The 72,089-nt window shown below is 36.3% G+C and overlaps 3 protein-coding genes across 4 annotated transcripts; 1 reads left to right on the top strand and 2 right to left on the bottom strand.

The window, feature by feature from the left end:
- The first annotated feature begins 3,763 nt into the window (after positions 1–3,763).
- On the top strand, positions 3,764–50,597 carry LOC130613997 (homocysteine-responsive endoplasmic reticulum-resident ubiquitin-like domain member 2 protein). Of its 2 annotated transcripts, none has more exons than XM_057435376.1 (7): positions 3,764–3,954; positions 15,537–15,611; positions 15,679–15,771; positions 17,504–17,613; positions 46,528–46,755; positions 48,981–49,375; positions 49,673–50,597. In XM_057435376.1, the coding sequence occupies exons 1-7, from the start codon at positions 3,823–3,825 to the stop codon at positions 49,858–49,860; spliced, it is 1,221 nt and encodes a 406-aa protein (XP_057291359.1). In that variant the 5' UTR covers positions 3,764–3,822; the 3' UTR covers positions 49,861–50,597. The 2 variants fall into 2 exon arrangements, with proteins under 2 accessions (XP_057291359.1, XP_057291360.1); XM_057435377.1 differs by having other exon boundaries at positions 3,767–3,954; positions 46,573–46,755.
- A 1,240-nt stretch (positions 50,598–51,837) lies between these two features.
- Positions 51,838–54,595, bottom strand: LOC130613458 (uncharacterized). Its single transcript, XM_057434799.1, has 2 exons — positions 54,468–54,595; positions 51,838–54,418 (listed from the first exon to the last, which is right to left on the bottom strand). Exons 1-2 carry the CDS (start codon positions 54,593–54,595, stop codon positions 51,838–51,840), a joined length of 2,709 nt encoding a protein of 902 aa, XP_057290782.1.
- A 1,665-nt stretch (positions 54,596–56,260) lies between these two features.
- LOC130613459 (uncharacterized) lies at positions 56,261–58,555 on the bottom strand. Its single transcript, XM_057434800.1, has 4 exons — positions 58,444–58,555; positions 58,004–58,353; positions 57,002–57,794; positions 56,261–56,295 (listed from the first exon to the last, which is right to left on the bottom strand). Exons 1-4 carry the CDS (start codon positions 58,553–58,555, stop codon positions 56,261–56,263), a joined length of 1,290 nt encoding a protein of 429 aa, XP_057290783.1.
- Between the last annotated feature and the right edge of the window lie 13,534 nt (positions 58,556–72,089).

A 72,089-nucleotide genomic window follows, 5' to 3' on the forward strand; every position in this document is an offset into this window, starting at 1 on the left:
TCAATCCGTCGGCCGGTCCCGTGCAGTGAGTTTTCATCTATGGTTCTGAAATCCAGCCATAGAGCATATTTCGTGGTTAGGTAGTCCGCGACCTTCACATCATGTAGTTGCAGATGTTTCTGTATTTCACCGGCGTTGCTGTCCTTTTGCTTGCCCTCTGCGAAATACTTGCATATTTCACCATAATGCTCAAACGGCTGCATCCCCTGAGCGAAAAGTTGGTTGGGCTTACCCTCAACTATGGCGGATACCTTTTTGATCTTAGGATTGTAGAACCTATCTGTATCTCGTTTGTAAGCTTTCTCTTCCTCAAACAGAACCAATATACCCTTCAGAGACTTGCATGGTGTATTGAATGACCAATTCCAAGTTGTGTCTGACTTATCCACCCTAATTTGTCTATGTCTCAAGAATCTGTCATAGAGCACGGCCATGTTTTGGTATTCATTTGAGATGAATCTGGCGAGTGTGGGTTGTGTCACAATCTCATATTCGAGAGATATGTTGGAGATTTTGTATTTAGCATCCGGCGCGGGTGCCGATGCGGCACCGGAAGGTTTGGTTGGTGTTGATAATACTACCCTGTCATAATTGTTGAATGTTATCTCATAACACAGCCTATTACCTAGTCCGGCCTGATAATATGGGATCGTGCTATCTAACATTTCAAAATCTAGTGGTATGGTGAACTTGTTTTTGTATGCATCATAAATAGCTTTGTCCGCTACCTCTGATGCGTCTTTATCCGCGGCTCCAACTCTCAGTTTCATACAGTTTTCTGTACACCCTTCATCAAAGATGATACCTTGTCTTATTGCATTTCTTTTTTCGGACTTGGTTAGCCATAAATCTCTGTAGCACCCGAAAAGATCAAAGTCATCAATGCTCAGAATCTCGGTACCCTCGAACTTGATAGCTAGCTTTTTAACAATTGCCCTCCCTATGTTAGAGACCAATGTTCTCTTCGTGTCGACTTTTGACTCGAGTTCAACGTCGAAACTTATTTTCGAAGTACCAGGAACAATGACATCATCGTTACCTAAATTAGGGAACCTAATCAGGAGTAACTGGTTCTGATCAATCTCACTTGGGTTGTGAGTGACAATTACTTTTTGATGCGTTCCTTTTACGCCATGTGCGATCCTAAGTGAACGCTCTGGGTTTAACTTTTTCCCGTATTCCATGCTATTCCATATTACTTTTATTTTATTTTACTTTAATTCGGTTAATGTCGGCTATATGTATTCGCCGCGTCCCTTATGTGCAGTGTAACTGTTTTCGGCGGACCACCAAACAGCGGCGTACCTTTTACTCCCAATACCTTACCATCTTGACCCGTGACTCCTATGGTGAGTGATTGAAGCAAACCGTTCTTTAGTTTCTTATATTGCGGGTTTTTAGGTTCAACATGCGTAAAACCATTACCATGCTCAGATATATGGTGTGTCATCAGCGTGCTGCTGTATTCACCATCTTCAAGATTTGATGAATTATCCAATTCATCAAGGTGAAAATGTAGTTCCGTTACGCCCTCTATATTATTATATTTCTTCAAATCAGGGTTTCTGACCAGTGGTGTTGATTTCACATCACCCCCTACGAGTGAATCCAACTCCCTCCCGGTGTAGTACTTACCCTTGGGTAAATTCAGTGTACCGATTGCATTGGCTAAGAGTACACTTATTGGAGCTATTACTTGATAAATGATATTGTCCGAAAACGCCTCCACGATCGCAACCTCCTTCGTGCCATGCGAGTTGTCGATCGGACGATGCAGATAGATTTTCTTCTCGCTATTTACGTCTTTTATTGTAATATACATTATTATATTAGAGATTGTGAATATATTTAAATCAAAGAATGGATGACATTTTCAAATATAACCCGAACGCGACATATAAGCCAAATGGAGGGACGTATCTTCAAATATTGGGCGCCAGGGATCTGTACAAACAGGCCATTATTGTGTCCGAAAGTGGATCCTTCCCCGCTTCCTTTCCTAACATTTTTACCAATTATGAACTTGGTGAAAACGCGCAACGCATGAACGTGTGGAATGAGCAACCTTTTAGACTGTGGCAAACCCAGCTCAATTTCGCCACCTGGTGCGCTTCAAGTGCCTGCGGAGTCAGCTCCGAACACTTGAAGGATGGTAGATCCATGGTCAGGTCGATATATCGCTTCCATGTGTATTATCAGATTAGGCGAATCATTAAGCGCTTGCAGATACCTCTGCCCTTTGAGGATAGTTTCAATCAATACGACAATCCTTATTCAAATGAGGAGTTTCTAAAAATATGTGGTGATTATGGGGTTGATCCCAACCAAATGAAATACAGGGGTCAGTACTTTCTCAGTTCATATCAAAAAAGGCGTAAGGACTATCCAACTCCGGGGTTAAGTTATTTCACAAACGACTCCATGACGCGGTGGATTGTGGAAAAATCCGATGGATTTACGAAAACGGGCCTTGTGAAGATCTCGAGCAGTGTCAGGGCCTATGCATATCTTGTTCTTAGTTCTCAAGCCTCAGCGCGATCCTCCATCCTCGGTAATGATTCAAGTGCTCTGACCGCCCAAAAAGTTTTTATGAATAACCTTGAGGACATTGTTAACCGTAGGGTCGATATTCAGGAGGACATTAAGCGTTATCAGGATACTCTAAACTACGCATCAAGTAAGGTTGATTATTCCGTCGGTCGGGGTATTTATATGATACCCAGCGACATGAATCTTAGAATTAAGACCGGTGTGGTGGGTTACAACAACAAGATTTTGATATCCGGCGAGGATCTTACCATTGGGATTAATCGAAAGGTTAACGAATCACATAAATCCGTGACGCCGGTCCATACCGATATCCATCCTGATCATCCTGATAAACACACTATCGTGAAACATGTGGATACCGTGGATACCGCGGATAAACACATTACCGGAGCTACCGGTGGCGGCGATGTTGGTGCTACTGGGAGTAGTACACACGAGGATGAGAAGATTGCTCTGATTTTATCTTTTACCGCGGCATTTAGCATATGGTATGCTTTCCGATAGCAAGAGGCCATTATAGACACACATAACACTATAAATTATAAGGCACGACAGATGAGGGTGGGTAGGGACCCATGGGGAGGGGAGGGGGCCCGGGGGACACGGCGGGGGTTGGGGGGTTGGGGCGGATCCGGACATTCGTAGGTGCTAACGGATTTTATAGACTCTTCTATCGTTGATTTGACGTGGATGGCCTATAATTTGACGTGGAATGGTAAAGTGCTAACGGGGTCTGTCCTAACATCCGCCTTTTCCTATCTCTTGACAGACAGACACACTTAGCGTATTATTATAAGAGATACGATTAAACGTTTTTGTAACGTTTCTTTTCTAACGTTATTAAGACAAACATAAGATTTAACATTTAATAAACGTTGTGAAAAAAAAGTTTTTTACACGCCACTAAATGACGTATTTTTAACGTTATTAGTGTGACGTTATAAAAACGGTATACGATTAGACGTTTTTGTAACATTTCTTTTGTAACGTTATGTTAAAGAAACCAAAAGTTACGTTTTTAAATAACAATTAGAGGCAGATTTATAGGCAAGCCAATCACTTTCGGCCAGCCTAGTCTTGTATCACGTGACATGTGACTAAGTATGATGTAACTGCGTCATTGGTTGTTCTTGCTAGACTAAAATTTATGATCGACAGATGTATATATATCTCTGTGAAACAGCCCATGCTATATCTCGAAATCTGGCCGGTTATGCCATAGGTGAAAAACAAAACAAAAAAAATTAGACGGAAGAGTCTTTACTATATGACATGGAATCCTTGATAAAACTTACTGTTAAGACACCTAATCAACGTATTAATGACATTCAAATTGATTGTGATATCAGATGGACTGTACGCAAATTAAAAGAGTATTTACAAGACGTGTATCCTTCAAAGCCAGTAAGGTTTTAGCTAGCTTTATACATTTCATTTTTAGCTACACATCTACCTGGATAATATTTTTGCATAAGCAAGGAAAGTATCAGTATTAAAGGCTAAACTTTAGAATACGTACTGGAAAAATTATAATTTAAAATTAAGCTGCAGCAACACAGATATCTGAGCTGCAGCTTTTATATTATATGATGTATCTGTGTTGCAGCTTTGATATGAGGCTGTAAAATTCTCATTTTTTAAAGGTGTGTATCTGTGTTGCAGCGTTTATGTGATGCTCAAATATTCTTTTATTAAAAAAATGCGGATTGTTGATGAAAAATTCTTGTTCTTCAGGTGCATAAAAGCTGCAACTCAGATATATCAGAGTTGCTGCTTTTAAAAATTATTGTTCTTTATAATTTTAAATCTGCAATGAACATTATATTTTAAATTATATATAAATTCAATGTCTTAGTTCTTTTATTATCAACAATAATAATAAACTAGTCGATAAGGCCTGTGGAAGAATCCACTCAAGCAGAAGATTATAGGTTGTTTTGCAGGTTTTACTAACGTCAGCAGTGCAGATACAAATTTTTTTCGGCAAAATGTAGTTTTTCTCCTGCCTGTTATGCGTATAGATTAAAGCGCTGATAAAAATGTGTTCACAAAGGCATAAGGTACGATGGCCCCTATGGCTCACTTCTCTTTCAAATCAAAAACACTTCTCTTCTATATAACGAAACACTTCTCTTCAGTATTTTGACACTTCTCTTCTACACTTAACACTTCTCTGCATGTGGCTCTTTACAACTTAAATTCTAAAATCTGGTCCGCAATTTTATATCATTGGTGCGTAGTTTTAACCTTTTGTGAGGTTTATTACACCGGACCAGTCCCCTCGCCATGTGACATATTTTTGCAACAAGAATAAGGTCTGATGATGGTACTGAAAACTGTATTTTGGAAGCTGTTGAGATTGCATTAAGATCTCAGCATAATGACGAATATGCTGGCACTGGCAGTTTTATTGTTTGTACATTAACAGCTAATCGAATATGTTGCTACTGCTTTATGGATTTGATCAGAAAGAACCTTAATGAATTTGCGATTCGTTGGAATCAACTTCTGTTAGCACCAAGCAAAGGTGCTACTGCTCCCTCTGGAAGGCCTGATACATAGTACTTTGTTCCAGAATCCAGAATTATATGGTTGCAAGTCTTTTAAAAAAAACTTTAGATCTTAATGAGCTAGAAGAGTTTAGCAAACTATCTTTACCAGATCACGATAATGAGCCTGAATGTATTGAATTTGCGGAAACAGTTCTTCCAATGGAGGGTTTCTCCAAACTTAAGCCAGATACAGCTCATGAAGCTATCGATTATTATATCGCCTTGATTTGTGCAGTCAAAAGATATATGTAATACAACACCTGTAACAATGTAAAATGCTTGCATTTTAGAAATATATATCTTGTTTTTTGAAAACCACGAGTTCTTTTCCCAACAAAGATCACAATGTTTATTGCTGCAAAAAAAATATCTTGGTTTTTGTAAACCAGGAATTCTGTTCCTAACAAACATCACAATCAATGTTTATTCCCGGATAAAGTAGGGTCAATTGTAACACGCAAAACGTTCTAGTTTCGCCGAATCGCAATTATAAAAGTTCAAAGTTAGTGGAAACTAGATAAAAAAAAAGCGATCTCGTATTACACTTCTGGGACCGTATAAGAATATAGCTTGAAATTTCGCAAAGTTTTTCCCGCGAAAAATCTAATTTTGTAGAAACGTTAATATGCCCCCGTAAGAATTTGTGCAAACTTAACTGGGTCCAAAATTTCCTATGCGCAGGGCCTGGGGTGTGCCATTTATTTATAAACAAGATCTGGATAAATTCATATATTAAGGACCAGATTCAGTCTGGAAAATTTTCGAGCTTATGGAAGAGAAGTGTTTCGCACTTGGAAGCGAAGTGTTTTGCACTTGGAAGGGAAGTGTTTCGAACGGAAGAGAACATTGGGTATCAAAGTAGAGAAGTTTTTTATACAGAAGAGAAGTGTTTTTATACAGAAAAGAAGTGTTGTTATACAGAAGAGAAGTGTTTTGACTAAGAAGAGAAGTGTTTTTATTGAGAAGATAAGTGAGCCATAGGGGCCATCGTAATAAGGAGATATGTGTTTTAAAATTTTAAAATTTTGTTGACATCAGTAAAGTCCTCTAAAATACCAAAAAAAATTTTGATAAAAATTTGTAATGTGAAATCCATTTAGGGAGGAGTACATTGGAAAAGAGAATCGCAACTTGTATTTTGATGACGTGTGCCAGGACCCGACAATACTTTTTTCCTAAAATTTGTTGACACATTGCTATCAATGTGTAGAGCTTGAAACGCTGATCAAAATAATGTATAGAATCACCAACAGGAATAATAAAGTCACAAATAACACATCTGAAACATATACATTGTATAAAGTGATTACGTTTGGTTACGTTGAAAACCTTTAATATTTCAATCAGAAATGTCAAGAACATCAAATTTATATCTGGAAAATCATTTATTTGGTTGCATGCTATCCTGTTCCCCAAAACATACAAAAAATGTAAAGAATTAACGGTTAAGAACCATTTTTTTTTCTTAGTATGATGATCTGCAGTGACCTTTACCAACCATTTTAAACGAAATGTCAAAAAGAATAAGGAGTAAATTTTGAATCAACAAAGATATATATTATTTTTGGAAAACATAGTGTAATGGTCCGTCCTCACAAAAGTTTACACAAAATGTAAAACAGATCGGTTTTTGAGGAGCACATCCAAATCAAGAAAAATCAGTTCATTTAGCATGTTCTACATTGCCATTGCTTATAAGTCTTCCACAAAAAGGTTATGAAACACACCAAATTATACAAAAACCAGGCATTTCATGAAATATAAAAAACAAAAAAGTTTTTGTCAGAACAATTAGTAATTTTTTTATCATCACCAAATACGATTAATATAAAGATGACTTGCTATCTTAATATTTTTTTTGTTTTTAATTTTTTTGGCAGGCAAAATAAAGCAATTCAATTGGCTAATGATTCTTTTTAGAAGATTTGATTGGTTTAGTAACTATTTGTCTGCCGAAAAAAATGTAAACAAAGCTTATAGCAAGTCATCTATACTACAATTATAAAATTCTTAAGAAAAACGTGAAACCATGGAACTTTCAGCAAAAATGAAATCACATATAGTTTAGTTCTCCCCCACAAAAGTTTAATACCAAATATGAAAAAGCCATTAGCTTACACAAGCATTTAGTGTAGTCCAATTCCACAAAAGTTTGTTCTTTCAGTATATTGCATGAGGTCTTTTTCCCACAAAAGTTTACACAAAATTTTAAAAAACAGCAGTTGCAACACAAACAAAAACACAAACAACCTCTCATCTATTATAATAAAGTCAAAAACCAATGTAAATTTCCAATCAAATGTCTACAACTCCCTGTAAAAATAACCTGGCATTTTAGATGTAGGCTGACGTTAAACAGGATGTGAGAAACAAAACAATAAAAATAACTTAACACACACGCTTAAAATTCTGAAAAAAAATTATTCCACTTGTCATATTGCACGTGGTCCCTTTGTAAAGTTTACAGGAAATGCCAAAAGTAATATAAAATACATCTGCAAAAGTTCAAGATTTTGTAGGTAGGTAGCTATAGCTTGTTACATTATATTCGTGCTCATAAAAGAAAAGAAGTTTGGAACTAAGGTAGCTAGCTATAGATAATTAGAGAGGAGGAATAACAATATAAGTCATAGGTTAGAGCTAGCTAGCCATGGAATGAGGAGCAGCCATTGGAGGCTAACAATAGCTAGCTAACAGTAGCTACAGTACAGTCCAGATGTAAGCGTACACGTACACGTACGCTCAACTTGCAAAAATAATTGCTTTCATTAAAAAAAACAATAGGATAGCGAGTTCCTTTCAAATTGCGCGAAAATAATTGCTTCGTGTTAAAAACAAAAGCATAGCAAGAAACATTGTTTAAAACTCTGCGCGAGAATAAATTAAACGCGAAGGCCATTGAATTTTTATTTTTTTAACAACGAAACAATTATAGTAATGCGATTTTAATCTCGATTTATTTAAAAAACACAAGCTCTTTTAAAAAGCAACAAATCCAATGATCTAATCATTTTACGAGTAATCATTTTATTTTTAATACGAACTTTTCGTATCATTAGAATTATAAAGTTTGTATATATAAAGTTCTATCATTTAAAATAAAGTTTGTATGTGGTTCGTATTATTTCAAAGAAGTTCGTATAAAAATTTTCTTATACAAAGTTTATTTATATAGTTTACTAGTCGATAAAGGCCGTGGAAAAATCTACTAAGGCAGGATAAAAATGAAAAAGAAGTGGCATTTGAATTTTGATGATGTCAGCAACCTATCCACAAAAAAGCACTGATCACTGTGAAAACACTGTGAAAAATGTATGTGAAAATGTATATGATAAATGTATAAATGTATATGTATTTGATGAATGGTTAATGAGATATAAGGGTTTAAAAATTTCGCTGACGTTAGCAAAGACCTGCCAAAAAAACAAAAATTTTTTTTCAGAAGTGTGTGTACTTGTTCATCATATAGATCTTGAAACGCTGATCAAGAAAATGTATAGGATCGTGTATCTTTGACAAACGGTTGCAGAGATATTGGGGTTTAAAGGTTTTTTAATGACGTCATCAACCCGTCCATTCTGAAACGGATTTAGGGTCTTAGGTTTGGGAATATTGACGTTGTGCCGTGAAGTCAGAAAATTTAACATTTAAGACAACTCGGCTACATCAAAGGAATATGAAGACATCCACTTTGCCTGTTACAGACACAGATGGATACAATCTCTGTATGATTATAGAGATTATTATAATTGGACTATTACTAAAGTCTTTATATTTAAATTTTTTAACAATTATAAATTTTGTTTCGTTATACAAGTTTATTTTCTTTGAACTAAGTTTTTATGTTTAAATATTTTTTAACATTGACAAAGTTTGTTTCGTTAACGAAGTTTCTTTAACAGATATTATTACAAGTCTTTTTTGGAAAAAAACTTTCAAAATAACTCGCTGAGTCTTGTTATAAAAAACTAAACTTATTTTATTAGAAGTAAATAATAAGTTTAAATAATATTACTTGCGCTAGAATTAAATAATAAGTTTAATTCTTCAATTACAGTGTCTATAATGGAGTAGGGTATTCTGATAAGTATATTTTTCTATGTATTTTCGCATCACTCACGCTGTTAATATTTTTTTGTTGCGAAGGAAAAATAATAATAATAATTTGTCTCACTATAAAAAATGTTTGGAGAAATTTGTTCTCTTGTTTTACATAACTATTGTCTGTATCGCGTATTGCGTCATTGCACAGGATTTACGATGCTGTCACGATAGTAACATTTTATAGTATCGTGAAAGTGGTGATCCATCGTGGGGTCGACTTTCACGACGCATTGTGTTTTTCGCGATCCACATCGCGACCGTCATGATACATCTTTAAACATTATAATAACACTTAATTATTGTCATAAGAGAATAACGCCATTAAATATAAATAATTGTTTTTTTGTTGTTTTTTTAGTTCAAAAATATTTTCGTTGTTGTAAGCTTCTTTTTTGTTTAGACGACTCCAACTTATTTAGTTGTTCTACAGGCGAAGTCGATAGTAGCTTGCTTACGGTCGGTCGGTGGGCAAATTAAAATTAATTTTATCAAGAATGTTTGGTCGGAACAACAAAAAAACAAAAACAACAGAGGAGGGTGTTACGACAAGCATATTTTTCTATGTATTTTCGCATTACGCATGCAGTTAATATTTTTTTGTTGCGAAGGAAAAATAATAATAATTTGTATCATTATAAAAAATGTTTGGATAAATTTGTTCTCTTGTTTTGAATTATTAAAATAAGTAGCTGTCAAGGTGAAAAGATAAATATACTTGCATGCTCAAAGTTATACAGCAAGAATTATTCTTGTGCTGTTTTGAAAGTTATACAAAATATACTTGTGTTGTTTTGTATACAGTACTGTGAAAAGGTTTGTTAACATCGTGGTTCGTGTTTATTTCATGTAACGCACGAACCACGATAGTCCAAGATGCGCATTTTTTTAACAACCATGGACCTCACGATCATGTTTCGTGGACTACACGAACGAAAATTAAATATTACATCGTGGCTTCCACGATAGATAATTTCTATTGTAAAACAAAGACCGTTAGTTTATCAATTAAATCAAAAAACCGATGGCAAAAAATAAATTAACACGTTTTAATTTGTTGTCATAAAGCTAGCTACATAATAGATTTTAATCGTTCGTGAATCAAAATGCGATCTAAAAAACATTTTTATCTTCGCTTTTCGTTTTAAACTTTTAAAATGCGATCTTAAAAAACATTTCTATCGTCGCTTTTCATTTTTAAACTTTTTAAATGCCATCTAAGAAAACATTTCTATCGCCGCTTTTCGTTTATAAACTTTTAAAATGCGATCTAAAAATACATTTCTATTGGCGCTATTCGTTTATAAACTTATAAGTTGCGATCTAAAAAACATTTCTATCGCCGCTTTTCTTTTATAAACTTTTAAAATGCGATCTTAAAAAACATTTCTGTCGCCGCTATTCGTTTATAAACTATTAAAATGCGATCTTAAAAAACATTTCTATCGCCGCTTTTCGTTTTAAACTTTTAAAATGCAATCTTAAAAAACATTTCTATCGCCCCTTTGGGTTTTAAACTTTTAAAATGCGATCTTAAAAAACATTTCTATCCGTGCAGACAAATTTAGCTTTTCTAGATAAATGACATTTCGTAAAAATACGATTGCGTCTATGACGAAAAAGTATACACCAAGCAAAAACTACGAATATGCTTTTTTAACCTGATAAAACCTGAAACAAACAAATTAACTTTAATAAAAGACTTTTTTGAAAAGAAAAAAATTAAATTATACTGGTTATAAAAATCGTTGAGCTCGCGAAAATAATCGTGGGACACACGATCCTTCATGGAAATAATAATATTAGCGTGGTGGCCACGATAGAATGTTTGAATGTTTGTTATACATAAAGACCACGATTTTATCGTGGTTCGTGTGCACCACGCTTGTTACATGAACACGATGTTAACAAACCTTTTCACAGTACTGTAACTATACAGCAAGTTATTCTTCTCCCACTTTAAATAATAAAAATAACAGAAGTGATTTTGATAAAAAAAGGTTAGTGTTCATTTATTTGTTTTTTTGCGCAGCCTTATAAAATAATCTAAATTTAACTGCAAAATCTTTTTACGGACTTTAGTTTAGGTGACAATATTTAAAGTCTTGTGCAGCATCAAAATTATTTAAAATTCATAACAAAGGAGGGTGTTACGACAAGAGTATTCTACCTTGTTTTTAATATTTTTCCTAAATGGTATTGACTAAAAGTCTTGCATTTTAGCTAGCGTAATTTCAAACATACATAATCATAACGAAGGAGGGTGTTCAGTGTGTTAGATGAGGGTCTTTTGAAAAAAAATTTTTTAGATAAGGGTCTCTTGAAGGAAAAATTTTTAAAAACAGCCTTTTCCAGCGCGTTTTCTTTTAAAATATCGGTCGAAAACTTCGTATTTTTTACTCGCATGCCACCATTTTTAAATTTACGTGAAATGCTAATCTAACGTTAACAACAAAAGAATAAATAAATAAAAACATTAGTTACAATATTTTTCGATTTACCATTTTTGTTTCAAAGATTTAACGTAATATTTTGAATTATGTGACAACTTTTCACTACACCTAACTCACTTTCGCTACATCAACAAATTCCACTCATACATTTTACATTTCAAATAGAATGTGTTCTTTCAAATTAAATCTTTTCGGATAATCAAGACAAGGCACAGAAGGCAGATAGCGACAAGCCTGAAAAGCTCGCAAGCTTCGTGAAACTTTAAATTTCAAAAATATTGATAGAAATCTTGTAAAGTATCTAGCCGAAAAGATTGAATAGTGTAGTTTTTGTGTTTCCTGGCATTTATCAACATCAGAATTTTCAAATTATACATGCTCTTCAAGAACATTGTAGCTTTTCCAAAATCTTCCATTGGGAAAAAGAAAGCTACTTTTGATTGGGAAGAGGCCGTTTACCAGCCTCTAATTACGCTAGCTAACACCCTGGTGTTACGACAATAATAACCTGTCATGTTTTTCATTTGTATTATAACTATTTAAGCGAAAAATTAAAACTTTTTTTTAACCACATAACTATTTTTGTGATTACAAAATTAGGGCATCGCGTATTTTAGTTTCATCGCAACAAATTACCATGAACAAAGAATCAACTGCAAGTGGCCCTACAGTAACGTTATTGATTTACCTTGTTTAATGTAATTGTAGATTGACATTCAACCAACAAAAAATAACATTGATTATCTTCTATGCTCATTATATTTTCAGATGGGATAAGAAAATGTGTTTTTTTTTTAAATTTTTTTTCTTTAAAACGTTTTGCTTGGAATCATTGTTTTTCTGTTTTTGAGAAAATTAGGGCCGATCGGGCCTGTAGAACAACTAATTAATTTAGAGTCGCCTAATGTGAAGTTTGAAAGCATTTTCTGTATAAGTTTGCCGTGAAATCTTTTTACCCTCTTCCTCTTCGATAATTTTGCTAATCCGAGTATACCAAGTTCCTTTTTTCTGAAGATTTATTATTCGCTGTTTAGAATATTTTGGAAGTACCATGTTTCTTGCTGTAAGTTCGATTTTTAAATGATTTCATTACGACATACAGAACAGCATTAAAAATTTTTTTGCTCAAAGGGAAACTAATTGCTTAGGCGCTGACATCATAAGGAAAATATATATCATATGACAGATGGTAGAGTAAAATTTCTTCCCTGCATAGTAACAAAAAAATTGATGTGGAACAAGGGTCCACATCAAATATCAATCTAACTCATAAGGATGAGTTCATTTGACATGCCTTTCTTCTGAAAATCTGAATACTTTTCTTAATTCACCTGACTTATTTCTGAAATGCAAAACAGCACTTTCAAGTCCTTAGACCTAGCTATTTAAAAGGACAAACCAGAAGTTAACAGAACTGTGGAAATTAATAAAGCTATAGGTTCACATCAATGTCAATAACTTTGTTATTCCTATGTAAAAACTTATTTTTTATCCATGCAAATACGTTTTGGATAGATTTTCCGAATGAGGACATGCTCTACGCAACATTTTTAATAACCTGAATCTAAAAAGAATGAAGACTAAAGTTAAAACAACGTCTAAAAAATTGTTTTCTTTCAGAATTAAGGAGTGCATTATATATACAACAACGTGAAATGTTGACATAAATTATGTGTTTTTCCACTAATTTCCCATATGGTTTCAAGAAACAATATTAATATTGTAAAAAAGTATGTTTTGTTTTTTAAATTTTTGCTCTGGATGCAGGCTTGTTCAGACAAACATTTGAATTTATGTGTAATGCCGACTCACTCGAAAAAACACCTGTACTTTTCATGACGTATGCGGCTTGTGTTGTTAGGTGTTGGGTAAGACAAGAATATTTATAGTTAATAGATATAAATTAGCTCCTCACATGTTACAGGTTTCTTGTCAACTGACTGCAAAACTAGTACACCCACTGACCATACTTAAACTCTCCATCCTACATCTAAAGCAGAGTCTTTACTAGATCCAAGGTGGTCAGTGGAAAGTAAGGAAAAGACAACAAAACAAACATGGCAGACTCACAGCAAAACAAATGCCATGTTTGCAGGGCAGGGAACACTGAGGTACATAATATAAACTCTATATACAATTCATATATACAATTCATATATACAAAATATATTCTTCAACGCTCTCCCCAACTTTCTGAATATATGGCATTAACTTTAACAAGGAAACGAATCTTTGTGTGTCAACACTAAATTGAATCCAATTACACCTGCTTCAACAGCCAATTGCCTGTGGATTTTTGAACCTCGTAGAGTTTCCCCCGATTCCATCAACCATATCAATTTACTTTGGTACCAACTTTAATGTTTCACCAACATACTTGAATATAGTTCAACTATGTTCAATTTCAAAATTTGTCTTTTCAAAAGTCATTTGCACTATTTGCACTTTTCAGGATCCTGTATTGCAGTTCAGGTAGCAATATCAAGTGACAAGAACATTCTTCTGCATACCAATGTTCATCTTTCAGGTGTGTGAGATCCAAGGTGGTAGCCAATCAATCTCTTCAAAACTGATAATAGGTTCGGTATCTAAACAGTTACATCAGGGAATTCCATGAGACGCGTGCGATCGCACGCGCACGCGCCCACACACGTGCAACAGCTATTCAGGCGTGCGATTCATCGCACGCGTTAATTACGCTCTTTACTCTCGTAAAATAAAAAAAATTAACGAAGGAATTATAAAAGTTGATTTTCTACAGCGTAGTTAATTTCGCCGTTTAAGGCTATGCTTTAAGCATTTAACTATTAAAAACTGTATTCCAAATATCAATCGTTGTACATCGACAGCTTCAACTGTATCATTAAAAACAGTTAATAACCACTTGTGGTTAAATTAAATTTTTTTAAAAACGTTAATTAAACGCCGTGTTTTTTTCCCGTGTTTAAATTAAATGTGTTTTTTTCTGCCTGTGTGAAATTAAATGTATGTTGAACATTTTAATTTAAAATTCCTAACTGTATAAAAGAACATAACATACTTGTTTTACTTTTAAAAATCTAAAGAACAACTTTAAATTTAAAAACAACTCTAAACTATTCCAAACAAGCCGTCTCCCAAAATCTAACAAACAAAACTTGAAACCTCAATAAATAAAAAATGACTCCCATTTTTACCATTTTTATAGATAATAGATAACCCACGGAGAAAATATAACCCTGGGAACAAGGTTGGGGATAAATAGCACTACAAACAAAATGGCAGACCATTGCAGTAAGTGCAACGTGTGGCACGTGTCAGCGTCTCTTCGTCCACTGTTTAAATTTAATTATATGTTATTTACCTATTATAAATTACTTCCTACAACGAACCAAGGTGTTTTGTTAATATATTTAGCACTTTTACACCACTTAACACTCACGGGACTGATAAGAGTGAAATAAACCAGAAAAAAAAAATCGAAAAAACGCACGCGCAAATTTTCTAAAATAGATTTACGCGTGCGATGTGTAGCACGCGTGTTGTTTTCTTCGTGGAATTCCCTGTACATCAACACAATCTGCATTTACAATCTGCTAATGTTCAGTGCAAAGTCTAATAATTTGTAAACACAGCAATTAAAAATGTAAAACACAGCAATTAAAAATGTAAAAATAAACATTAAATGATAAGATTAAATGAGATCACCAGTGCCATGGCTTATCATTTCAGTGAGATACACTGAGATATACATTTTGTGAGCAATCACACCCTATATCACTTATCTATAAAGTTAAACTAATACAAGTATTTAAATTCATCATCTTTCTACAGTGACATCTGTGTCCTTTCTTTTGTAATCTTTCTTTTTTTTTATATCCCATGCTCGCAATCTTTTTAGGCCAGTTCTTCACAGAAGTTGATTTACCTTGGAAAACTTTTACAGGACCATCACCTGCTTAAAGAAGTGTTTGGTGTAAGTATTTGTCTGCACATTTTGTTAGGTAATTTTTATTTATTTACACTTAATTTTTTTTTTTTAGGAATGGGGAACTAGAACCCTCCACCTTGTATGTTCAGAAATGACTGGCTTGGACGAATGTAATTCAAATGGCATTGTAGCTGGTACATCCTTAGTAAGTTTTTTTTCAATTTTAACACTTTCACTCTAATCAATTTATTTTATGAGTATACACCTAGAGAGTGTGGTAAATTTTGATATGCAGATCAAATTTTAAAATCTCATGGAAACCTATTTTATCTTATGGTGTTATTGGGATCACATTTTTTAATTATTTTTCTAATTATGATAATTGTACGAAAACTAGTTTGTTGCGATAATTATATCTTTGGCTACAGAATGCAAAAAGTGAAGAAATATTGAGTGGAATCCTGTGGAAATATTCATAATAAATAAATAAATATTGTAACACAAAATATGCTATATTTTTGGAATCATGTGTTGTTTTGAATAAAAAAAGCAAATTTTTTAGAGCTGAATAAGAGCTTTGCAACCATATGTTTTTCAAAAAACAAAAATTTTACTGAGGGAACTGTTCGACAAAATAAATTTGAATGGTGAATTTTTATGGAAATATTTGATCATCTGTTGAGATTATTTATTTAGCTTTCAGAATTTATCTATTTGTTAGATATTTTAAATATACTGAGTATGTGTCTCAGGGGGTTACTGTTTCCTTATAGGTTTTTTACAGTCATTCGTTGTAGTCGTTCAAATAAGGAGAATACAAAAAATCTGTTTGTTGCGATTGAAATAATGCAGTTCACACTAGCGCTTAAAAAAATGCACATAACAAATAAGACATTTATTTTTAGTTTGATAGTTACTTTACTCCATTTCAGCACTTTTTTATTTAATTTTACTCAATATTATACTTATTCAATGTTTACATTAAATAAGATATTCAATGTTTACATTAAATATTGCACACAAAAAGTTAAATTTTTCTTTCTCATCAACTTTGTTGTCAATTTGAAATTCCAAACCTTTTTTGGCAATTGTATTTCGGAATCTGATTGGTTGATAGATTCCCATTCGCCGTGGTAGTTGCACCTATTCCAACTACTGCGACCCATGCTGGCGAATGAAAGAACATTACATAGTATGCTAAAAATAAAAATTGCGCATGTGCAGATTCCTTGTCGATTATTTGTGCGACTATGCTGATTGATGTATGGACCCGGGTTAAGGTGAAAATCAGGGAAAGTTGATATTGTTTTTAAATAATTTGCTGCAAACCCTTTGAGCAACCTAGTTATCTGCAACAGTTGAATTTACTTACAATCAGTAAGAAAAATTGTTGGTAAAAAATTGTTGGCAAATGAGCACAAATTTTAAAGTCCAACGCCACAAGTAGATAACTACTTGTGGCACTGGACTTGGCTATTTCTATATTAGATTTACAGAATTTGAACTTGTCAAAGTGTAATTGTTAATGTTCACAGCAGACTTAGGATCTAAAGTTATTTGGTTTAATCCAAACTTTAAAGCTGTGCTAATTGTTACTGACATCAGCATGACCCTTTTTTCCAATATTTGGGCACTTTGTGGCACCTGATGTGGATTATTCCGCAACTAGATTCCCCAATGTTAGGAAGTGTGAATAGCGTATTGTAAATGCTGTTTAGCATGCCTACGCATACACAGAAGTTGCACCTTCGCAGACTCTGGCTGCGGAGTGTTGGCGAGTTAATTACACTTGCCATTCTTTAAAACTGCCCATAAGACTGCCGTTTTGCGAACTTTTTTGTTACTAATTGTACTTTTGTCAAAATTATTGTTACTGATTGTAGTTCTGTCAAATTATTTGTTACTGATTGTAGTTTTGTCACTTTTTATATGTGTAGGCTGATCCTGTGTCTAGTGAAGCAGAACCTACTCCATCTGGGGTTACAACAACTGAAAGTAACGCTGATGGACTTCGATACAGAGGTTATGTTTATCAAAGCGTACCAGGGTAAACATTGCATTTTTACAAATAAAAATTTGATTAAACTACTTTTTAGTTAGTACTTCAGGGCAGTTTAAACTCTTGCCAAGTAGAATTGGGACTTCTTAAAAGATGAGTGTCAGGCAAGTCTTCACATCTTTACTTCAAATTCGAAAATTTAATTTATTTGCATTCTTTATTTCCCACGAATTTTTTCAAGTATTCGGGTCAAATTAAATCAGGACCACACCTTTTTTAACTATCTTATTACTTAGCGTGGATTTAATTTTGCACAACTAGAGAATACCCTTTTCCCAAATTTTTTTTTCAAAACATGAAAACGATGCTAGATGTATCATATTTGTCAGACAATGTTAAAACCAGAACCAGCTAAGAATATTTCTGTGGAGAAACAAGAAAGCTCTAAAGGAGTGGCATGTACCTTGTAAATGCACATATCACTTTGAGGCCAAATAGCTTGGAAACAAGAGGGTGACGTCAGTTAATTTTCATCGCACAGGTAACTAGGGACACCCTGGAACCAAATTGGATAAGTTTTCAAAACTTAAATTCCTGAATTTGTTTTGGAATGGACAGGTTGATGACGTCATCAAAAGACCTTTAAAGCCCTATATCTGTTAGTCAAAAGTACATGAACCTATAACTTTCGAAAAATGGTTACCCTGAACACACAAAAATTTAATCAAGAAAAGTCAAAGTGAAAAAGTAAAGTTGTTTAAAAAAGTATGTTTGAAAAAGAAAGAAAAGTCCAAGTGAAGAAGTGTCGGGTTATAAAGTATAAAAGGTTAGCTAAACGTATAAATAGAAAAGTTAAGTTAGAAGCTACAAGAAGTTACTTCAGGTGTAAAGAGTGGAGCTAGATCTAATAAAGTAAAGTTGGAGTAGAAAATGAAGGCTAAAATTTGAAGTGGATTAAAATTTACACAAGATTGGAATTCAGAAAATTCCTAAAGTGTTATAATTTACTGCGTTTTTTATAAAAAAGCTGGCATATTTGTTTACTTTTTTTGCATAATTTATGTTTCCACTGGTGCATAACTAATGTATTTTTTCCTGGAATTCAAAATGCTACATTAAGCTGGCTATAAAATAAATTTACTGGCGAAACGGAAAACTTTGGTTTGTTAAACTTAGTGCAATGTTAAATTCTTACATTTCTATTGTTTCTCTTTATATGTGTTTTACTATGCATAAATTACTAGCAGTTCAACTATATTTAACTGGGTGTCTACTGTTAGCTAATGTTAGCTTTAAGCTCCATCCATTGCTAGCTCTAACCTATGATTTATGTTGTTATTCCTTTCCCCCTTTTTACCTATCTATAGCTACCTTAGTAGTCAGCCTTAGGGATCTTTTTGAGCACAAATTTTGATGTAATAAGCTAACAAATTTTGTAAAATCTAAAGTGTGTGTGTAAGTGTGGTTATTTTTATGGTTTTGTTTTTGACCTCCTGTTAATCATTTGTGAGCCTGCATAACTTTGGGTTAAACTTTTTCATAAGAGGATGGTATGGTTGTCCATTTATATCGTTCGTGTTTGCAAACTGCTGTTTTTTTGAAATTTTGTGTAAACTTTTGTGGAATAAGCCACATGGTGTAAGCTGATGTTTTTTATATTTTGTGTTATTGTGTTTGCTGGGGATAACTGTATGTGATGTCAGTTTTGCCGGAAGAAAATTCGATTGCTTCCGTTTTTGTTTTGAAGTGTCAGAGGAGAACAATTTGCAAAGAGTAAATTCAAAATCGGCAAGAATTAGTTCCTTCAACATAAATTTTGACACCAATGTCAAAAACCAGAGTTTGGAACACATTAAATTTCAATCTAAAAATGGGCGAGAACTGTATGCACTGAAATAACTGATTTTTCTATAGTTAAATTTGATGTGTTCCAAATCCTTTTTAGTGTAAGATTTTATGGGTGAAGACAATATAGAACATGCCAAAGAATTTGTTGATTTGAAATTTACTCATTGCTCAAGTTTGTGTTGTTACTGGTTGATTTTTACATTTTGTAGAAGTTTTTTTGGAGGAAGACGGCATGCAACCGAAATGACTGATTTTTCTAGATTTAAATTTGACGTTTTCTGAAATATGGCGTTTTGATATATTTTGTATAACCTTTTAGTAGAAAGACGTTAAGAACTTATTTTCATTGGTTTGGGCTTACTCTTGCAAGCGTGTTTTTTTGACATTTCACATTAAAAAGGTTTTCAACATAACAGCTTAAGATATACATATTTGATATGCCTTATTTCTGACGTTGTTATTATTGGTGTCATAAATGTCAGTGTTGCAACTTTCTACATTTTACACCTTGCAAGCTGTTGTTTTAATTTTTGTGTAGGGTTTTGTGGGGAGGATTTAATGCGATTTGACATTTTCTTGAAGTCTTGAAGAATATTTTTTTTATAGGAATTCACCTTGCAAAAGTCCTATTTTTACATTTTCAGATTTTTTTTGTGAAAGGCACTATGCAATATGCTGAAATATTTGCTGACGTTAAGGCTAAATAACTTGGAAACGATTGGAAATAACTGACGTCATATCCTATTGGGTTAACTATGGACCATCTGGGAGAAATTTCATAAAGCTTGGTCAACCCACCCGTTTCGGAATAAACGGATAGATGACGTCATCAAAAAACCTTTAAACCCCAATATCTTTGTAACTGTTCGTCAAGAGTAAACGATCCTATACATTTTCTTAATCAGTGTTTCAAGATCTATACGCTGTAACAGGTATACAAATTTAAAAATTTTTTTGTACATTGGTCAGACATTGCTGACATCGGCCAAATATTTAAACTCCTATGTCTCCTAAACTGCTGATCAAAACCGCGTAATCCTGTATATTTTTTATCTGTCTTTTAAGCTCCACACAATACAGGTAATGGCTAAAGATATTGTGCGAAAAAATCTTTGCGCATTAACGGTTCATTGCTGACATCATCAAAATTCAAATGACGGATCTTTGTTATTTCTTTTTTTTGTCTAAGTTGTCTGGGTTTTTCCACGTCCCTAAGGGATCATCTCCACGATCGTTTCAAAAATAATCGTTTCAATTCGTATAGATTTTTTTTAAATGATCTCTATACGAATTTGAAACGAATTTAAAATATTTTTTGCCAAAAAAGTTGTTTCAAATTCGTTTCAAAATAATCATTTCGATATAACGAAAATCGTTTCGCAATCGTTTCGTATTCGTTTCCTAATTGTCTCACAATATCAAAATCAATTCGTTTCAACAGTTTTTTAAATTCGTTTCAGTTCAAATCGTTTCAAAATCGCTTCAAATTTAACAACATTATCATTATTATGTTTATCACACGCACCGATTTCTAAAGAAAATTTATTATTAAATTATTTAAAATATATATATACATCGATCTACGACGAAGTTTTCTCTACACACGATCGTGTTTTGATAATTTCTAAACGATCTATGGCGATGTTTTCGGTTCTTACGATCGCGTATTGATAATTTTTAAACAATCTATGACAATGCTTTTGCTTTCTAAGATTGCGTATTGATAATTTTTAAACGATCTATAGCAATGCTTTTGCTTTATAAGATCGTGTTTTGATGGTTTTTAAACGATCTACGGCGTTGTTTTCGCTTCTTACGATCGTGTATTTATAATTTTTCAACTATCTATGGCGATCTTTTCGCTTCCTACGATCGTGTTTTGATGGTTTTTAAACGATCTACGGCAATGTTTTTGCTTCTTACGATCGTGTTTTGATGGTTTTTAAACGATGTACGGTGATGAACGAGATCGTAAGAAGCTAAAACATCACCGTAATCGTTAAAAAATTATCAAAAAACGATTGTAAGAAGCGAAAACATCGCCGGAGATCGTTTAAACACCAAAAAACAAGATCGTAAGAAGCTAAAAAATCGCCGCATATCGTTAAAAAATTATCAAAACACGATTGTAAGAAGCTAAAATATCGCCGTAGATCGTTTAGAAAGTATCAAAACGCCATCGTAAGAAGCGGAAACATTGTCGTAGATCGTTTTAAAACCCATCAAAAAGGAATTGTAGATAGTTAAAACGTTGATGTAATTCGCTTGAGAACTATGAAAGTCGCCATAGTTTTTTTAAAAACTATCAAAACGAGATCATTTATTTGATTTCGAAACTACGTAGTTTCATCACCCCATTCAATGAAAGTCTTGTGCATATTTTTGTGACGGCTGTCGAAGTGAGAAAGGAATGTTTAAAAATAGTTTCAAGCAATTAATTTATCACGTTTTTGATTGTTTTTTAATTGTTTTGGGAGAACAATTTGGTTCAGAATTCGTTTCGAAATTCGTTTCAAAAGTTTTTTCTGCATTCGTTTCAAAGTAGTTTCAAAATCGTTTCCCATTCGTATCCCATTCGCTTCCACTTTGTTTCATTTAAAAGCTTACAGTTTAAAATAAAATTCAATCCTTTCACAAACATCATCATCATCATTCTCGGCTTAACGTCCGTTTTCCATGCTAGCATGGGTTGGACGGGGTATATTAATGACCCTTTTCCAATCTGATGTAGACTGTGTTAAACCTAAACTCAACTTCCTCTCTATCAAGTCTGTCCTTATAACCTCCTGCCAAGTCTTTCTCGGTCTGCCTCTGGGCTTTGCCCCATTCAATCTTCTTATCTGGATAACATCTTTAATTCTACGGATACTTAGCCTGCTTCTTAGCTCATCTGAACTCTTTCTGTCTCTCAGACTGGCGTTACACATCCACCTAACCATTCTCATATCATTCCTTTCTAAACAGTCAAGATCTTCCTGCTTCACTGCCCATGTCTCACTACCGTACAACATAACACTTCTTACACAGGCCTCATACTACCAGTTACTACCAACCCCTTTTCTGCAAACTCCACAAGGTCACTTTCCAACTTCAAGGTCACACTTGGCTGCAATGCTACTAGTCATGACTTTAGACTTTGCTGTGTTCACCCTTAGTCCTTTCTCTTCTAGTCCTTTCTTCAACTAATTCTTCCATTGACTCTGCTATGAGAACCAAATCATCTGCATACAATAACAATAACTCCCATGGACAACCTGTTCTGAACTCCATCGACAGTGCTTGTAAGACTAGAACAAACAACAAAGGACTAAGTACAGAACCCTGATGTACACCAACATTTACACTAAATTCATCACTAAGTGAATCGTTAACGATTTTAAAAAATGATGATACGATCTCGAAACGATCGTAATCGTTTCAACTCGTATAAAATGTGAAACGATCGAGGACACGGTCCCTAATCGACTAGTATATAATAATAATACAAAGACTGTATCTGTCTTTAACAGGCAAAGTGGATGTGTTAAGTTTTCTTTGATGTAGCTGAAAAAAATTATGTTCCAATCATGAATTTTTTTAAGGTTAATTTAACGTCAATACCTTAACTTAACTTAATAAAGCCATTACAATGCACTTAAAACTTTGAGGCCAAACCACTGGAAACGAGGTGGTAACGTCAATCATTTTTCACTGCTTTGGTAGCTACGTACAACCTAGAACTAAGTTGGGTAAGTTTCTCAAACCTGGATCCTCGAATCCGTTTTGGAATGAACGGATTGTTGACGTAATCAAAGAACAGTATACATGATTCTATACATTTTCTTGATCAGGTTTTTCGATTGGGTGTCCCTGCTCTCCAGTGGAGGATTTGAAGTATCGTATGTAGAGAAAGAATGTTGTGTAGGTAAAGGAATGACCTAAGAAACAAGGGCTTCATCTGACGCACAGCCCTTGTTTCTTATACCGCTTTCTGCTCGGGTGGTGAAATTGATCCATGATAGAATCAAAACAACCCGACCTGGCGTCAGCAGTCGGTCATTATGAAGGGTCTGTTTACAATGAAAGGGTTACCTTTCTCGATTTGTTTGTTGGCCATGCTTAACAGATTTGGTGAGTGATCGATAACAAACCACGTGCGATGATTAGTGAGGTGAATAGGAAAAGGGAAAATATGTGCTTTGCCATTGCTAAGAAAGACTAAGTTACATGATTTTATGGGTGATATCATTGGTAGGTGAAAGGCACCTATAATAGTAAGATTTTAATTGGTTGAGAGAAACACTGCGCCTCGGGTAAGTGACGTAATGTACAGTTTGTGACTAGCAAATATAAAACAAGGCAGATGGGCCATGCTGGAGATGTGGAACATGCGCACCTAGGACAGAACAGAAAACTAAGCTAACGACCGAGCAAACAGTCAATATAATGTGCACAAGGATATAGGCTTCTCTATAGGGGTAAAGGAAATGGCAATGTACTCAAACACTCTTCCCTGTTGTGTATACGGACTCTTTAAAGGCGGATCCACCGCAGAGCATTATTATTATTATTATTATTATTATTTAACGAATGTTTATACAGGATTTGCATGTCAGTATATAAAACACTGTTATAAATATGCGTCCTGAAAATAAAATGTTAAAAATATTAATATTCATTTAAAATGGTTATATACAATAGATAAAAAGTAAATATGTAATGTGAAGATTATGTATATTTGTACGGAATAAAATGAGAGACAAAAAGAGAGAAAGACTATATCGAGAAAAACAGGGAAACAAACTAAGAAACTGTCACAAAACGGTGCACTATATAGAGTCCTCAGTTAAAAAAGAATGTTAACACAAAACTCAAAAAACTCAAAAAGATTGTGTCAAAAGCTAAACCAGGCTGTATGGAAAACACACTCACAAATACACTTATCAAACAAAATGTGCTTGACACAAAGCTTTAAATTCCTCAAAAATTTCACATTGCCTAATTCCAATGGGTAAAGAGTTGAATAAACTCACACCCATTGAAAAGAAGCTTCCCTTTGCAAATTCTAATTTCACTTTAGGTATAAATAAAAGAAAACCGTTGTTTCTTGTTGTTCTTTGATGACGCTTCACAGTGAAGTAGTCTTGAAAGTTATCACAGACATTACCATCCAAACATTTTTTAACAAACAGCACAGCTCGTTTTTCAATTTCTTTTCTGATCTCAGGAACATTTTGTTGAGTCAGAATTCTAGCACGATTGTCAATGGATTCGAGTCTCTTTATTTGAGTATCACTGAATTTGAGCTGAACGTTACTGCAATAGGATAATCCTGGTAAAATAATAGCTGTGTAGATCTTTCTAACAGCATTTGCAGTAAGACCCATTTTGAGTGAACTTAACAAACGTAGCTTGTTCGAAGCTCTTTTGTAAATCGTGTTGAAGTTTTCGTTCATGTTCAAAGATGGATCCAAAACAGTACCAAGATACTTATAATGTGTAGTTGAAGATATTGGAACGTCATTGTAATATAAATTCATTTGTCGTGAATACATCGAGAGTCGTTTTTGAGTTCCAAATACCATTGACTCGGTCTTTCCTTTTCTGAGATTTATTACTAATTCGTTATCTTTGAGATATTCGGCTATCTTCTCGAGATCGTAATTGAACTTGTCTTCGATGTCTTGTAACCGTTTGCTCGCAAAATATAACACCGTGTCATCTGCAAACTCTATGACTTCAGAATATTTAACGCACTCTTCAAAGTCATTGAAATAAAGTAAAAACAAGATAGGTCCTAAGATGGATCCTTGTGGTACACCACAGACAATACTTTTCTCTTCGGATGCTACGTTGTTTACTACGCAATACTGCTTTCTATTGAAGAGGTAGTCTGAGAACCAATTCAAAGCAATTCCTTTAATACCATAAGAACATAATTTTGACAGTAATAATTCATGACTAAGAGTGTCAAATGCTTTTGACAAGTCAACAAAAATTGCACCAACTAGATTGCCACTGTCTACTTCTTTCCTGATGTTGTCCGTTAATAACGTAGTCGCCATCTCCGTTGATCGTTTTCGACGGTACCCAAATTGATTTCGAGAAAGTAAGTTATTTGATTCTAGATAATCAATTAATTGGTGATGAACAGCACGTTCTAGAATCTTGGAAACTATAGGAAGAACTGAGATAGGTCGATAGTTTGTTTCTTCAGATGAGTTTCCTCCCTTAAAAAGTGGCGTAACTTTTGCGATTTTCCAGTCCGACGGTATTGTACTGGTACGCAGCGACAGGTTTATAATGAATGCTAATGGTTGAGAAAGGAGTGTAGCAGCATCTTTCAAAACACCCGGTGGTATGTCATCTGCACCGGTGGCTTTCTTTCTCTTCAAAGATTTTAATTCTTTTTCGACAAACACTTTCGTGACGTAATGAAAATGAAAGAGTTTATCAGTCCTGGTCGAAATTATTGGAGTATATCTCCATATAAGGTTTCGTAATGGAAAAGCGACGTCCTTCAATTTTCTAGCGCAATCTGAAAAGTATCGACAAAATTTGTTAGCGTAAAGAAGTTTCTCAGCTGCATCCGGCTTATCACTATTTGTTGGAGATGATGACTTTCCTGCAGGAAATATGCTTTTGATTGTTTTCCAAAACTTACGAGGATTATCCCGGTTTTCCACTAACAAGTTTTTCTGATAACCATTTCTTGCAACTCGAATTTTGTTGTTACAAAGATTTTTTAATTGTCTGTACAAACACCAATCTGACGCTTTCTTCGTTTTTCGTGCCTTTCTCAAGAGTTTATCTCGATTGTTCATATGTTTCTTAATTTCAGCACTCAACCACGGACAGGAACGTCCTTTTACCATTTTGGTTATAACGGGAGCGTGCTTGTCGATTATAGCATGTACTGTTGTTTTAAAATATTCCCAGGAACTTTCCACGGAACTCATTTCATACATAGGTTGCCAATCATGATTATTTATGTCTGTGTTCAATTTTTCAGGGTCATATTTGTTGTAATTTCGACATCGTGTGGTGCGCGATTTAAACTTTTGATGGTTAACTTTTCTTACGCAACCAATACAATCGTGATCACTCAGACTCAGAGGTAGAACGTCCGTGTGGGAGATCGTCGAACTTTTGTTAGTAAATATCACATCAATTAATGTTTCAGTGTCTTGCGTTATTCTCGTGGGCTTTTTTACGAGCTGTACAAATGATTGCAATTTGAATATATCTTTGATTTCACGATGATCACCTTGTTTCAAATAATTCACATTAACATCGCCCATAATGATTGTTTCTAGTGTTAATTTATTAACAGCTATTAACATTTCTCTTAAAATTTCGTTAAAACGAGAATTCGGATATAGAGATGAGTCAGGGGGTCTATACATACAGCATATAAGAAAACTTTTTGCGTTTTTCGGAAAAATTTCGAGCCAGATACATTCAATGTCATTCGCCTCTAGATCTTCCCTCCTTTTCCATGTCAATTGTTCCGATATATACGCGCGGGAGTACATGATTTATCAAAACAATGCCTGCGACCCAAGCTGGCTGTATTTGCTGGAGTAGCAAATTTGGCAAATGTACATTGGATTGTTGAACTACGTGGCAAGTAGAGTCTGTGCAGGGCCAAATGCCCAAGAAAGGGCGGGCAAACTGAAATTAAAATAGCCAAAGGAGCAATTCTAAAACCGAAAATACGAGTGAAAACATAAAAGTGGATAACAAAATTTGATGAAATAACAAAAATTGTATTGACAGTCGTGTTATATAATAGAAGGTATAATATGTATTATGCATACCATGTTAATATGTTACAAATAGAATAATATCCATTTTATTTGATCCATACCAAGTGATAGTGGTAAATGTTTGTTATACATTTCATTTCATAAGGATACAGCCGGTATCGCAGAAGTTTGCTTTGGTAAAACCTCCACATGGATTGCGGTTAGCTAGGCTATGTTCTCATGTCGTTTTAGTATAAAAATCGCAATATCGCTGTTTCCTGGAGTTTTAAAACGGTTTTTTCGTATTATGGTGGGTTACTTCGGTAAAACTTCCACAGTAATTGCTGTTAGCTTAGCTGCATTCCCATGTTGTTTTAGTATAAAAAAAATCGTATTATGGCTGTTTCCCAGGCGTTTCATAATGTTTTTTTCGTATTGTTGTCTAACCCAGTGTCGTAATATCTTATTTGATACTGGCTAACAAAACAAACGTCATTTTCAAACGGTAGGTGATTGGAATTTACAATGTTCCGTCATTATTGTTACAGCATTGTTTATATTTACCAACATGATAGTAGGTTTTATGCATCAATTTTTAATTTAATTGGAAATGAAGATGTATGTGTCAATGCCGAGGGATCCATATCAGCGATTCAGAGGCAGAAAACGTGTTAGGATGGGGCCTAAAAAGATATAGATTAACATATCTTCTTACAGAAGTTATGGTAATCTATCTGTTCTAGCATGATAGCTAGTTATGTAAATACAAAGGGATTGGTAGCTAGGTGGTTCGTGTTATAGTAAATAATCTTTAGAATTTTCGGGTTTATTTTTAGTCTTATACTTCTAATTCATTTTGGGTTTGTGATTACTAGCGAGACCCAGTAAATCCTACGGTCGGAAGCTTATATAACCCATGCCTTGACAAGCAAATCTTTGATATTTTTATGCCGCATAGTTGCCAATTGGAGAGTCAGGCCAGATTTTATTGAGCTTTTGGTCACTCTCTATAAGGTGCCAATGTATATTAATAATTTTTTTGATTGTACTATTGTCCTTGGAGTAATGTGTGAGGAAAACCAGATATCTTTGAGTATTAACTGTTTTAGGTGTATCGTGATAAAGTACTTCCATTTGTGATAAATCTTTTATTTTTTTCAAGTTTTCTCGTATTAGTTTTTTGGGGTATCCTCGGTTTTTTTAACGTCAATAGCTTAATTTAACCTAATAAAGCCATTACAATGCACTTAAAACTTTAACAACTTGAAACAAGGTGGTGACGTCAATCATTTTTCACTGCGTGGGTAGCTAGTACAACCTGGAACCAAATTGGGTAAGTTTCCCAAACCTGGGTCCCCCAATCCGTTTCGGAATAAACGGATTGTTGACTTCATCAAAGAATGTTTGAATCTTGTGATGCTCTCTAGGAAAATCGACCGCTTCTATTTTTAATTCGTATTTTTAAAACAATAGAATTCTGTATTTCCTATTTTTAAAAATACGAATTGCGTATTTAAAAATACGCGTATTTTTTTAAAAACCGTATTTCGTATTTTCAAAAAATACGAGATTTTTTAATACGAATTTCGTATTTTTGAAAATACGCAATTCGTTTCAAAAAATACGTATTTCTTAAAATACGCATTTCTTAAAATACGCTGTGATTTAAAATTTGAAAACATAAAAAATGTAAGGGATCGTCTCCGAGATCTTCTCATTTTTGAATTGAAACGATTTTCATTATATAGGAATCGTTTCATTATTTTTTTTACATCGTCTCACAATCGTATTATGAAACGAATTAAATGTTTTAATTTTTTTTTCACGAAACGATTATATAATTTCATACGAAAAATGAAACGATTTTGAAACAATATTGTGAAAAAAAGTTTGAAACGATTTGATACGATTGTCAAAATATCGAAAGTAAGACGATGCTAAAGGTACATGACGCATTATTGAAACGAATTTTGAAATAAATGAACTAATTAAAAACAAATTTAACTTGTGAAATATAAACTTGTCTTTTCTTTAAAAAGTTGCCGTAATCATAGTCGTAACCGTAATGACAAGAAAATGTGTATATGAAGTTTTAAAGTTGCCGTATTTCCTTCTAAAATGACGAGAAAACGTCCCTGCGAAGCTTTAAGGTTGCCGCATTTCATTCTAAAATGACGAGAAAACGTCCCTGCGAAGCTCTTAAGTTGCCGTATTTCATTCTAAAATGACGAGAAACGTCCCTGCGAAGCTCTTAAGTTGCCGTATTTCATTCTAAAATGACGAGAAACGTCCCTGCGAGGCATCAAAGTTGCCGTATTTCATTCTAAAATAACGAAAAACATCTCTGCAAAGCTTTAAGGTTGCCGTATTTCATTTTAAAATGACGAGAAAACATCTCTGCGAAGCTCTAAAGTGGTCGTATTTCATTTTAAAATGACGAGAAAACATCTCTGCGAAGCTCTAAAGTTGCCGTATTTCATTCTAAAATGACGAGAAAACGTCCCTGCGAAGCTCTAAAGTGGTCGTATTTCATTTTAAAATGACGAGAAAACATCTCTGCGAAGCTCTAAAGTTGCCGTATTTCATTCTAAAATGACGAGAAAACGTCCCTGCGAAGCTCTAAAGTTTCCGTATTTCGTTCTAAAATGACGAGAAAACGTCCCTGCGAAGCTCTTAGGTTGCCGTATTTCGTTCTAAAATGACGAAAAAATGTGCCTGCGAAGCTCTACAGTTGCCATATTTCGTTCTAAAGTGACGAGAAAACGTCTCTGCGAAGCTATAAGTTGCCGTATTTCCTTCTAAAATGACGAGAAAACGTCCCTGCGCAGCTTTAAAGTTGCGGTATTTCGTTCTAAAATGACGAGTAAACTTTCCTGTGAAGCTCTAAAGTTGCCGTATTTCATTCTAAAATGTCGAGAAAACTTTCCTGTGAAGCTTTAAAGTTGCCGTATATCATTCTAAATAACGAGAAAACATCCCTGTGAAATCATTGAGACAATTTAAAACCTATTAAAAAACAAACTTGTAAAATTGAGTAATTTTTCTATTCAGTTTATTCAACCACTCACTTGATACACTAATAGTTTTAAAAATACGAAATTCTATTTTTAAAAATAGAATTGCGTATTTTTAAAAATACGAAAATTCGTATTTCGTATTTTTAAAAATACGAAATCCGTATTTCTATGAGTGAAAATATACCAAGTTTTTTCTTTAAAAACCGGGGATTTTTTATAGCTATAGTAACAATAATAACCCTAACCAGCTTTTTGAAATCCCTAGGGACATGGTTGCGTGAGTCAAGTATACCCAGTTTCTTCTAAATTAAAGGCACAGCATCGCATCTTGGATATAGCATCTTCTTTCTATGTTGCCGTAGCCATTTTGAATGTCCCTTTTTGAGTTTCATATCTTCTAAATGCTTTATATGTTCTAAATATTTGATAGATTTCTCCATTTACACGAAATGTTTCATAGTATTTTTAAGCCATGTGAACATCAGACAATTTTGATTTAAAAGATGGTAACAAATTTAATTTTGTTACTATCGCCTGAAAATTTTATCGTGTTGCCACATATGTGCAAATGCAACATCATTCAGCAAAAAACATTCAGCAAAACTGCTGCATTGTGATTGGTTGCGCTTAAAAGTGTTGTATCAGAATTGTTGCAGCAAGTAGCGAGACAGGGAATATTCATACAGGTAATCTTTTTTGTTGCTTGTAACATTTTTTTGTTATATACATTTTTTGTTGCCGGTAACAAGTTACAAAATCAAATGGATTTGATTTTGTATCTTGTTACCGGCAACAAAGATAATGTTGCGAGTAAAAAAACAAGTTTGTGAGCAACAAAAAGCTTACGCTGGCGGCACAAGTTAACATTTTTAGGCAATAGTAATTAACACAAATTTGTTACTATTGGCTGAAAATATTGTCTCGTGTCCCAACAAATAATTTTAGGGTTTTTGGCTATCAACGGACATTGTGGTCCAGAGGTAGCTAGCTAGAGTTTTTTGTTTAGTTTAGTGGAACACATTTCATCCTAGTCAACTTCATCCTTTCTTTTTTTTTGTTTCTTCACCAAGCTGACTTTAACTTTAGCTCAAGAATGCTGCGAACATAGCTTACACATTTAATTACTTTATTATGTTTACCTACCATAATTTTATATTATGGTTAATCTTGAACGAATAACTAACAATATGTTTTTCAGCCTGTGTTTTTATTCTAATCAAAGCTCAAAATAGGTTGCGGTCACTCTCGTCAAATGAAATTTTCATTATCCAGTGAAGTTTAATATTTTCAACGCTTTAAAATGGGTTATTGCATGTGTCACATGTTTGATAGGCAGTGTATGTAAGGGTGACAGACATCCTTTGAAAAGTTTGTGTTGTGTGCTTTAAAATTCACCGGGTTAAGCTTAATCAAGTTTTGGCCTAAAAAGATAATGACAAGCTCATTTAGTTTGAAATTTTCTTAGCATGTGTACAGGCTTGAAGAAATCACTTTGCTATAAAAATTGTAACTATTTCTTTGGCTTTGGGTCAAAATCCATTATTTTCTTTGAAAAGTCTGATCATCCTCTCCTAAAATGTTACGACACTATTTTTTATGCTAATTCCTTTACATTGGTGTACAAGCACACACTATCAGCTACACAGATGGGTTGATAGAACAAAAATATTACCGAAAGCTAACAGAAAAAAACTCACCAGTTGCCTCAGTTTGCATGATAAATATAAGTATTAATTTTAATAAATAAATTGCACTTGCATTTGAATACACCAATGAACCTGGTCCACAGCACCCAGTGATTTCAATAGCTTGTCATCTCCCAGTTAACCATTTTTATCTTCTGTCTTGTCAGACCATGATTATTCGGAAAACAAAAAGGAAAGCCTTGGTTGCAAAGATAAAGATAATCTCCTCCAGTTTTTAAATAAGAAAATCAACTTGTTATCACTGGAAAACAAAGTTTTAAAAAGGAAGCTTGTATTTAATACAGCCAAAGCATCTATTTTCAAGTAGATTACAAGTAATAAAAAAATGAACTTTTACACCGGTATTACAAAAATTGCTGGGTTTAATTCTCTGTTATCCTTGGTCGAGCCTTACTTGTCAAAAGTTAAATACTGGAGGGGTGCTAAGTCTCATATTGTTTCCATTAAAGTTAAAAAGACTTTTTTAAGATCTAAAAAACTTTCCAGTAAAGATGAATTTCTTTTAACTTTAATGAGGCTGAGATTGGGATTGTTGAATGAAGATTTGGCTGATATAGATTTGGTATTTCGCGCACCACTTCTTCCAACACGTTTACAACTTGGATCAGACTGTTGGGAATTCTTCTTGGTGATGCTCTTGTTAACTGGCTTCCACTGGAAGCTATCAGAGATCATTTACCTGAAATATATATCAAGGCTGGCCATCATAATATACGTTGCATAATTGATTGTACCGAGCTGTTCATTGAACGACCCAAAGCTTTAGATTTACAAAAGCCATAACACCATCAAATTTTTTATTGGAATATCGCCAACTGGCTGTATCACGTTTTTGTCAGATTGTTACACCGGAAGAGCTTCAGACAAGTTTATTTGTAACGGTAGCGGGGTTTTTGATTTGTTGGAGAGAGGGGATGGAATAATGGCTGATAGGGGTTTTCAGATTAGGGAAGAACTTATGTATTGTACACTCAGTGTTCCACCAGGTGCAAGAGTTAATGCTCAGATGACAGCAAGTAAATGTAAACGTACAAAAGAAGTGGCCAACCTTCGTATCCATGTTGAACGTGCTATCAACAGAATTAAAACGTACAGAATTTAAAGAGTGTATTGCCGATCACAATGCTACACCATGCTGATGATATTGTTCGAACCTGTGCAGCACTTTGCAATCTTAAACCATCTCTCATCAGTAAGAAAAAGAAAAAGAAGACCAATAATTTTGGACACCTAATAAAACGGCTATTTTTATAGCCACAAATCAACATTAAGGTTATAACAGTACTGTAATAACTATAATTCTATAAAATTTGTGAACAATGTTGTTGTTTTTTTAAAAAAAAAATAACAAGGAAAAAGGTTATATATAGAAAACAATGTAATTTATGTGACACTCCTGCCAGGATTTGAACATGGATCTCCTATGAAATTTCTTTATAGGAATCATACTATTAGACCACGGGAGTGTTATCAATTGCTACTTGCTAAAAGTAATGTGATTTGTACATGTGTGGCTATAAAAATAAGCGTTTTTATTTCTTCTTTTGGACCATATTAAGAGCTGTAAAATGAGGTTAAATATTGATTGTAAAGCTCACTGAATGTATATGTTAAGTCATTCCAGTACACTTCACGAAAATCCAGTTTGTTCAAAATGTATCCATGTGAAGTCCAGATAAAAAAAATAACAACGTTGACAACCTGTAACACCCATTTGCATTGAGTTCAGATGGTCGGATTCGAAAAGTAGTGGTTACTTATCGAAATCATCACGAGAAATTTAATCGAGTAACGAATCATGCAGTACGAGAACTTGTGTTAATTCACCCAGTTGATGAATTAAATATAATACAAGAATTGGGTGAAATTGCGAACATGCTGACGTTTTAAAGAAACTCAATCAAATGTGATATTTTTCTAACAAATTTTGAAACTTGTTTTGGGGAAGTGTTAAATTTACCGCCTGTTATCAAAATTTGATCGCCTAAAATCGAAGTTGTTAATTTTATATCTTGACCTGTTGCGTAATGTCTTGTGTTGTCATGGTTATTGTATGGTTTATTTATTGTTATCAACTGCTCCTATATATATTTGTGTCATTAGGGATTTAATTTTTCCATATGTACTGTTTTATTTTCAAGATTCTGATCACTGTTTAACGCGAATGCGTCCATTGAAAAAGTTTGCAAAAAGGTTAACAAATACACCAATCTGACATCTCCTGGGACCATGCGGGCAAAAGGGTCTGGGGGAAAGTTAGTGTACACAAATTTCTAGCGCCTTCGGTAGTTTTGAAGCTCAAGCTGTAAAGAGTGGTTGTTGCAATGGATTACATTACATTGCAATATCAAGGTTGATTGCATCATCAGGAACAACTGCCCGCTGAAATCTGATGTTGTTAATTTCTTGAATCATTTCAAAGTTGGTTTTCCAAATAGGGACCGAGACTGTTGGGTATTGATTCATCCCAGTCCAGGCTATGGATGACGAGTTGATGTAAATCAAGCTTTAGAGCTGCAGTTATAGGTGTTATTTTTCCTGAAGTCAAAAATCTCAGAGACTTTAGAAACGCAATGACGTCTAGTAAAAATTAAATGAACAGCGTTTAGAGTTACTGGTTTTCTGCCACAACGCTTTTTCGCAAAGTCCTGAAGGAAGTTGGAAAACCTTTTCTGGGTAATATTAAGTACTTTATACCAACCATGAAGTCAATGTCACATCCAATTGAAAGAAAGCCTTTTCGGTGAATGCGGTTTGGATTTAAGAAGAGCTATAGCCAACGTTATAAAGAAGTTATGTATAGAAAATGTTGAAGATCAATCGCTTGAAGCATTTACTGCTTGCATACTCGTACCTCTAGACAAAAAACCTGGAGTAAGACCAATTGGTGTTGGAGAAGTCTTGCGAAGAATATGCGGCAAGGTAGTGATGGCAGTTCTTCAGAAAGACGTCCTTAAATCAAGTGCGGAAATTCAGATGTGCTCGGGTCAGAAGTCTGGCAGTGAAGCGGCAATCCACGCGATGAGGGAGGTATTTGACAGTGAAGAAACAGAGGCTGTTTTACTTGTTATTGCAGCAAAAGCCTTCAATAGTATCAACAGAGAAGCACTCCTGCACAACGTCAAGATTGTTTGCCCGACTATTGCATGTTATGTCATCAATTGTTATAGATTTCATGCGAGGCTTTTTTCATCATTGGAGGTAAAGAAATAAGATCCGAGGAGGGTATTACGCAGGGTGATCCGCTAGGGATGGCAATATACGCAATTGGTCTAACACCCCTACTTAATCTGATGGTTGAAGGAATATTTGAGACTACTGTTGCTGCTTTCGCTGATGACGTTAGTGCAGGTGGAAAATGTAGAAACTTGAAAGTTTGGTGGGATAGATTGATGTAAATTGGACCATTGTTTGGTTACAATCCATAACCTCACAAATCTTGCCTAATAGTAAAACCAGGACACGAAAAACTGGCGAAAGCGACTTTTGAGGGCACGAATATCCAGATATGTACTGATGGTGAAAGACATCTTGGCGCCTCGATCGGAAGTGAAAGCTTCAGGAAGGAGTACTGTGAAAAAATGGTAACGAACTGGGTGAAGGAGATATCTTTACTTCCAGATATTGCGCTATCACAGCCACAAGCTGCTTATGCCTGTTATACAAGTGGTTATCAACACAAATTTTCATTCTTCCTCAGAACAATACCTGGGATTGAGGAGTATCTGAATCCACTTGAAGAAATCTTACGACATCGATTGCTACCTGCTATTACTGGCGGACACATTGTGAACGATGATGAACGCACACTACTGTCTTTGCCTCCTCGACTTGGTGGTTTGGGAATTATCAATCCCATTGAACAAGCGCCCACAGAGCAATCTACAATTACGTATGACACCTGAAGCTGCACGATTGAACGAGTCAAATATGGAGAGTGGTGTATCAAATTGGCTTACAACTTTACCAATTAAAGAGCTGAACTATGATCTGAACAAGGAACAGTTTTTTGACGCTCAACGTTTGCGATACGATTGGACAATCCCGAAACTTCCATCAGAATGCGTGTGTGGAAGCAAATTTAATGTTACCTATGCGTTATCATGCAAGAAAGGTGGCTACGTCTCTTTACGACACAATAAGATACGAGATATTACAGGGAAATTACTGAAGGAAGTATGTAAAGATGTGAGAAAGGAACCATTGCTGTTACTTTTAAGCGGTGAAAGAATCCATCAAAACGGTATTTTATCACAGGAAGCACGATTAGACGTCAGCGCAGTCGGTTTTTGGACCCCTGGTCAACGAGTATATTTAGATGTACGGGTCTTTGACCTCAACGCTCTGAGATACAAGGGTCTTTCTCTTGACAATTGCTTCAAGAAAAACGAAGAAGAGAGGAAGAGAGGATACAACGAAAGAGTTATGCAAGTAGAAAATGGAACATTAACTCCCCTTGTTTTTGCAACAAATGGTGGTATGGGAAGAGAGTGTAAACGATTTTATCAGAGACTGTCTGAAATGATTTCAGAAAAAAGAAACATCAGATTCGCAGAAGCCACAAAGTTTATTAGAACTAAAATTTCCTTTAGTCTGCTGCGATCAACACTACTTTGCCTGAGAGGTTGCAGATCCTTCGCTCGGGACCACCAGCTGACAGATATTGAACTCGGAAATGTTGTATCACTCATTCGATCCTGAATAATCAAGCGTTGTTAATTATTAAGTGAAACCATGTTGACCTGTAAATTGTTAATAACTTTTTATTTTATTTTGGTGTTGTTGTAAGTTTATTTATTTATTTGTGGCAAATATATGTAAAAATGACCAAACAAAAAGTAGTGTTATTGACGTCGCGCCGTAACGTCAGAAAATTTAACATATTAGACATGCATTTTTCGGTTACTTCAAAGAAAATTTCGGTAAGATCAAAGGAAAATGAACATATCCACTTTGCCTGTACAGACACACGGAACTGGCGTATTATTATATAGACTAGTCGATAAGGCCCGTGGAAGAATCCACTCAGGTAAAAGATTAGGTTGTTTTGCAGATTTTGCCAGGACCCGTCAATAAACAATATTTTTTCCTGGAATTTGTTTACACGTTGCTTCCAATGTGGAGAGCTTGAAACGCTGATCAAAATAATGTATAGAATCATGTACAACACCAACAATAATAATAAAGTAAGAAATGACACATCTCAAATATTTGCATCTTATAAGGTGATTACGTTGAAAACCTTTAATATTTAATTAAAAGTGTCAAAAAGCATCAAATTTATATCTGGAAAATCATTCATTTGGTAACATACTATCACAAATGTAAAAATTATATAACAGGTTAAGAACACAAAAGTTTTTCTTAGTATGATTATCTGTAGTGACCTTTACCAACCATTTTAAACGTAAATGTCAAAAAAGAATAAGGAGTAAATTTTGAATGAACAAAGATATTTGGAATATATACGGTCCGTCCTCACAAAAGTTTAGACAAAATGTAAAACAGCTTGGTTTTTAAGGAGCACATCCAAGTCAACAAAAATCAGTTCATTTTTAGCATGTCCTATATTGCCATTGCCCATAAATCTTCCACAAAAAGGTTACACATCCAATTATAGTAAAATCAGTCATTTCATACAATATTATATACAAAAAAGTTTTTATTATTACCAAGCAATTACTACAATTTTAAAATTCTTAACAAAAAACGTTAACAAAAACGTGAATTTGTTCTTTCAGTATATTGCATGTGGTCTTTTTCCCACAAAAGTTTACACAAAATTTTAAAAAACAGCAGTTCGCAACATAAACAAAAACAACCATACCATCCTCTCGTAAATTAAAATAAAGTCATAAACCCACGTAAATTGCCAATCAAATGTCTACAACCCCCCTGTAAAAATAACCTGGCATTTTACATGTAGACTGACAAAAGTTTAACAGGATGTCAGAAACAAAACAATAAAAAATAACTTAGGACACACACTTAAATTCTGAAAAAAATTATTCCACTTGTCATATTGCTTGGGTCCCCTTGTAAAGTTTGAAAATAATTATACTCTTAAAAAATACATCCTACTATCCTGCCAAAGTTCAAGTCTTTGAAAGATTTTGTAGATAGCTAGCTAGCTTGTTACATCATAATTCGTGCTCATAAAAGAAAAGAAGGTTAAGGTAAGGTAGCTAGCTATAGATAATTAAAAAAGAGGAACAACAACATAATTCATAGGTTAGAGCTAGCCATGGGATGGGAGCAGGACTTGGAGAGGCTTAGTTAGCTAGCTAACAGTAGGCAAGACCCCCAGTTAAATATACTTAAACTGGGAGCACTTAAAACTAAAGCTAGCTATTTATGCTTAGTAAAACACATACAAAGAGAAACGATAGTAATGTAAAAATAATAGCATTACAGTGAGCAGTAAGTTCAACAAACCAAAGTTTTCCGTTTGTTAGTCAGCTAACAGCTTTTTGCAGCATTTTGAATTTTAGGACAAACACATTAGTTACGCGCCAGGGGACACATTAATTATGCAACAAAAACATAAACAAATATGGTGGCTAGGTTTTTTTTAAAAAAGCGGTAAAATAAAACTTCAAAAATTTGAGACTTTTCTTAGAAAATGCGAGTCTGCTTCCAGTGACATAAAAACTAAAAGTCTGAAAACATCAAAGTTCTTACTAATATTGATTTTAAATCCACTTCAAACTCTAGCCTTTATTTTCTACTTCTAACTTTACTACTTTACTTCTAGCTCTGGCTACCATCCACTTCTTCACTTCTTGGACTTTTCTTTCTCTGAATTACTTTTTGCACTTTTTTCAAGACGAAGGGACCGTTCTTTTGTTGTTGTTTTTTTTCGGAGTCGATGGACACCATTTTTGTAAAAAAAGCCGTTAAATTTATTACAGCAAATCAAGTTGCTCCATCTTGATCACGTGATGTAAACAAAGTAAACCCTCTAGCAAAATGGATATAACTTTTTCGGAGACTTCAAAGGAAATTTCTCCTACATCAAAGGAAAATGAACACATGCACTTTGCCTGTCACAGACAGACGGACACACTTAGCGTATTATTATATGGATCATCTTTTGCAGAGGAAAGTCTTCTGAAATTCAATTTCCAATCGATCTATCGTATCGGTGACGTCTCTAATCACGAATTTCTAGGTCCTGTTGATGGCTTCTTTTTTTTCATGACCTTTATTTTCTGGCTTTGGCACGTTTTATTTTTAATAAACTTCGCCTTCTTTATATAATCTTTGACACTGATCAGCATTGCGTCCTTATTAACGACGGCCTTTTGATCACTGTCGATGCTTTTGAGCTCCATGCTTTTCAATCTGAAAGATTATCTCATTTCATCGATTTTATTTATTGTAGCGTCCAAATCAACGATCGATTGACCATCCTGTAGCGGGTTTTCATCTATAAAGTCATCTATCTCCTTTGAAAAACTAACAACTTGATTGATAGCTGATGCGCAACATCTTTAGATTCAGACATGTCTTCCGTTTCCATAAGTGTGATGTTGTTTAATAGATTTGACAAGGCAGGTTGTTCAGCCGTTTTATTGGAAGGCGGACTTGATTTCGGCACCTTTTCGCCAGTGGAATTGAATCTTTTGTAGTCGATTTTTGACTTCTTCATAAGCCGTTGTCACTTGATGAAATTAAAACTTGTGAATGTTGTCGCGTAGATCGGTCTGTTTGAATGTATCAGCTACACAGCTGGGTTGATAAAACAAATCAAAAGACTTGTTCGTGACGAAGTAATTGTGAATGTAATGTAATGTTCAAACTAAATGATGTTGATACAAGTTTTAAAATACTTAATTCTGAAATATTGCCGAAAGCTAACAGAAAAAAACTCACCAGTCGCCTCAGTTTGCATGATAAATATAAGTATTAATTTTAATAAATAAATTGCACTTGCATTTGAATTTGTTAACTTTTTCGCAAACTTTTTCTACGGACGCATTCGCGTGAAACAGTGACCAAAATCTTGAAAATTATCCTATTTCGAGCATAAAACAGATACATAGGGAAAGATTTTATCCCTAATAGCACAAATATATGTAACGAGCATTTGATAACAATAAATGAACCATACAATAACCATGACATTACGCAACAGGTCAAGACATTCGATTTCAGGCGATCAAATTTTGATAACAGGCGGTAAATTTAACACACACTTACAACTTTTAAACCAATAACCCTCTTTGTACTTAAGTTCTTATATTTTTGATATGAAATGGGATGAGACGCTCAACCAGTCTTTTATCACTTTAAATGCAGTGTTGTCAGCCCATTTGGTGCCATCTACTGACCACTAACCGGGCAAGCAAGTTAGAGCAATGCTATACGTATCTTTGGCGGTAATTTAACATGTTACAGTCAGAGGAAAAGAAGGGCCAACCGTTAGGATGGAACCCCCAAGGACGTTAAAACTTCCCGTTAAGGAAATAACAAACCAAAATGGTGTGAAAAAATTTATTTTGTACATCATACGAAAGTATTGATGTCCATGCATTTCCTTTGAAATACACTACAACCTGCAGTAATAAAAGAAGCTCTGTATATTCTGCTGCAAAATCCACTTGGTATCGGTTTGTCAGAAATTAATCTCGTGAAAAGTGTATTTTTGAAATGTTAAGGCGGGTTTCCACGCCGAATCGATCGACGTCGATCGAATCGATTGATGGCGTTTTATAAAAATTGGTTTCCACTTACATTCGACCATATCTCGATCGATGGCGACTTATTCAATTTTTTTTTAAAAACAACACAAATTTTATATGAAATAATGATATTAAGCATGTACTTAGAATTTCATGACGTATAAATACTATAAACAAAAATATTTTTAAATATTCTTCTAAAATTTCTTAGCCAAACTTTTCGAGGAATTTTCCCAAGACACTGAAATACGCGAATTTATTCTACAATTGTTATCTAAATTCCTCAACATTCATCTGCGAATAATCCTTTATCAGTGATAATTTTCTCGTGTTAAATAGTGTTAGCTGTTGCTGCATAAAATATGCAATTAAATTTTCGTTTGTGTAAAATGTTTTCCGTCATTTTTCTCTTTTTCTTTTTCCCGCTTCTCAGTGAATGTTCATTTCTTCGTCGATTTGTTTACATCACGTGGGTATAAATCAATCTCATTGGATAAATTTCAATCGAACGACAAAAAAGTAGAAAGCAATCCTACTTTTGAATTCAATCGAAAAGAATATGCAATGTTCTATTTTTAGTAACAACGATGTGATCGACGTCGATCGATTAGACCACATTCGTTTGAGTGGAAACCGGCCTTTAAAAAATATGAACATGATTTTCATTATAGTTCCAAAATTTATTATTTTTTTACGTCACCGCACGACGGTAATGCATTTAAACTGTCGTCAAAAGCAATTTTGAAATTAGCAAAGCCATTAAGTTTAGGACCAAATCTCGGAAACGGATGGAAATAACTGATATCATCTCCTGTGTGGCTAACTAGGGACTATATGGGACCAAGTTCTCATGCTGGGTCAACTCACCCGTTACAGAACAGACGGGTTGATTACGACAAAAAACTTTGAACCCCAATATCTCCGTAACCGTTCGTTAAAAGTACACAGGGTTCATACGGTCAGGGAAAGTCAGGGTAGAAAATATCATTTTCAGCTAGGTCAGGGAAAGTCAGGGAAGATTTTTAAAAGTCGGAAAAATGTTAAAAATTCGGAAAATTTTGAGAATTTGGTTAGGAAAAGATTTTTGCCAAACATAGGAAAATTTTATTTATATTCAGATTAGATTTTGACTGCATCCTTCTTCTAACTTAGTTATAATAAATAGCTTATAAGGGTTAAGATTTGTTTTGCTATATTATGTATTATTTTGTTGCCAGAAAGGTTGTCATCTTTTTATACAAGTCAGTGTGTTATTCCCTCTCGTTTTACATATCGTGTGTTGAACAATCCATTTAGTTGTTGAATTGTAATTCGGTTGCAACACAATTTCTAGTTCTCTGGCATATTTTTAAACTAATTGTTCTGTTACGAGCAAACATAGTGTTACAGTAGGTTCTTTGGTTCATTGATTATTTAAAACTAACCGAATAATGAAATCGTCAGTTGATTTCTACCGTCATCGGAGTTTTCGCCCCGTCCTAGAACGGACTAATCAATAACTCCTCGTAATAGTTGGCCATACCTTGGTTTAGGTATTCTCATCAGTTGGTAAACAACAATTTTCTTTTTTCATTTTATCTTTGTTACCGTACTGTACACGGAATTGATTCGAGATGAAATGAAAGTCAATAGAGAGAAGTTTGTGAAATTCGATCGTTCTGTTGACCGCCTTGATGATTTTTTCTTTTCAATGAATCATGTGGTTAGTTCTTCTGAGTTGTCCGCTCTACTTCAGCTTGTATTCACACCGAGTCATGGTCAAATATGTGTTGAACGTGGCTTTAGCATCAACAAGACTGTGTTAGAAACTAATATGAAAAGTGACTCTATTGTTGCGCGTAAAATGATAATTGATCACATACAAAAGGAAAGTGTGCATTCACATTCCATCACTTTATCAAATCAGCTTCTTCGTTCAGTAAAATTATCCTGCCAACGGTACTCTGAGTTTCTAAGGCAGCAGAAGGAAAAAGAAAACGATAAAGAAAGCACTGCGCAGTTAGAAATTTTGAATGGAGAAATACGAGATGCAAAAACGAATCAGAGGAGTTAATAAAGACTTGTGAAATGTTAAACAGTGAATTTGTTAGTCTTGTGAAGGTAGCTAAAGAAAAGAAAAACATGAAATTGCTTATTAAAGGTAATTGACTCAAACGAAAATCTGAGGAAAAAAAAATAATTACAGGCCCTGGCAATTGCGCTTCGTATAATTCAAGAAAAAAAGCAGAAGTTGATGTGATGTGGTTTAAATTAAACTAATTTCTATTTTTTGGTAGCATTATCATTATTATGTCTATGAAAAGTTGTGTTCGTATGCAAACTACTAAATGTCTTTTTTTGTCTAAATGTTTTTTTTTACTGAATGTATGCTACTTCGTTGGACACAGTCATCCAGTAGCTCGGTTTTGTGGTCAGGGAAAATATAAAAGTTTTCTGCAGTGAGTCAGGGAAAATCATGGCCTTTTCACTCAGTGAGTCAGGGAAAAGAATATGGAATTCAATGAAAAGTCAGGGAAAATTATGTTTTAAGAGCTGTATGAACCCTGGTACATGATTATACATTTTCTCCATCAGCGTTTTAAGCCCTACACATTAGAGGCAACGGGGCAAAGGGCAAAGAATATTCTCAACAAAATTTGTGCATATGCAGTACTGACGTCCTAAAACAGCCTATATTTTTCCATTGTTCTACCCCCTAAGTAGATATCTCCAACTAGTTCATATATTCTCCAAATGGAATCAACTTGGCACACTTGTAGTACGCCATGAAAGAAACAAAATGCCAGCAATAAATCTTTGCTTATGTTACACTTTTCTGTGACGTCATCGGTTTTAGAGCGAAGTTTCACATTCTGTTTACAGTTTTTGACAGCTAAATACAGTCGATACAACGATAATATCTTACGAGAAATCAAAAGGAATCTGATTGAAAAAACACTGCCTAAAATTAATTCCTTATACCCCACATTAAAATTTACTGTACAAAAAAAAATAATTCGACCGCATTTTTTGATATGCAAATAATTCACACTGGACATGGATGGTTAGTTTCGACTAAGTATACAAAGTCCATTGATTGGTAATTAACTTTCATTCCCTCGCACCTTTGAAATATAAGAAATCATTTGTTATTTGTATGATCAATGTATGTATACAGCGAGCAAAAACGACTCTTAAGAGAAATCAGCGTCCGAAATCTTTTGTTGATTCTATTATAAGAGATAGTTTAAACAAATTATTTGAAAAGGAACGTGTTGAGTCTAAGGAAAAAAGGAAGAAGAAGATAAAAAAATGTTATTGATTGAATACAGACGGAAAATTTCAGACCAATTTAAAAAATCTTGCCGACAAAGAACGAATTGCATCGCGGCCATGTAATTTTTCAAACAACAACACTTTTTAGAGATTTATCTACGGATGATTTTAGCGACGGTAAAGCAGTTCTGAATTTCTTCAAGTGAAAATAACATGTAAAAAACAGTTTCAGTCATAATATTTAGTAATTTTTGATCATCACCAAATATTAATTCCTGCAGAATCCATTAAACTTTGTCAACCATATTATTTTCTTTCACTATTGTGACAATAAAGTACAGAAATCTTTTTTTTTTAACATTGATGTCGAAAATAATGTGGGAAAAACGGATTTATTAATTTACTCCTTCCAAATTGTTCTCCTTTGACATTTCAGATTAAAATATTGTGAAATTTGAAACGTGTAACCGTGGAATTATCTTCCAACGAAACTGACACCACGTAGAGTTCTCTGCAACAAAACGTTATATAGAAAAAATATAAAAAAACATTAGCTTACACAAAAGCTTACAATGAAGTATATTTCTGCCAAAACACGTTTTTTCAGTATATTGCATGTGGTCCATTTCCACAACAGTTTACACAAAATTAAAAAAGACAGCAGCTTGCAACACGAACAATATGAATGGAGCCATACCACCCTCTGCTGCAAAACTTTAACCCAAAAACGTAAAAAACCTAAATTTTCCCCCAAAATGTCAACAATCCTTGTATGTAAAATAAGGATTTACAAAAAACCAGTCAAAACAGAGCAATAAAAATAAGCACACGCACACACGTGGTATTGCATGTAGCCTCCTTCCATGAATGTGTACACGAAATGTGAGAAAAATATACTCTCTATGAGCGTAAAAATGTCCTCGCACTATCCTAAAAAGTTTAGTGAGTCTTGGAAGATTTTGTGGTTTGTTACATCTCTATAATAATAGCCGTCGTCTGTCTGCCTCTGCGCGGACCCCCCGCTGAGTTAGAAAATTATGTTACGGAAACACGAATATCAAATGCGATATATTTTTATCCACTTTGTTGCGGCAGGTAAATATAAACGACGGGCGAACCCGTGGATTTTTCCACGGGCAACGACTAGTCTCTTTAATAATAGCCGAATTCCGTCTGTCTGTCTGTCTGTCCGCGAAAGACGCGTCCTGTTACGGAAACACGAAATGAGATATATAAAGGACAGGGGACCCCGTGAATCTTTTCACGGGTAAACGACTAGTCTCTTTAATAATAGCCTTATTTTGTCTGTGTGTCCGCGAGAGGCGCGTCCCGTAACGGAATCACGAAATTTTTATAATGAGCACCAATACCAAATGCGATATATTTTTGTCCACTTTGTTGCGACAGGTGAATTTAAAGGACGGGCGAACCCGTGGATTTTTCCACGGGCTAACGACTAGTCTATATTATAATACCTGTATGCGTCTGTCTTTCACGCAAAATGGTACCGCAAGTAGCAAGACGCACGCAATGTGATATAAAGAGAACGGGCGAACCCGTGGATTTTTCCATGGTCTACCGACTAGTATTCTATGATTCATGCTCAAATCAGATCCCTAAGTAAGAGGACTAAGGTGGCTGTAAATAGCTAAATAAGAGGAATACCAACATAACTCTTAGGTTAAGACAACCAGTTAAATATAGTTAAACTGGGAATACTTAGCTAGGTATATAGCTAGCTATTTATACTTAGTAAAACACAATTTAAAGAAAAAGTAGATATGGCTACATAAATTATGATCATAGCCATATTTACTTTCTAAGTTATTTAATACAACAGAATAGTCATGTAAAAATTACGAGATGAGTTAACAAACCAGAGTTTTTCGTCCAGCAAAATTGGTTGGTAGCCAAACAGCTTAGTGTAGCATTTTGAATTTTATATTAGGTACGCAGCAGGGGAACATTAATTATGCAAAAGCCCTTTTATGTAAACAAACAAACGCGGAAAGATACAAAACTTTCAAATGGCTTTTTTCTGAAAAATGCGAGTTTACTTGACAATTTGAATTGTGCTACATAAAAATGTACTACGTAGCTCTAGCTTAAAAAAAAATTTTACTCTTACTGAATTCTAAACCACTTCAAACTCTTGCTTTCACTTCTACTGCCAATAGCTTCTAACTTCACTTTTCTACTTCTACTTTTACCCTTTTAATATTCTACTTAACTCCACTCCACTTCTCCGCTTTGACTTTGCTTGCTTTCACTGTCCGCACTACTTTCATGACGAAGGGATCGTTACATTTATTTAACGTTCGAAAGTCAGCCGTTAAAATAGTTTAAGCAAATCAAATTGAATCGTTTTAATCACGTGACGTAAACAAAGTAAACCCGCGGTCTTATTTTTGCCGAAATGAAAAGAAAATTTCGGCTAGTTCAAAGGAAAATGAACACATCCAATTTGCCTGTCACAGACACACGGTGACACTCTTCCTATTATAATAAGAGATTTTAGACCTTAGACCTGAAAATTATTAAATTATAGATCGAAATTATAAGGATTTGATAGAGATTTTTAGGGGTAGGCATGCAGCATTGAAAAAAAGTTTTGGACAAGACATATCCAGATTGTCATTATTAAGACTCAGTTCCGTTAATGTATTTGCATTCCTACGGCCCTGCATGCTTAGGTTGTTATGTTTGGGTTTTTTTTTTATTTCAGGCCCTACAGATTCAATTTCCTTATAACTATTGCCGTTATTTTCAGATCTCTTTCTGAAATGAACTCGCCGTTGTCATCAGCAACATCTATGCCAGATTTAGCTGAGTGGTATCAACACAGCATGCATAACCCATGGTCACGTTATCACATGCATATGCAACAATATTACCAACACTGGCAACAATGGCATAATGCTATGCACAGCGGACAAAATCCATACAATCAAATGTAAGTAGCTTTTTTCAATACTTTACGTGGCGAAAAGAGTTGTAAGTTAAATAAGTTACATCAACTTTGAAAAACTTCAGACGTTTTTATTTTCAGACAACTGTGCGTGCGAAACTTTAATTGTCCGAATTTTTATATGTCCGATTTTTTTAATATCCGAACTTTTTAATATAGTGTGTTTTTAGTTTTTATTTCTATTAAATAATTTGGTTACCAACCTTTATGTGATGAAACCAGTTAATGCTCAATGAATTATTGGCTTTATGATAATTTGAGAATTCCCAACAGCTCGTAATCAAGAGATTCAATAACATTCGGCGAATCAGAAGTAATTGATCACGAGCTCGAAACAGAGAACCCATTTTCAGATTCAGACTAAGCACCTTGTATTTTAGTAGCTGTGGAACACACAGCTTCTAGTTTCGGCTGAAAGCTCGAACAAAATCCTGATCTTCTAGGATTTAAGTGAAGATATGCGTATCTCGGACGCGGTTCGTAAAATTGACGTTTAATCTGCCATTTTAAAAGCTGCATAGCTCAGGTTTAAAAAAGAAGATATAAACACAATTTAATAAGGGAATAACCAACAAATCAATAAGAATGACAAAAGTTATTAATATTTCGTTAGTATATCAACCAACTTTTTCAAACGAATACTTTACAATTTGGTAAAATCTAGAATATATACTATTAAAAACGTTGCCTTGGTAACATAAAAAGGCAAGCAATTAAAAACAATAAAATATATTATCACCAACTAGATGGTTTCTACAGCGTTCACTTATTAAGAGGATGGTTTCTCTCTGTCCGTACGTTTTTCCGGTTCCAATCGTGGGTTCCGTTTAGACCGCAATGCTGCGTCACCAACGTTCCTATCCAAAACTTTTCCTTCTCCAACAATAACGAATCAATTTTACCCTTCGTAAGATTTTCAACATTATTAACCACGTCAATTATCCTGTAATGGCTAACTAAATTTAAAGGCTAATTATCAGTTCACCCTGACAGGTCAAGTTATGGTTAAGAAGTATCTAGTAGCATTTTTTCACTTATGTATAATGTAAATTATAATCTGCATGCAAAAACTAGGTTTTAATTTCAAGATCAAATTAAGATGCCTTCACTGAAAATTAAAGTTTGTAATAGGCTGGTAGGTCTACGACTTATTGCATGCTTATTTTGCCTGTCGATTTGCGCAAAAGATCTTGGGAATATATACAACACCACATCACAATGTAACTAGTCTTAAATTGCTCAGATTTGTAGAAATTTTCTGCAGACCATGTCTCAAAGGGTGTTCTATTGGACTAGCCTTCAACCCATAAAACAACGGTTGACTATCGCAGATATCTTTAGATTTTCGCCCATGATATATCTTGTCATCCTTTTTCAGGCGTCCTTGGCACAAAATAACAATTCGGTTACCAGTTTAAATAAAATATGCATATTATTATTGAGCTCGCTGCTCAGTGACTAAACAGGAGGGTTCTACAATTTAACCACCCTGTTTAATTTTTTCTCTGTAAAACAAGCACCAAGCATTAGTTATGCTACCTAAATTGCAATGTCAACCTTTTGCTGCCTTAATGTATTTTTTATCTTCCATGCTTTAAAGTGTTTTCTCGATGCTGTATATATTTTATTGACATAAACCAGCTCTTATTCAGGGATTTTGTTTTATTAAAACATGCTTTTACTGGTACAACTTTTAACTTTTATTAGAAACCTTATTTACTTAAAAAAATGATGTAACTTTTCTATTTCATTATGTTTCAGTCTTGCGTTTGTGAAAAGTAATAAAAACGATTTTTAGTAATCAGTCTAGCATCAGCTGTTGCAAATGCTAGGCAAGCGAGGCTTTTTATTGGTTTGCAATACGTTGATAATTAGAAATAGGCTTTGTGTATTCTCAGTAACAAAAACAACCCACCTCCGTTATAACATTGGTTCCACAGCTTCATAGCTGTGCAGCTATCTTGTTTTAGAGTGTGATACAGGTAGATTCTTCTTTGTGCTTTGTTTCGTTTCCATCATAAAATCAATTTTGTTAAAGTATTCAATTGTCCGAAATCGTTGAAATAGTGTTGTCCTAACTTTTTCAAAGTAAATGTACTTTGCGAAAGCAGTAATCATGCAAATCCCATTTCCTTATTTGCTTTTTTTATACAGTGATGTCTTCAGCTATATATACTTGTTTATAATCTGGTTTGTTTTGTTTTTGATAGATCGCAAGGATTCTCCATGCCCCCATCACGTGCTGCAACGACTCCGAACGTTCCACTTTCACCAGGAGTTGCTGCACCACAAGAACCACCTCAAGAACTTGCACCACAAGAACAACAACAAGCGCAGCCGGGCAACCCACAAAATGAAAACATTCGTATGAACGCTGGTGTAGGCGGTCCTATGGTTCAAGAGGATGAAGAGGAAAATGATAACCCTCGAAATCGGGATTGGCTGGACTGGCTGTACATGTCTTTAAGACTGTTAATGTTCCTCAGCATTATATATTTTTATTCTTCTACAAGTAGATTTTTGATGGTTACTATACTCGGATTTATTGTGTACCTGTATCAGGGTGGTTGGTTTACACCGAGGAGGAGAGTGGAAGGACAGCCAGGTAAAATTTTTAATGAATGTGTATTAAAGGGCCAGATTACGTCTCTTTCATGTGGACAGAACGACAAGTAGATTTATTGTTCGAATTATAACTAATTTGTTTTTCTTTTTTTTAAAACGTATGACTGTCTTTAAATTTTGTTGGTACAAAAAGTGTGATGCCACTTTTTCGTTACGGCAGCAAACTTACAATGATTACAACAAGACTCTTTATGTTCTTGCAATATTTTTAAAATTATTTAGCCTCCCAATTTAAGATCAGTATTGAATTTTTATTATTGTTTTTTTCGTATTATAGATCCTGTTCCAGAACAGCCAAATCAGCAAGATAATGAAAATGTCGATTTTTACCAAGAGAATACTTCAAATAATAATCAAAATGCGGATCCACCACGCCCATCGGCATTCCGTATTTTATGCACTTTTTTTGTATCTTTCGTAACCTCAATTATACCAACCGTTCCCGAGGCGCTGCAACAACCATAGTAAAACGCATTACAAGGCGTATCAATTACGTGTGTTCACTTTATCAAACGTGCAACAAAAAATTAAAAACGACTTGTCCGTCTATTAACTTTTTTAATCTGAGGTTTTTTGTTACAGGTTCATTTTCAGGGTGGTAGCCACCTTGGTCAAGTCGTGGTATTTGCTACATTTTTAGTGGAAGTCGGGAATAATTGTTATTGTGATCTCTTGTTTCTAAATTAGTACTAGACTTAACATTAATTTATGGTATAAAACATTTTCATTATACACCCAGCATTCCCACAGTGTTTTGGTAAAAGTCGGGGAATTTCATTTAGAGTTTAATGATATGGTTGCTATTGGTGAAGGTTTTTTCCAGTGACAAATCGCAACCACTTTGTCGTAGTGCATTATTCATATATATGCTCTACCAAAACTTTTTCGTTATTCGAAGTTTCGCTTGATTAAATTTTGTGATAAAAAAAATTGATCTCGTTCCCGTGGTACTCTTTTCACCTTCACTGCGTTAATATCGCTCGACTATATCTTTATAGCGATAACCCAAGGTTTGTTACCCCAATGACGGTTCGCTAAACATTTATCTTAACATTTATATAATTTATGCATTATTATAATATTCAAACGACAATACTTATTAATGATGTAAAGTTCATATGACGTTTATATTTTCGTCACGGTTGTAGTTGTCATAGTGAAAAAAGACATGCCTCTTGCTTATTACCAAGGTTAAGCCGAAAGTCCACTTCAATCTTTTAGCACGTCAGTTCACGGCGTACGCATCAAATATTGCGCCATATTTAGGAGCGTTTTTGCACGCGCTCATCGTTTTGAAAGTCAAAACCATTGACTTTTTTCAGAGCGCTGTGAGTATATTAAAGTAAGTTCATGATTTTGAACATCGAGTTTGCTTGAATCGCCGCCAATTTGAATTTATGCGCGCATTTCTGTTTTCAGTGGACATATAGCGTTGCTTGGACGCACGACCGCACAGCGTAAGTACGTCGTGCTTTGCGAACAAGGTGGACTTCCGCCTTTATGCTAGTCTGAAAGCGTAAAAGAATTTGAACAAGCTCACTTACAAGGATTAACAGTTGGTCACGAAGCCTTTCCGTGCTCAGGCCTCCAAACGCTGTAATATCGCCTTATTCGGCCTCTACACGTGATAACGTGCTTCCAAGCGCCCAGATAGGTGGCTATCGTGTTATTCCTCCCAGTGTCAATGGACTACGACGCCTCCAGTCTTTTTCCCTGGCGCCTTTAAACGCCGGCCAATTGCGTACTCAGGCCTTGAAGAGATAACTTCTTACAGTCCAATAACGGCCGCGGACGTAAATCACCTCGTTCCAAACGCGCAGATAGGTAGCTATCGGCCTATTCTCCCAAGTCCCAATAATAAGAGCTCTACACGTAAATCACGTCGTTTCAGGCGCTGGGACAGGTAGCCATAGGTCTACTCTTTTCTGTTTCAATGAACTACGACGGCACAATTCGTTTTCCTTGGGACAAGGAATTTAGAAAGCCCCCAACTGCGTGCACAGGCTTCCAAAGGCTGTAACAGACTTTTATGGCCTAATAACGGTCGTGGACGAAAAACAATGTGAAAAGTGCGCGAAAAAACTATAAGAACCCAATTAAAATTAATGTGACGTGACGGGTCTCCATCTCCGAGACGGATCTTCATCGTTTGTGTTCAAAACACTCCCCACCAGTGAGTACTCGTCTACGAACGACTGTCCATCTAGTAACGCCTTATTTGATATAATTGATTATCTTGCTTACGTCGGACTCGTTAAAGATGTCGTTTATGTACGTCGTTTATGTACGTCATTCCGATTTCTTCATCATCGCTTTGCAATATCGTTTGCCCAAGATTTATCATCGAATTTTACAACGTCGTTGTTGTTTCTTCACGAATTATGTACACCTATAAAGAACACAATTCACCGTTGTATGCGAAGCATAGTTCAGGTGACATTTTCATTTAGCACTGCGTTCCAGTAACGCAAGTGATCGGATGGGACGAATGTAATTTTCATCAGCAGTTTTCACTTCTGCAACCCTGTTGATGCCATCGCTGCCAGAAAAGATTTTCGCAATGCGTCCCAGCGGCCAATGATTTTTCAAGACGTTCTGGTCTCTAACTATCACGAGATCTCCTTCCTTAATTTGGTCGTCGTTTGTATTCCATTTAGCACGTGTTGTCAAAGAAGGCAGGTATTCCTTTCTCCATCTATTCCAAAACATATTTGAAGCAGCCTGTACGGCTCTCCATCTTTTACGATCGTCGAGGTCTGTAAATACAGAATCTACAGGTATATTTTGCGACGCTCTTCCAATGAGAAAATGATTTGGCGTTAGTGCTTGGTAGTCATCTGCGTCACTGCTGATAGAAGTCAACGGTCGGCTATTGATGGTTGCTTCTACTTCAGTCAAGAATGTACGTAACTCTTCTTCGGTGAAAACGCTATCACGAACTATCACTTTCAACGCTCGTTTAGTGATTTTCACCATAGATTCCATCGCTCCATTCATCCATGGTGAAAATGGTGGGTTGAACTTCCATTCGATACTATTCTTTGTTAACTCTTTTCGAAGTTTTGTCTCATTCAGATTCGTTACCAGCTCTCTTAGTTCACGATCTGCGCCGACGAAGTTGGTTTCGTTGTCGCTGGTGATTGTTTTGGGGTTTCCTCTTCTTGAGATAAAACGTCGAAGTGCAAGAATGAAACTATCTGTCGATAAATCTCCAGCTAGCTCAATGTGAACGGCACGTGACAATGCTCCATAGCTTTTCACGGTTCCAGATGAAGCTGTTGTCCTCTTACTTCTCTTGACAATCATTGGACCAAAGTAATCTACTCCAGATCGATTAAATGGTGGTTCACCTACAGCAAGACGATCGATTGGTAGATCTCCCATAAGTGGTGATATTGGCTTGACTTTCTTTGATTTACAGTATGTACATGCATTTATCAAATTCTTCACATAGGATTTTCCAGTCGGAATCCAAATATTTTGTCTTGATAGTGCTAGTGTGGCGTTTTGTCCAACATGGAAGTTTGTATGATGAATGTGTTGAATTATGAGTCGTGCAATGTGGTGTTTCGGCGAGATTATCACTTGGTGCTTCGACTCAAATGGTATATCGATTAAACCAATTCTTCCTCCAACACGAATCAAATTGTTCTGCATCATTGGTCTCAAAGCTACAAGTGGTGATCTTTTTGGTAGTTCCTTGTGTGATTGTAGGTTTTCGAATTCTGATGGGTAGGATTCTTGTTGTGAGATGCTATACAACTGTAACTTTGTTGCTTCAATTTCATCAACGGTCAGGTAATCAAATTTTTCAGGTTCAGATCTTCCCCTTTTTAATAACAACCAATTTCGTTTTAATTTGATAATCCACGCAATGTGGCGACAGAGTTTTTGCCAATCGGAATAATTTTCCCATTTGATAAAGGATGTTTTCTCTGGTATTGCATTACTAGTTGACTGAAAGTTGGTAATATCTGCGTCTTCTTCACTTTGAATGACATTTTGGTTTTGGTCTGGCCAATTGCATTCTTCTTCGATTAAAAACGATGGACCGGTTAACCATCTGGAATTCTCGGTCGATGATAGTGGTACATATCTTGTAGCATTGTCTGCTGGGTTTAGAGTTCCTGGCACAAAACGCCACGAATTGACGTCAGTCGTAGTACGAATTTCATTGATGCGATTCATAACGAATACTGGAGATTTTCGGTTTTCATTCGAGATATATTTCAAAACTATTTGTGAATCTGTCCAAAATTTGGTACCGAGGTCCATGGAAAGACTACTCACTATTGATTCTCTCATTCTTGTAGCCAAGACAGCAGCTTGTAATTCTAATTTTGGTATTGTGAGAGATTTCGGATTCAACGGGGCGACTCTGGATTTTCCCATCACGAATGTTACATTGACGGTATGCGTATCTTGAATACGTAGATATGCGACAGCACCATATGATTGATATTGAATCAACTGATTATTGGATTGTAGTTTGAGCCATCGAGGAATGCTGATTGATGTTAGTTTCTCCAGTTCACTTCTCCAGCTCAACCACCTTGTTTTTAATTCGGTTGGTATTTCTTCATCCCAGTCTATTTTGGATTTCCACAATGATTGGATGATAAGTTTTCCTTCTAAAATGAATGGTGTTAAGATGCCAAGTGGGTCAAATATTGAACTTGTTAAACTTAATATACCTCTTTTAGTTTCAGGTGATGGCTTGTTGACAGCTTTGAATGTGAAATAGTCAGTATTCGGATTCCATAACATACCAAGTACTCTTTCAGTCGGTAATTTGTTTAGGTCTAGATTGACGTTGATTACGGTTTCGGTATTTGGAAAACACTTAAGAATTTCACAAGAATTTGAAAGCCATTTTGTTAAACGAAAGCCACAACTTTTCAAGGCTTCTGTCACGGTTTTTGCAATCGATACGGCTTCGTCTACTGTTTTCATGGAGTCCAGATAATCATCCATGTAAAACTTTTTCGTGATAGCGTCTACGATTTCGCGATCGTGGTCGATACTAGTTTGTCAAAGAGCGTAATTCGCGCAACAAGGTGAGTCTACTTCACCAAATAAATGTACTTGCATGGCAGTCATCAATGTTGTCGCTAGTGTCTTCTCCCCAAACGAAACGAAGAGAATCTTGTTCTATCCTTGATACTTTGACCTGATGAAACATTTTTTCAATGTCAGCCATAATTGCGTAACGATAAGTACGGAATGTGAGTAATACAGATATTAGGCAGCAAGTCTGGGCCGGGCAACAAGTTGTCGTTTAAAGACAATTAATTCTGATATATATCACAACCAAATCTCGGTAGAGGTTAAGGGAAATAGCAAAGCATGGTTTTTTTTGTTATGTGGTGTCATTCGTAAAGAGTGAGCCAATGACATAAATTTTTAGGATTTACGTACAGGGCACTTTGATTACACTCATAAGCGCAAGAAATGCACACAAATTTTGGTACTTATTACAAAAATACCACTGGGTTTGTTTACAAAAGAGAACAGTCTCGACGTTGTTTTATGTTGTTCTTACAGGTAGCTTAGCTACCCAGCTACATTAAGGATTAAACTAGCATTTATTACTTAATACTCAGTAAAATAGGTCAAGTTTAAATATTAATTTTTTTCGCTATAGCTAGCTAGACTAAGTATGAAAGGACAAGGCTGAGCTTTTTAGCTGGGTTTAAAATCAAAACTTAAGAGGAAAATTACATCGCAGTTTTTAAAATTATATTACACATACTACAGAACACCTGCGGGAAATCTCATTGTTCATCAAGTTACCCCATATGGGTAATATGGAAGATTTCTTCATAAAAAACCTCAGAAACCTTTTCAAGTGGATTACTTTCACATTAACAAAAATTGAAAATTTTTAAGATGAACTTTTGCGATTTTGTCATTTATAAGTTTTTAAATTTCTCGCTGGAAATTTATAAGGTTTAAAACCCATGTCGCACAGTAACTTTTTCGTCCTTATCATAATGTGATATACATAAGCTATGGAACAACTTTTGCAGGAAAAGAAAAACACATAAATAGAAAAAGGTTGTTATAAAAATAATATAAATTAATTTCAAACCGATTAGTCCCTGCAGCCATTTTGGTGTCAGCAGTATGAAAAACTATGCTAAAACCATAATAAGTAAAAGTCCTATTACTTCAGTAAAAATTGAAATAATGACTTGAAACTTAGTATTATATGTTTTTAGACCAGTTTGATGAAATGAACCCAAAAAATTTTTTTGCTACTATTATAGTTCTTGAGTTCCTGAATTTAGCCATTTTTGGGGACTCCGATAAACCTTTTTTGAAAGCATATTATTTTGACAAGCCATGTGTACAGATAACATTCAAAGTGATTCTCAGGATTTAAAATAATTCAAACAGATAAAATGTGTCCCAGGTTTAGGACCATATACCTTATCCAGCTCTATAAATACAAAGTTGTTAGAAGTTATTTTTTTGTCCACCTGGATCTGCAACACGTTTACTTGCACTAATCGCTCAGCCTGGTGCCACTCACAATTAATTTTTGAATATCTACAGGAACTTATTATGCAAAATGAAAAATGCTAAACAACTGTATTTGCTTTGCAGAAGTAACAATAGGCTTCATCATAAGTCCTGTGAATGTTGGTTGAAAAATGTATTATACCTTTATGCTATAAGCACTCCACTGGATTTGTAACACATTACACTAAGTGTCCTCCGTATGACACAGTTTACCCTTTACTAAGTCTTAACCTGGACAGAGACTTTACGTCTTCCGGCTCCAAGCGAATATTACTTCTGGCTATACTTTCCAAAATTTTGTTATTTCATAAAAGAAACCTGAAAATCTACAAATATTTATTTATGAAAAACAGGTTTCTGTTCGATAAAAGAAACCTGAACATTTGCAGAAATTTATTTATGAAATATAGGTTTCTGTTTGTCGTGACAACATATTTAACCAACATGCAATGCCTTGCACACCTAACTAGCTATATACTCAAGTCTTGACTGTTCACTGTTATGGGAGGTCCAAATTGCTAGCAAGTAGCTATCTTTATTTAAAATGACAGAATGCCTTGAAAAATCTTTTGTATAGCTAGCCTCATAAAACTAATATATTTAGCTCTTGTACTTTATCACTTAATTATTTAATAACAAATGTGCCCCTGAAGTGCTGGCATGGTATTAGCTAGGTAGCTTAAAATCACAAAATAAATATTATCCAGATGTCACCATCCCTCATCATCAGACATCAGAAAGGCGTTTCTGTTCTTTACTTCTCATTCTGGGGTACCTCAAATTCTTGTAAATCCAATGAAAAAAAATTACTAAGACTTTCTCTCCTTTCCCTTGCACGACTCATGGCATTTCTCAGCATGTCTTCAGTTCGAAGCCACGATTCCTTAGCTTCAACTGCGTCTCGTTCACAAGTTTCAGCGCTAGCCAATGCGATGGACAACGTCGAGGAACCCTGGGTAACTTTGAAAAAATGTGGTTCTGCCTTATGATTTTCAGATTTTTGCTGCTGATATCAGCATATTTTAGCCCTTGAGTGCCACACCTCCGTATATATAGGAGTTAATTATCTTTAATGAAATACCTTTGTACTTTGCAGCTGCGTCAAAGACTACACGAACTTTTGCAGGCTTGTTAGGATGGACAACACCATGATGTGGTATGTAGTTGGTGATATTGGATGTTTGGTTTTTCTCAAAGTCTGAAAGCTTTCTCGCATGTCCAAGAGCGATATATTCCTTGACTTGTAATCTGTAATTTTCTGCTAAAATTGATTGCTTGCTCAGTTTTCTTTCGTTAGATTTCAGACGTTGGACTGCTAATTCCCTGTTGTATGGTAATTTTGGTTTCTCATCTTTCCACAATAAACCTACTTCAAAATGACCGTCTTTTATTTTCGTGGTCGACTTAAGTATGTGTGACGCATGTTTTTCGTCTTTCGTTAGTAGGTCTGGATGGAGTGGAGGCTTTGTTCCATATGACTCGATTTCCCAAAATCTTTCTACTGCTTTAGTGAGATCATACGTATCAGTTTCTAATCGATTAATATTGGTAAATATGTTTTTATTTTTCCCACCAAATAGGATCCAACCAAGTTGCGTTTTAACAGCTACTGGTTCGTTGTGTTTTCCTACTCGATAATCGTGTTGAATATGAAGTGATGGTGTATCAATTCCAATAAGTACTGTTACTCTGTCGTCGTGTAAGGTTGGTATATCGATGTCTTTTAAATGAACATATTTTTCTTTTAAATCTGCGATGTTTCGTTTTTTAGTAGGAGTGTTAAGATCTGGTACAACCCATGCTTTTTCGATTCTGATTTCTTCTTTTAGATTGGTAGGGTGAACATTAAATGATACGATTTTTGATTTAAACTTCTGTAAATTCGATAGGATCGTTGATACTCTTAACGGTTGCTCCTTCCCACCTTATCCAAGTTTCCGTGCTGTTTCTTCGCAAATTAAGGTGCTATCTGATCGACTATCTAGAATAGCGTTGGTTGTTACTGTTTTGTTGTTATGAGTTACGGTAACGGGATAACTTGAAGATAGGTGTCAGTTGTGGTACGAGATCGGGTGATTCTTGCCTCAGGTTCATTCTTTGTATCTTCATTTTCATTTTGTTGTGGCGTTCCTAAATTCAGCAGGGTGTGGTGACGTTTTCCACATTTATCTTCTCGACACCTCTTCCTAGATTTACATTTTATTTTGTGAGAAGGTGAAAGACAATTGAAGCAAAGTCCCTTTTCTAAAACAAACTTCCTACGATCTGCCATCGGTTTTGATTCGAATTCTCTGCACTTAAAAACAAAATGATTTTCTGAACAAATCCAACACTTCGTACTGCGTTCACTACCTGCACCTGTTGCAAATGTTCTCACTCTTTTCTCATCTCTCTTCGACTCCTTTCCTTTTTTAATCTTATTCTGTTCCTGATCTGCGATTAAATTTGCTATTGGATTGAATTGCTCTAATAACTTCCAACTCAATCATTTCTCAAAGTCAATCAAATTAATGCTATTCTCACTCGTAATTTTGCCTTTCGAAAATTTGTAAAACTGATTGCGAAAGTGATGAGGTAATCTAGCTACAGCCTTTGCTAAATTCTCAGTTGAATTAATAGCAGATTTGTAGCCCATGGAGATTAGCCAAGTATTATTAGAATTAAGAAGCTGCTGATATCGACGAAGAGATGTTCTGTCGCGAGGTGGTATTTGAGGAAGATCAAGAACGTTTTTTAATTTAAAGTATGATACAACACAAGGATTACCGAAGTCACGTTATAATGGTTTTAATGCAGATGCGTAAAATATGCCACTTGCACCAATCGATTACACCGTCTTCTTAGCCTCACCGTCCAATACACTAATCAACCTCTCCATCCTTGTGTTATCGTCAAAGAAAACCTTCAGGTGTACTCTAGATTTAAAGTTTTCCACAAACTCTGGCCATTTATTAGGTGAACCATCGAACCTAAACAGATCAATAACTGGTAGATTCCTTGATTCATACTCCCAACGAAGTACCCTAGCGGTAGTTATCGCATTCGCATCTTCTATAATGGTTTCTTGTCCTTCAATAAGATCGTCAATAAATTTATCAATCGGTTGATAACGAGATTTATCGATATTTTCCGGATTATTGAAGACATTTTTTTCGACATCTTTTAGTTCTGAACGGTTCGTTTTAGATTTATCCTGATTTAAACATGGAAGTAATTTAGTCTGATCTTTATATGAATGTTGATTGACTGACGAAGATGCATCAGACGGTATATCATCGATGTTGAAGAAGTGACGGCTTTTTGTTGAATGGTTTGATGAAGACGAAGAATGTGGTTTAGAATAATGTTTGTTGATGTCACTAGGAATAACGAAAGTAGTGTCGCTTTTAGGATGTTGTAGAGATGATACGTCTATCTGAGATGAAATATTTCTCTCTTCTCTGTCAATTCTGATATCTAATATTCGAAGGTTTTCGGTGGTTGGTACATAATAAGACGAGCTTTTCCTCTCTCTAAATATTAATGGCTGTGTAATTTGCGATCTAACGGACATATCTTCTGAAGCAACATGTTCTTCTATTATACTCTCTCTTAATCTGGCGATTTCAGCTTTATCTTTCACTACGTTCAACCTTTCTACTATTTCGTCTCTCTCTAGCATTTTCTTTTGTTCCAATATTTTAAGCTTTATCTCTCTCTTCCGTTCTAATAAATTTAACTTCCTTTTTAGCTTTTCCTCCGCAAGTTTCGCCTGTAACTGAGCCTCAGCAGATTCAGTCTTCCTCTGTAGGAGCAAGTTTAAAGATGATGTCGATTGGGACTTACTATGATGGCTTTTTTGACTGCTGCGAGAAGAGTGATGATATAAACTGGAATGCCTGGAAGATCTAGAGTGATTTGAAGGTGATCGATGCGACGACGAACGGTGACGTGAGTCCTGACTTCTGGCATTATCAATTTCTAAATTATCATCAGCGTTAGAATGTTAAAAATATTCCTCACAAACCGATTTTATTTGGTCGATTTTTATTTTTTGCTGTCTTAAAATGTTGGTTAGCAGCCTCACTCTCTTCCGTGGAGACCAGATTATTATGCTCAAAAGTTATTTGTTCAACTATTCCGAGTGTCTCATTAAGTTTATTTGACATGTTAACTATCTTTGAATCTTTATTTTGCTCTGTTAGAAGGAGTGATAAACGATTAATTATTTTAGTTATAATGCCAATATGACCACTTCGACTAGTCCTTAGAGAATTTACTTTTTCATTTAAAACTCCGGTTGAGTTAACGGTAGCTCTAACTCGAATCAATTGCTAATGTTTCTATCTATCTGCTACTAATGATGTTTCTAACACTAACGATCCATACAGATAAAGTGGTTAAAACAGATTAAATGATAAGATATGAAACACCCAGCCAGGACTGTGATAAATTTGTCAAGCGAAAGTTTACGGTAAAATAATAAATAAGAATCGGTAAATTATCGTGATGCGATGTAGATCGGTTCGACTACTATGAAATGTTTTGTGCGCGGACGATACACAAGAAAGCAGACGCAACTATGCGAACACACGGGGGCGGTAGAATAAAATACGGTACATCGGTCGGTCTAGTACAGTATGATGATGACGTTTCATAGCTTAAATACAAACAGAAAAAATACAAAGATACAAAAGGATAAGCACAACATATATAAATTCAAATATAGCCTGTGTCGATAGACATACTATTACACGTACAAAATAAAACATGAAACACTAACTATTGCGTTGTTTACTGCGCTTGCTTCCTTTTTGCTGCTTGAAGAAACTCTTTACGTTAAGATTTTAATCAAGAACTACGATATATTCGATTCTCACTTTTACCACACGCTTGTCCTATTAGTACGGAGATTAGAAACAATGCGAAAAGTGCGCAAAAAAACTATAAAAACCCAATTAAAATTAATGTGACGTGACGGGTCTCCATCTCCGAGACGGATCTTCATCGTTTATGTTCAAAACACCTTATCTTCTCGGATTTGTTCCAGATCATATAAAGACACCGGAAATGTGTGCCATGGCGGTTGGGGAGTATCCCGGGCTACTCGAGTTTGTTCTGGACCATTTTAAGACCCAAGACATGTGTATCAAGGCTTAACAAGGACCATGGCGATTCAAGCATGTTCCAGACTGTTTTGTTACCAGGGAAATGTATCACAGCATGGCTGGGGAGGAACCTGAGCTACTCGAGGACCATCGCTTGAGAAAAACGTGGAAGTATAGGATTAAGAGGGAGCTTCTTCCAGTAGCCTGGCATCCCGATAGAGTCATGGACTGGTGTTTTTCAGAGGACGAAAAGAATGATCTTGATATATTGTGGAGTTAAATTTAGTGGTTGGCCAATCGAATAGGGGGATTCCTCTACTCGATGAGCTTTTTATCCAGAGTATGAGCAGTTGAGTAGGGGCGAATGGACAAATAAACGATGAACGAACAATGCGATGAATGTGAAAAAATCCTCGATGAATACGACCGGTGCCTGCAATGCCAACGGAAGCTCCTTATACACGGCAAAATGCTGTGCTGGTCTTGTTACTACATGTATATCACGTATAACGGCGGCCACTGTCCATGTGCCCGACTCTAGTTGAGCCCCAATATTACCAAAATAAAAGGATGTTTAAATTTGGTACAGAGACTGCTAAATCAAAAGACTTTTATACCAAGGATGCTCCATTACATATCAAGAATGTGAACATTAAGAATATAGTGCTAAGTGATCTAATTAATACCAACAAAGGCAGGGATGAACGCGTTATTATTGGATATAAAAATGATGGCAAGATCAGTTATCTAACTATTAAAACACACAGGGATCTATATTCCAATGGCGTCTCGCGCTACGATGACGATAAAGAAAACTCACTTACCATGTCATTCGACATCTACGATAAATCCCGATGGCTGGAGAAGTTTAATACCATCATAGATAAAATACAAGCCTTGAAAGAAGTAAACTTTGATAACCAACCCGTTAAAAATGGTAAATATATTACCACAAAAGTGAAAGAATGGGAAGGCAAGATAAGACCGGATTTCAATCCTAAAGAAGTCCCTTCAAAGGAAAGCTGCAAGTGCCAGGCCATTTTCAAACTTGCGAGCATTTACAAGCATGGTTCAAAACATTATATGCAGATCACACTGGAAGAATGCAAGTATAAAATCGAGGAATTCAAGCCAACCATCTACTTGAATTCGGATGATGATTCGGATGATGAATTAATGCATTAGACAAAAAATGCTCTATATGGTTGTTCCCAACCATATAAACATGTTCATTACCGAATTAAAAAAGGAAGCCAAGGCGTTAGGTATCCGTAACATTTCAACCATGAATAAGGCCACCCTTATCGAGGCGATTCGTAAGGTTAAATACAAGGATGCTTTCACTCAAACCGATGGACCATACTGCGAACCATGTTCATTGATAGCATTGAATAAACGTCTTGAACAATATTCGAGAGACCCTAAGGAGAAGCGTAGACGAGTGAGATATGATGGAGATTTACTGATTGACGCAGATACTGGAGAATTGCTCAATTAATTTAGTATGTTGTTCAACATACTAGACCATGTATATTCTTATGAATACGCGGGTGGTTCCTCTAAGTACCGCTGACATACTGCGCACATTGAAGTTTTTTGAGCAGTTCATCTTTCGCCTCCTCACGCCCTTTCGCTACAAGCTGCTGTCGCTCCCGTTCGTTGATAGAGTCCACGATTTTGCGTGTTTGTTGTCTGATCTGCTCCTTCAGATCATATACTTCTGTTTTTCCTGTATGATTAGGCTGAACTCGTGGTCGCTAATCAAACAATTCTCCACAGCTCTCGATATCAAGTCAACGATAGAGTTTAATTTGGTTTCCGCCAGTAATCTTATGCTTTCATGCTTTTTACTCTTAGTATTCAGTCTCTTCCCAGCATTCCGTAGACCAGCTTGCCCCAACCCTACGGCAATCGTAATTCCACCCATGGCTGCGGCCAATGGTACACCAATTCTGGATATCATACTTCCAGCCCCAACACCCGAAGTAATGACACTTACGGCCAGCAGACCATGATCAGTGTATCTAACCCACGTACCGTGCATTTTAAACTTTTTGGCAAGCTTTTCCCGCTCTTTAATCTCATTACGTAGATATTGTTCCACTTCTTCGATCTTCTTCAGTCTATAGACTTGTAAACTGTCCTCCGTACCCCCCGGAGGTGCAGAAGGCAAAGGCGGGTAAAGCTTTATAATGTCTGTCATATTTATTCTATGAGTAAATGCATCGTTATTCCCATGAACAAGACATTCTTATCTTAGTGATACTCATCCGTGAGCATGAATTCCAGCCAGTCTGTTGAACCTTTAAGGGGAAGGTATACAGGGTTATCGAAACTCCACATCAACATATCTCCCCAGTTAGTTAACTCCTTTGTTGCAAGCAAATAGTATCTTGGATTTTTTTTCCATTAAGAAGGCATCTTTCCTCATCGAGTTGGTGGGAAGTGAGTTTCCATCGCTGGTAAACATCAGTCCTATAGTAGCTATCATGGTCGCCCTCGGTAAACATTGACTTGGTATCAAAATTATACCCCATAAGATCCGTGTTTTATCGACTATCGCAACATACCCCTTACTACTCTGACTTTACAGACTCCGTTTCTCAGTACGAAAAGTTTGATTCTGTCCCCTGATTGACCGTTGATGATATTCACCAAATCCTCCATCCTATACAGACCCTTCTCGATCAAGATGAGCGCTTCAAAATCCCCAACGCTAAAGTCCCCATCATTGGTCGACCCAGGCGTCGCTTTATAAATGTTATTTCGTTCTTTTTTTTGAAAAGGTTCAGCCATGTAGGTCGAATGCTGATCGACTTCAGGGCAATTTTTGTGTTCTGCTCTAGTCCTCAAATATCGTAGGTTTCTCCATATCCGTAACATGTAGCTGCTTCATGTTTCTTTAAGAAACATGAACATTTACTCGTATAACCCAAAGGCAAAGTACAAGTCCAACAGAGGTGAGTGGCCTCTCGGTGTAACTAACTTGGAGCATCAGGACCTCTACGTGTCTACGACTCAGCACATTTCCGTGGCCTTCCCACAGTTCACCAAGTACCCCATCAAAGTTCTCACTAAACTGTTGAACGATCATGTGAGTGTAAATTGGGAGGGGCAAGCCTTGGAGTATTTGAACATCCAGGTAAATTTCGCTTGTCATTGCGCAACAACGGCGTTGGGGATCTCTGCCAAGCACATGAGTGGCTCCATACCCCTCGTTCAATCCATTTTCAAATTCCACGTGTATTACCACATGAGACGTATTCTCGCGAGAATAAGGGTACCTATGCTATACGAAGGAGGCTTTTCCCACTACGAGAACCCCTACTTCACCTCGGGGTATGCGCAAATATGTCGTGAGTACGGTGCGATCCCGACGCTTTTTACAAGTTCAAAGCTCTGGTGTCATCGTTGACAAATGGTAGATGGTGGCCACAGGTTGATGGGGATTGGGCCAAATTTATCATCCCCACTAGCCAGGGTCTGACATCGGAGGGCCTGATGAAGATCAGCGAGAGTATTCGCGTTTACGTGATCTTGCTACTAGGATCCCAAGCGAGTGCCAAGGCCTCAATCCTAGACTCTAATGCCGATAACTTCACGGCTAGACAGATCCTCCTGCAGAAATTCGAGGCCATGGTTCAACGTGAGGAAAACGTAGGTCAAGACATCACCGAGTTTCAAAAGGTGCTCCAGTATGCACAGACTCCAGTAAATTTCGCCGTGATGTCCAGCGTAAACATGCTCCCCTCCAACATGGACCTCCGCATTGGAAAGATTTTGGGGTACAACAACAACGTTCTAATCGCGCCCTCTAACATAGGTGTAGGTGTGGAGCTAGATCTGAATAACATGGGCCATGCTGTCAAGCATGAGGCAGCCTTCACCACACCTCCTAGGCAGACTATCGAGTCGAAGAAAACCACACCTCGCCGTGACATCGCAGTGGGTGCGGCTGCTGCACCCCTTTCCAAAGAAGCCCACAGGCAGCACGAGGATACCAAGGCCACTGTTATCACGTTGGGAGTTGGACTGATCCTCGCATATATTTGGTGGAAGTAAGTCTAATTTGTTGATCAACAAATTAGACTTGAACTTGAACGACCTTTTTCCCCTCTTAGCCCCGACGTAAGCCACAACAATCCCCACAGCAGCAGCCATGACCATGTATAAATGCTTTGCTGCGAACTCTACGACTCTCGCTGCAACTCTGAAGAAGAACAAGCCCACGCTGCCAATAATCCCTGGAAGGGCTCCATCTGCTTTGCCTGCTAGGTACTTCAGGAATTTTCCGAGTCTTTCAAGCTTTTTCCGTATAAAATCTTCCCCACCCGTACTTCCTCCAGCACTACCTCCTCCAGCAGCACCTCCACCTCCCGTAACGGCGAGCACGATGGTTGAAATCAGGAGACCAACGGCGGAGACGATACTGGCTATAGTAATACCCTGCTCTTTGAACAGGATCCTGAGTTTTTCAACCGAAGTTTTATCATCCACCGCGATCTTCATCAATGTTTCCTTAATGTGTAGCAGCTGGCTCTGAGTGTCAGATGATAGTAAACCGTGCGCTTTTGCCATAGCCCCTTTTTGATCACGTAGTCGTTCCAGGTCCTCCTTGGCCTTGGCTATATCCCTGTCCCAGAAAGCTAGCTGTTCCTCGGATACTCCAGGTGCAGCTTTCTTGCTTTCGAGATGTTTCACCTTGGCCTCTACTTTATCTATCTGACTATCGTAGAAGATCATCTTGTTTTTCAGATTCCTCAGATTGCCTCTTAGCGTTTGAAGCTCGCGGTTTAACTCTCTTCTTTCACGCTCTTTGATATCCCTGCCAAAGGAAGTATCTTCGATCAGGCTCTCCGTGTCATCGAGCACGTTCTCAAGTAGCAGCAACATTTCAATCTCATCAGCCTTTTCATTGACATTATCCAATTCGTTCAGGAGTTTCTGAGCCATAGTCTTACTACCCTTGTGTGGTGTGGTATAGTCGTCGAACTCCATGGTTTGCAATCGCCCCGCACCTAACCTCCTTCGTATCTCGAAAACGCTCCTCAATTCACCATTCCTTTTCGTGAGCTCTACACCATCGTAAAGAAGCCGGTTCCCGTCGACTTTAAACTCGTTGTAGTATCTCGCACTCGGCTCTCCCAGCTCCCCACTAAGAGCTTCGTAAAGGCTATCAACTTTCGACCTCAGTAGTTCCCCCTTTGCCCTGAGAGTCGTGGTGTCACCTCGTAAAGGTGTTGCGGGTGTAGTGCTTGCTCCTGGAATATACTTGGGTCTAAGGAACTCACTCTTGCTACTGAACTCCTCAGGCTTGTCCTGAATATCTTCCTCTGGCGTAAAGTCTCCTTCGTATATTGGATTAATCGGCATTTATTCAATCCCTAATAATAAACATGTACGGAACTAAGCTAGATTCACAGAAGGAATTAAAGACAATGCTGGCCATGCAAGGCAAAAAACAGCGTGTCAAGGTGAGCCATGTCCCCTCAACAATCAACCAGAACGAAGATTTGTACATTGATGTACCAAACATGGGTAAATAATGATAATAATAATGATATGATATAATTTTTCCGGGCTCTCTTAAACTTCTCTTTGACCTGGAGCTTATTGGCACCAATACCAAACGCACCATCGTTAGCAATATCGGCAAAGCCCTGGTTCAAAATCTTCGCATCAGCTTGAACGGTAATGAAGTGCTGAACATCAGCGATTTTAATATCCTCGCTGTGTATCGGGATCTCTGGCTGCCAAAAATTGAGCGCGAGAACAACCTAATTCTTGAAGGTATCAACCCCAACGACGGGAAGATTTGGTCATTACAAGTCAAAGCTAGTGACCATGTTGGAAATGACGAAGAAAAAGCTATCGTGGTAGCGTATGGTAATACTTTTGCCATACCTATCGGCAGATTTTTCGAATTGACACGAGACTTGCCCTTCTACCAAGCAGGCTTACATGACAAGCTACAGTTTGTCATACACTTCGCACCCTATGGCCAAGTCATCAAAGATGCTGGTACGGCGGCTTCTGGAAGCACAGCAGCCAAGCCAGCTGATGCTGGTTATAAAATTACCAATACCGCGCTGGAGTTTGATAAGGTTACCAATGAAGGTTTAACTTCTCGCCCTACCCTACGAGCGTGTACTCCGTAGCAAGGTTATAACGATGAAGAAAGCTGATACCAGCTACAACTTTCAGATCGATACTCCTGCCAAGTCTCTGAAGGGTGTCTACTCTTTGTAGATCCGGGGAAAGTCAAGGCTTACTCTGGCGCTAATGAGGTCTTCTACAACCCCAAGATCGAGAAAATCACGATCACTGTCGAGGGTGAGCCTAACGAACTCTATTCACACGTGATGTTGCCGAAAGATCATTTCAAGCAAGTCTTTGAACTTTTCGGATCCCACGATAGCGAAGTGACCATTGGAAAGTTTTGTACGGGGCGCTGCTATAAACGCATTGGCATTTAGCGGTTCAAATTTCCTGTTTTCAAAACTATCAGGGTATGGCGAGGAGAAGAGGAAAAGACACAATCTAGCGGTCGAGAAATTACAAGCTGCTCAAGCCCAATGGGTACGTGACAGACAGAGGAAAAACGATTGGTACAATCAGCAACGAGAGCTTAAGCGCCAAGCCGGCGAAAGTTTGAAGGAGCTTGATGAGGGTATGCGAGAGTACTATATCGCGACGATAGAAAAAGCACCTAAATTATCATACTTTTACACACCCTCCAAGCAGCAACAAGACGGTGAACTCACGTTCATCGTAGGGTCCTTGGCTCTGCTGGGTTTCGTCGTGTACAGATATATGTAAGGAACATTTTTTGACATCTAATAAATGTCAAAAGCACATATCATTACTCCTGAGGAAACAGGAAAGTTAACTCAAATCTACTACCAGCCCGAACATCTATGGACTAGGCGCAAAGCCATTAAACTACTCTCTACTCAGAGTGGTCTCTCCAAAAAGAAAGTCACACACTGGCTGACTCGTCAACTCCTATGGCTCAGACATATCAAAGGACCTAAGCGCATCAACTACCCACATTTCACAATTACGAAACCCAATGAGATGCATCAGTTTGACTTGCTCTATATGCCCCATAATAAAGTTTATGGAAACACGTACAAATATATACTCACAGGCATCGATGTAGCTATAAAGTAGCTAGGCCGTTGCGCACCAAAAAGGCCAGCGAAGTCAAGGATATTTACAAAGCGGGACCTCTTTGATATCCAAATACTTTCCAATGCGATAACGGTAGTGAGTTCAAATCGGATGTAACGAAATTGCTGGAGGGTAAAGGGGTGGAGATTAAACGGGCTACCACAAAATACCACCATACATTTACAACCTTCGTGGAGTCGTACAACAAGGTACTTGCGGAAAGGCTCTTCAAGCCTCAAGATGCACAAGAGCTTGCCTCTGACGAAACTAGTACCACATGGGTCAAACACTTGTACACTATCGTCAAAAGCATGAACAATACCAAGACCGTCATGATCAAGCTTGATGAAAAAAGCCTCTACCCGATGATGGTCTTTACTTGCACCTACTGCAACCCGGCGAAGAGCATGGAGAACAAAAAAACACGCGACTGACGCCTGGTGGAGTAAAAAGACGTATAGACTGGACCGTATTGTGACAGGTACCCGTCTCCTCTACTATCTTGATGGAGGGCCTAATCGAAGCTTTGTGGCGAAGGAGTTGATGCTAATACCCGAGGGCGTTGAAGTACCTCCGGAGAATGTTAAAGAATGGTAAATTTTTTTGAGACCGATGGCCATTTCATCAGGTTCCCCCGCTGCGGGTAAACTGCTCAGTTGATAGGTGTCGTTATAAAAACGGTATAAAAAAACGGTATAAAATGGTATACCGCCTTGACCATGTAGTTTATGGTTCCGTCGGTAACACCGTGTCTGCATGTATGTACTTCGATCTGAGTACATCCGCTTTATGGCGCGAAATGTTCTTATATTTACAAATGTAGTAAATTAAGCAAAGGGTCAGATAAGTTCCATGAAAAATAATCTCAAACCTTTCATTATTTTTTTCCCTCTCCCGCATCACATTTTGCTCCTCATAAGTGGCCTCCATTTGATTTTCAATATAGTATAATTGGTCCATTTCCTCATGGCAAGCCTTTAGTTGTTTTTCCAATTCCCGTTTTTTCTCATGTAATCTGTTGATAGAATTCATTTATTTAGTCAAGACAATACTACATACACCCGCGTCACTCCAAAATTTTCCAGGTTCGTGGGTGTTCCAGTCTCACATACAAAAAAATATGTTTGGACTTTCTGAGCTGGGCCTTAATTGACTCTCAGTCATATATCTGATTCGTCTCTTCGTCTATCAGCTTCATATCACTGCATTCGTGCGGGTACCACATGAACAACTGCTTCTTTTGCCGTCTCAAATTTTTGGGTAGAGAAGTATAACTTTGAGTAAGTAGCCATAAACTGTGTTTCTTATGGCGTCCACTGATAGCTAACTCGAGCAAAGGTTGTCGGCGCTTATCTAGACTCTCGTCCGCGATCATGTCATCCACGATGAATAAGCTATCTTCCCCAGACAGACAGGCCCTTTCCAGGTATGTTTTGTTCCAACGGAGAGTAGGGCAGAGGATCACGATGTTGTGGAAATTGTGTTTATACTCGTTGTCGAGCAAGTCCAGGACGAGCTGAGTTTTGCCGCAGCCTGTAGGACCTGTAAATATTGCGGTATGTGGGTGTTTGACGATATCGAGAGTCATTTATTGTGTATGCCTTGGGGCATACACAAATTCGTAGACCTATTTAGGTTTCGGCACGATGGATGCGGGAATCCACCCCTTACTTACAGCCATCTCTCTCGAGCGTCAACCTGCTGTGAAATAGACCACCATCGTCATCACATCATTGGTATCCATCTTGGTGCTGGGGCTAGAGATTCCCAGAAATTTCTTCCGACCATTGCATAGGCGAATGTAAAGCCTAGGTCCACGACTGTTTCATAGATCATATCGATAATTTCCTTCTGTTGGGGGGTACCGTTTGAACTCATACTTTATTATATGCCTATTTCATCTTAAAAATATCAATATTTTGCTTAGGTTCCAGCCCCGCGCTGGGTATTTTGACCGGCTGGTCAATCGCCACGGTTTTTTTATGGAAAAAATAGAAACCAACTCCTAAGCACGCGACTATGACAACGAGGCCTCCAGCAATGTATACACTGCCTGACTGTACAGAACTCACCCCAGAAGAGGTTTTGACTGCAGATTCTAATGTGCCTTCTTGTTTTTTAAGATCTTCTTTCCTCTTCTTCATCAGTGCCACCAATTTGTGACCTTGCGCGACTCTCCCCGGATGTTTTACTGGCTTTGTAAAAACTCTCTCTTCTTGTGGTTAAACTTCGCTCATTTTTTATACGTTTAAAACGTATAAGAATTACTTTTTACATCAGGATGGATATGGAACCCGTTCCTAAAGGATCTCTTTATCACTGCGAAAACAGGAATTTAAGGGATGATTTAAAAGCATATTTCCCAGCGTATGTTATTTTGTTCATATGTGGGGTCATCACTAAATTACACGCCTGTGGTGTAAATCGGTCTTCTGCTGGTGTTAGGATTTTCAAATGGCGTGAATAGGAATCACTATATATTGCGAGCCAATGCGGATACCGCGTTCTTAGTCTGCTTTTGCTTATTGAGTTGCCATTTTATTCCCTTCGGCTCCGGTACATTTATTCGGCAAGAGGTGCTTCTTCGTACCGAGACGTATGACATCCTTTAGCGTCTGGCGCTTGTCAACAGCTGGTTTGTCAGGGGCTGGTGTATCAACACCATCAAATATTTCAGCGAGATCGGACATTGTCTTTATTATTAGTCTATAGCGATAGAGGAAGGTGAATATCAAGATGTATGGTAATAGTATAGCGATACGCATAGCATGTTTTTTCAAAGCAAAACCCTCGCAAGGGAACCCTCTGGGTGTTTTGATGTTTTTTATTGTTGTTTGAACCCAGAGGCTTTTTGATTCTGCGAGTATATCACTCAGAGCCGAGGTGTTTTTTTTCAGTGCTGTCCTGCTTTGCAGGTTTAGCGTACTTGCTCTTTATACTCTATACAGAATGTCGTGCTTGTACTACGCATTAACGAAACCCACCTTTTTAAGTGAGCACTTTCAGAGGCCGTTACTAGCACTGATATTTAACCGGCATTTTGGTACAATTTTTTCCCCGACTGGCACAGTGTGAGGTAGAAACCGGGGCGAGACGGCCGCCTCCAGGTAAGGCTTGGTCTCGCCCGCCCATCCGTACCCTTCAACCAGGTCTATGCCTGCTACGACAATTATTACGATATATCAAGCTTCGTATATAGCTATTCAGTAACACCTTGAGTATTACCTGTGTGAAAATTCACGCATCACCGGTTAGGTCTTTTGCTCATCATACATAAAATCTCTCGACCATTCAAAAAATGATGAACATTTTTGAATGTATGAGGCAAATGAGTTTAAACTTGTTTTAAATCGTCCTCATACTGATGGGGAGTTACTCGAAGTTATGAAGAAAAAAAACCTATTCAACGCGACCGACTTTAGGCAGATATATATCGACAACCTTTCTTTTGATTCTCTGCAACCCACATTGGTTGAATGTTGGTGTAATGGAGTCTCTCTAGCTGCACCGCATCGCTGGGATATTCACCATTTTCTCTATATTTAATGGGGATTCTGTGGTCGAATTCCCAGGACCCTCGGTTGCCCCAGCACATACCGTCTTTGAATTGAGCTTGGATATGACCAATGAAAGTGCAAATACCGCACCCCAGATACTCTTGAGAGGCAATCTCTGTATCATTATTTAGAGCATGCCTAATCCTGGTTAGAATAAGGTTATGCTGATACCCAGGGAAATCACATATGAAGCACTGTCCTGGTATTTTTTCGTGATTGCATTTTTTTTGTTCCCTTGACACATTGTGGGAATTGAGGCATTTGATGCAATTCTTTGTCAATTGTCCGTTCCTCTTAATTTTAAAGTTGTCCAGTGGTTGTTCTCGCTTACACTTTGTGCAATTTTTAACTT

Source organism: Hydractinia symbiolongicarpus, chromosome 11 (genome assembly GCF_029227915.1).
Source record: "Hydractinia symbiolongicarpus strain clone_291-10 chromosome 11, HSymV2.1, whole genome shotgun sequence".
NCBI classification, from domain to species: domain Eukaryota; kingdom Metazoa; phylum Cnidaria; class Hydrozoa; order Anthoathecata; family Hydractiniidae; genus Hydractinia; species Hydractinia symbiolongicarpus.

Bases quoted from the DNA above. Each gene is read 5' to 3' on its own strand.
- LOC130613997 (XM_057435376.1), top strand. From the start codon at position 3,823: ATGGAATCCTTGATAAAACTTACTGTTAAGACACCTAATCAACGTATT. The intron at 15,612-15,678 runs GTAAGTATTTGT...TTTTTTTTTTAG, and splicing joins TGCTTAAAGAAGTGTTTGGT to GAATGGGGAACTAGAACCCT. The intron at 15,772-17,503 runs GTAAGTTTTTTT...TTATATGTGTAG, and splicing joins TTGTAGCTGGTACATCCTTA to GCTGATCCTGTGTCTAGTGA.
- LOC130613458 (XM_057434799.1), bottom strand. From the start codon at position 54,595: ATGGCTGACATTGAAAAAATGTTTCATCAGGTCAAAGTATCAAGGATA. The intron at 54,419-54,467 runs GTGAAGTAGACT...TTGACAAACTAG, and splicing joins CATGCAAGTACATTTATTTG to TATCGACCACGATCGCGAAA.
- LOC130613459 (XM_057434800.1), bottom strand. From the start codon at position 58,555: ATGGGCTACAAATCTGCTATTAATTCAACTGAGAATTTAGCAAAGGCT. The intron at 58,354-58,443 runs GTGAGAATAGCA...ATTTAATCGCAG, and splicing joins TTCGAAAGGCAAAATTACGA to ATCAGGAACAGAATAAGATT. The intron at 57,795-58,003 runs GCAAGAATCACC...TCGAATTTACAG, and splicing joins ATACAAAGAATGAACCTGAG to AAGTTTAAATCAAAAATCGT.